Source organism: Hemiscyllium ocellatum, chromosome 28 (genome assembly GCF_020745735.1).
Source record: "Hemiscyllium ocellatum isolate sHemOce1 chromosome 28, sHemOce1.pat.X.cur, whole genome shotgun sequence".
Classification (NCBI taxonomy): domain Eukaryota; kingdom Metazoa; phylum Chordata; class Chondrichthyes; order Orectolobiformes; family Hemiscylliidae; genus Hemiscyllium; species Hemiscyllium ocellatum.
The window spans coordinates 48,050,574-48,122,662 of record NC_083428.1 but is presented as its reverse complement, the minus strand read 5'-3'; the positions used below and the strand labels follow the sequence as shown (position 1 = coordinate 48,122,662).

The following is a 72,089-nucleotide window of genomic DNA, read 5'->3' as shown; positions in this document are numbered from 1 at the left end:
TAATGGCATTAGACAGATTCAGCAGCCTGAGTGGTCTAGGAGTTCAGTGTCTAGAGGGGAGCATGAGAGTGATCAGTGTATTTACGATCTTTGATGTCTGAAAGGGCAAAGAAAAAACATTGGTTGAATACATGGATCCTTCTGAGAATGAAGAACAGACATCCTTTGCCAGAGGAGATGCATTGGAGGGCAGTATTAATCATGGGGGAAAGGGGTAGTTATAGTCTTTGAAGGAGGAGGGCATCTGGGATGTCTTTGAGTAGGAACCTTCCTCCTGGGAAGGGATGGTCAGAAATTCAAAGTATGGGAGTCACTTTTTGTCAGATCAGGGGGTAAGAGAGATAGTGTAGTCAAGGTAGCTGTGGGAATTGTGGGTTTGAAATAGATGTCAATACGAAGTCAGCCACTGATGAGAAACAGCACAAGCCCATAGCTGCTCATTCTACCTCACTCCAATGAGGGTGGAATATGAAAAGGGTGTGTAGCAATTTATCTCCACCTCCTTTAATACGAGGATACCAACTACACAGACCAGGTGATTTATCCACCCAAGCACTCACTCCACGAGTGAGTGAGTGGATGCTGTCAATCATCTCCCTATGGTGACACCAGCGTTTCCTTGGTAAGAGAACTGTGAACACAATCCCAAGCAGCATCATTTCAGCTGTGCAGTTTCTAACTTGAAGCCATTAACAGTTACAGCAAATGAGACACACCTCAACAGTACAGGGGCACTGGGAACCTTTGCCACATCATTGCAAATTGACCCTCTGTTCAAATCCCTGATAAACTGGTTATTAAACACCTACTTCTCAAGGAGAGAAACTCAAATGAGACCAGGATAATATTATCCATCATCAAACCAACCAGGATTATCCCCTACTTGACTTGGGGGAGAAGGGGAAGAACACAGGCGGCACGGTGGCACAGTGGTTAGCACTGCTGCTTCACAGCACCAGAGACCAAGGTTCAATTCCCGCCTCAGGTGACTGTGTGGAGTTTGCACGTTCTCCCCGTGTCTGTGTGGGTTTCCTCTGGGTACTCCGGTTTCCTCCCACAGTCCAAAGATGTGCAGGTCAGGTGAATTGGCCATGCTAAATTGCCCAAAGTGTTAGGTAAGGGGTAAATGTAGGGGTATGGTGGGTTGCGCTTCAGCGGGTCGGTGTGGACTTGTTGGGCCAAAGGGCCTGTTTCCACACTGTAAGTAATCTAATCTAAACAGCATCATGTTCCTGGGTTATTTTCTCAGGACTTAATGTGTTGCTGGAAAAGCGCAAGTCAGGAAGCAAAGGAACAGGAGAATCAACGTTTAAGGCAAAAGCCCTTCTTCAGGAATGAGGGCAGTGTGCCAAGCAGACTAACCTAAAAAGGTAGGGAGGAGGGGCGCTGGTTTCTCCTAGTTTGTTTCCTCAGGAGCAGGTCCCTTTGTCTCCCTCCCACTGACTCCCCACAAACAGCCCTTCACCATTGCACATGGAAACACCAACAAGTCCCGGGTTATTTCCTCAGTGCCAGGCTGGGGTGGTCCTCATGCTTCCTTCCCCCCCATTCGGGGTGGGCTCCGCTCCGGGAGGAGGCTGGGCTGCTTACCTGGGCTGTCTCTCAGGTTGTAGAAACACGATTGCCCACTGAGACTCGGGGACTGAAAGCAGCAGCCCTGCTTGATGCATTCAGTGCTGTTGATAGTGGCCAGGCCACACGGCAGCCTCCGGCCCGGCTCTGGAGGACACACAGCAGGGACCAGGAAGGGCCGAGCGGCCCAAAGACACAGACACCCAACCAATATCCCATCACGCTGCCTGAATCTGTGCCCGCCCCTGAGCACCAACCCGCTTTATCGCCGCTAATTAGCTCCCGGCCACGGGTTTCTCGTGTTGAAGAGGCTTTAACTGTCACTGATCCTCATTAAGGATTAGGGCGAGATTCCAGCTACAATTACATCTTCACAACTGACGCTGCGTTCCACTGAGCCCAAGATTGTATTTTGTTCCAGAATCGGTTCTGCGTGGATATGGAAGTAGGAAAGAAGAGTCAGAGAATTATGACGGTGCTGAGGAGAACATTCGGCCCATCAGCAGTCCTGTTCTCCACTGCTAACCTGCTGCCTCTCCCCACACACTATTTCCACCCAGATAACCCCCTAAGTCCCTCCTGAATGCCTGAACTGAATCTGCCTCCCCCACGTTTCCAGGCAGTGCATTCCCCCTCCCTAACTACTGACTGGGTGAAAGAGCCTTTTCCCATTTCACCCTACCACATCATTTTAAATCTTTCTTTTCTCAGTGGGACCATCTATGGAGAGAAATAGTTTAAAGAACATCACTTTTGCAGAACCGAATGGTGTTAATGAGTCATGGAGATGTACAGCACTGAAACAGACTCTTCAGTATAACCCATCCGTGAGACTGTGTGGAGTTTGCACGTTCTCCCCGTGTCTGTGTGGGTTTCCTCCGGGTACTCCGGTTTCCTCCCACAGTCCAAAGATGTGCAGGTCAGGTGAATTAGCTATGCTAAATTGCCCATAGTGTTAGGTAAGGGGTAAATGTGGGCGTATGGGTGGGTTGCGCTTCGGCGGGTCGGTGTGGAGTTGTTGGAGCGAAGGGCCTTTTTCCACACTGTAAGTAATCTAATCTAACCTAATCTAGTCCCATTTGCCAGCACTTGGCCCATATCTCTCTCAATCCTTCCCTTTTTATGACACAGGGTAAAGCCCCTCTGTTAATTTGAACCAGCAATGCAAAATATTTATCCCATACAGTAAACTGTGAAAATTTGACAGGCCAAGAACTAAAGCTAAAGTAAAAAGTAACAACTTTATTTCTTAAAGTATAACAGAGAATAATGAATAAACAATTGTTTATAATTCCTTCTACAAAACCTATACTGTGCTTTTCCCTCTACAATACTAGTCCGATAAAACCCCTGATGAAGATTTATAGAAAACTTCAAATTTCACATCCAGCCAGCTGTCGAATCTTCTCTTGGGCTCTTCCCCTGTCGATTTGTTCTCCAGGTCGGTGTCGATCCTTTTTCCTGTGCAAACCCCTTCTCCAGAGAGTTATTACCAGCAGCCTACATCTGTTGGCCTTTTGGCAGTTCTCTCTCCAACTGTTGACGTTTTCCCGGTCTTATAGCCCAAAACATCAGATTGTAGCATTGGTTTTTAATATTGGCAATGTACTCAATTCAAACTTGATTGGTGTTTGGTATCTTGGGGTATAATTTAAACTGATTGGCCTAATTTGAATTTAGTTTTGTTTCCAGGCAACCAGCTACTCTAGCTGCTGGAGCAAATGTTACATTGAATCTTGTTCAGAACACTTGGTGCAGTCAGGGAGTTCTGCTAGCTTTTAACTTTCTTAAAGGTACAGTACACTTCTACATCTTCATAATACTATTCATATACCCAGCCAGAGGCGTTTAAAACTTTAATCGAACCAGCCTCCACCACTTCCTCTGGCAGCTCTTTCCATCCACGCACCACCCTCGGGATAATAATACTGCTCATTAGGTTCCTTTATATCTTTCCGCTCTCACCCTAAACCTACGCACTCTACTTCTGGACTCCCTGGCCCCAGGGAAAAGACTTTATCTATTTATCCTATCAATGCCCCTCTCCAAGGTCAGCCCTCAGCCTCTGACATTCCACGGAAAACAGCCCCAGCCTGTTCAGCCTCTCCTGTAGCTCAAATCCTCCAACCCTGGCAACATCCTTGCAAATAATTTCTGAACCCTTTCAAGTTTCACAACATCAAGAATGAAAGCAGAATTACACGCAATATTCCAAAGGTGGTCTAACCAAATTCCTAGTATAGCCACAACATGACCTTCCAACTCCTATACTCAATGCTCTGAACAATAAAGGAAAGCATAGCAAACACCTTCTTCACTATCCTATCTACCTGTGACTCTACTTTCAAGGAACTGTGAACCTGCACTCCAAGGTCTCTTTGTTCAGCAACCCTCCCCAGGTCTTTATCATTAAGTGTCTAAGTCCTGCGCTGATTTGCCTTTCCAAAATGCAGCACCTCGCTTTTATCAAAATTAAACTCCATCTGCCACTCCTCTGTCCATTAGCCCATTTGAACAAGATCCCATTATAATCTGAGGTAACCTTTTTCACTGTCCAATTTTGGTGTCATCTGAAAACTTACTAATTATACCTCCTGTGTTCACATCCGAATCATTTATATAAATGATTTAACGCAGTGGACAGAGCACCGAACCTTGTGGCACACCACTGGCCACAGGCCTCCAGTCTGAAAGGTAACCCTCCACCACCACCCTCTGTCTTCTACCTTCAATCCAGTTCTGTATCCAAATGGCTAGCTGTCACTGTATTCTATGAAATCTAACCTTGCTAACCAGTTTACCTTGAGGAACCTTGTGGAATGCCTTACTAACGTCCCTATAGCTCACTCTGCCCTCATTAATCCTCTCTGTTACTTTGTCAAAAGGCTCAATCAAGTTCATTAGGACACAAATTCCCACGTTCAAAGCCATGCTGACTATCCACAAACAGTCCTTGCCTTTCCAAATACATGTAAATTCCTGTCCCTCAGGATTCCCTCAACAACTTGCCCACTACAAACCTTGCAAAAACCAGTGTAAGTCTCACAGATCCATAATTCCCTGGCTTTTCCTTACCACCATTTTTAAACAGTAACACCACGTTAGCCAACCTCCAGTCTTCCAGCACCTCACCTGTGACTATCAATCATACAAATATCTCAGCAAGAGGCCCAGCAATCACTTCCCAAGCTTCCCACAGAATTCTAGGCTACACCTGATCAGGTCCTGGGAATTTATCCACTTTTGTGCATTTCAAGGCATCCAGCACTTCCTCCTCTGTAATATGGACATTTTTCAAGGTGTCCCCTTCCATTTCCCCAGATTCCATATCTTCCACTAACAGTAAACACTGATGCAAAATACTCATTTTGTATCTCCCCCAATTCCTGCGGCTCCACACATAGGCTGCCTTGCTGATTTTTGAGGGTTGCAGTTCTATCCCTAGTTACCCTTTTGTCTTTAATGTCTTTCTGAAAAGCCTTTGGATTATCCTTAATCCTATTTCCCAAAGCTATTTCATGTCCCTTTTTTGCCCTCCTGATTTCCCTCTTAAGTATACTCCTGCTGCCTTTATACTCTTCTAAGGATATACTCAATCTCTCCTGTCTTAACCTGACATATGCTTCCTTCTTTTTCTTAACCAAAACCTGAATTTCCATTGTCATCCAGCATTCCTTACACCTATCCGCCTTTCCTTTCACCCTAACGGGAATATACTGTCTCTGGACTCTCAATATCTCATTTCTGAAGGCTTCCCATTTTCCAACCATCCCTTTACCTGCGAACACCTGCCCCCCCCAAACAACCCCTGAACATTGTAGCCCAACACTGACAACATTTGCCTTCCTCCAATTTAGAACTTCAACTTTTACATCCAGTCTATTCTTTTCCATCGCTATTTTAAAACTAATAGAATTATGGTCACTGTCCACAAAGTGCTCCTCCACTGACACCTCAGTCACCTGCCCTGCTTTATTCCCCAAGAGTAGGTCAAGTATTGCACCTTCTCTAGTAGGTACATTCACATACTGAATCAGAAAATTTTCTTGTCCACACTGAACAAATTCCTCTCCATCTAAACCCTTAACACTATGGCAGTCCCAGTCTATGTTTAGAAATTTAAAATCCCCTATCATAACCACCCTTTTATTCATACAGATAACTAAAATCTCCTTTCAAATTTGTTTCTCAATTTTCTGCTGACTATTAGGGGGTGTATAATATAATCCCTTTCATATTTTTCAGTTCCATCCAGGAAACATCCCTGGATGTATTCCCACAAATACATCCCTTGCATTGAAATAAATGCAGTTTAATTTATCAATCCTACTTTATTCTCTGCTTTGTTCCAGCTTGCCCTCACTGTTTGACTCACTTCTTTCCCTAACTGTATCAGTCTTAGATTGATCTATTTCCTTGCTATTTCCCTGGGACCCATCCTCCACACCACCCACCTTACTAGTTTAGAAACTCCCAAGAGCAGCTCAAGCAAATCTCCCTGCCAGTATATTAGTCCCCTTCCAATTCAGGTGCAATCCATCCTTCTTGTACAGGTCACTTCTACCCCAGAAGAGATTCCAATGACCAAACAATGTTAACCTTTCCAATCCTGCACCATCTCCTCAGTCACACATTCATCTGCTTTATCCTCCTATTCCTACCCTCACTAGCTCATACCACTGGGAGTAATCCAGATATTACACCCATCGGAACCTCCTTTTTGAATTCCTTCCTAAATTTTTACATTTTCTCTTCAGAATATCATCTCTTTCCCTTCCTATGTCATTAGTTCCAATGTGTACAATGACCTCCTGCTGGTCCTTCTACACCCTCTCTGAGATATCCTTCATATTGGCACCAGGGAGGCAACATACCATTCTGAATTTTCACTGCTGGCCGCAGAAACATCTGTCTGTGCCTCTGACTGGAGAGCCCCTATCACAATCGATTGCTTGGAACCCAAAGTACCCCTCATTACATTAGAGCCTGTCTCAATACCAGAAGCGTGACTGGTCGTACTACATTCCCCTGAGAGTCCATCACCCCCTACATTTTTCCAAAACAGCATCATTGTTTGAGATCTGGATAGCCACAGGAGACCGCTGCACTACCTGCCTAACCCTTCTACCTTTCCTGGAGTTAACCCATCCACCTGACTGTATCTGCGGCTTTTCTCCTTTCCTATAACTGCCATCCATCATACTCCCCCAGCTCTTGGAAATTCCTCATTGCCTCTAACTGCTGCTTCAACCGATCCATGCGATCTGATTGGATTCGCAACCAAAGGCACTTTCTACAGACAGAATCACAAGTAACATGGAAACTCTCCACAATCTTCCCACAGGAAGAGCACATCACTCTACAAAAGCCCATCTTTGCTCCTTTACAATCGACAAACCCACAAAATAGCACTGTCTTTTTGATCCTAACTTAGTCCTTATGGTTTATATTTTTAAAATTTAATCAGGACAAAGATCTCAATCATCAAGAACCCATTCTACTCACTACTGTAAACTTACAAAGATACATGTTAAAACTTTTGCACTTATCTGTTCCTGTGCTGTGAGCTCTCCCACACAGGTTCATCCAAGGTCAGCTGTGAATTTTGCTATTTGTTAATTGTTCTAAGACACACTCTGATGTCCAGAGCTATTTGAACTCAAACAGCAACGGCAGTAACTGTGCAGATTCACTGCTGTGTCAGAAATCAGTGCTTCTTTTTCTCTCTCCCTCATTGACCATGTGGTCACCCTCTTGTGTGTCTTCCTCCTTTTAAAAGTGCTGTTGTTTTGATCTTTTTCCCCAGCATTCCAAACCAATACAACAGTATATAAAACAGTAATTGCTGCTCCTGGAATTCGAGGAAATCATCTCCAACACATGAAATACCTCAAAAAAGGAGCAGCTCTGACAATCTCAATTTTGTCCTATCCTCCATCTTGGATTACCCAGAATCCATTCTGAGCTGCATTGGAAAACACTTTTTTTTATTGTTGACACAAAGTGAGGTGGAGGGGAGAGCAGCAAGGAGGACAAATGGTGCAGAGACTCACTGCAAGAGACAAGGGGAGTTGCTAATTGTGGTGAAAGCGAAATAGAGATGTAAAATGGGTGTAAATTAAGGCATAATAGGGAGCAAATGGATCCTCTCTGCTGGAGACAAAATAAACAAGATACAGCCTTGAAGGAGAGGGGAGGTTGGTGAGAATACATGAGAAATGGAGGACAGGTGTCGAATATTGTGGAATTCAGTATTGAGTGCTGGAAACTGTAAAGTGTCTCTGTAGAAAATGAAATGTTGTTCCTTGAGTTTGCATTGTGATTCTTTGCAATATTACAGCAGTCCCAGTACAAGGATGTTGTAGGAGAGCAAAGTGTTTTATTAATTCATTCACAGGATGAGGGCATCACTGGCTGGGCAAGGAATTATTGCCCATCCCTAATTGGCCAGAGGGCAGTTATGATTCAACCACATTCCTGTGGGTCAGGTGTCATACGTAGGCCAGACCAAGTAAGGATGGCAGTAATCCTCCCTCAGGGACCTTAGTGAATTAGATGGGGCTTTCTGACAATTGACAATGGATCCATGGTCATCTTTGGACTCGGAATTTCACATTTATTAACTTCCAATTCCACCATCTGCTGTGGTGGGACTTAAACACGGGTGCCCAGAACATTATTCGGGTCACTGGATTAACAATCTGGCAACAATACCACTAAACTGTAATATTCTCCATTCTATTGAATAGCAAGTGATGTGGCACCATCTCCCTCGATGCTTGGCGTGGTCGTCCTGCTAGTTTTCATGAGTAGATGACAGATCCTAGTGGCCCTAAAGCTGGGATCTGAGCACTTTGGCTGCAAAATTGTTCAACCTCCATGTGTAATCTGGTGACCCTCACTCCCCATCGAATCAGGATGATCACTCTGCGTCAAATGTAGTTGCAGGTGAGTGACCAATAGCAGCACAGCAGAGGATTTTATAGATCTCCAGAGTTGCCAACTGTGATCAGATGGATTCTGAGAGGTTTCATGACGTGATTGGCCCCCCCACTCTTCAGCCTTCTGACTCGTTGTATAAACAGCCTTTATTCCTGTGCATAACATTTTTACATCCAGTCAAGCGATGCTTTCAAGAAAAATGGCAACAAAACAAAACACAATCCTTTATTCTGTCATTGCTGTACAGTACGGAAAGAGATCCTTCAGTCCAACCAGTGTGTGCTAAACAAAATCCCACGCTAAACCATTCCCCCACACCTGCTCCTGGCTAATACCTTCAAACCATTCTTATGTACTTATCTAAATGCCTTTTGAATAAGTGTTGTGACTGTATTCACATCCACTATTTCCTCCTATTTTCCCAGGATCACATACAGCAATGATCTAGAGAGCAATTTTCAATTCCTGGAGGATCAAGGCCAATCATTGAACATTACCAACTCTCATATCATCCTCAATTTAGTGATGATATTGGGTGCAGATCTGACCCTTAAGAGGAGTGAGGTATTCACCTGTTGTTCAACATTCTGCAGAGCAAAGGCTTTTCACATCCAGTCAAGAATGGTGGTGGACAAGCAATTGGAGACTTCGGTCAAAAAATTGCCATCCTTTAGTTTGAAGGGGCCCAGCATATGAATCGACATCAGAGTCACTGTATCCAGAGAGATTGGATACACATTGCAAAGTGTGTTCACTTGTTCACTCCAGCAGGAAGAATAAGAAAAGTAGCTTATAACTTCAATATCTCTCAATTTCAGAACTCAGGTGCAGAGGGAGCTTAGTGTCACAAGATGCTTTTATGCAGGTTAGTGTGATCAGTACAAGGTGATACATGAAGAGAGCAAACAGTAAAAGGGAAATTAACAATAAATGGGAACACAGTGAGAGGGGTAGATGGTATGCAAGTGCACAGGTCCGTAAAGGTAGCAGAATAGGTAGATATGGTTGGGAAGGTGGCATATGGAATTGGAGAAGGGATAGAATACAGAGTAGGGATGTAATGAAATTATAGGACAGTGGTGAGGCCACAGCTGGAGTTCTCTGCAGTTTTGGTTACGACATTCCAGGAAAGCTCTAAATTGCTCCAGAGAGAGTGTGGCGGAGATTTACAGGAACATTGCCAGGTCTGGAGAATTATAGTGACAATAGGAGATTGGAGGGGTTGGGGTTATTTTCCTTGGAATAGAGAAGGCTGAGGATATGACAAGATCGATGCATACACAGTTGTAATGGGTAGAGTGAACAGGAGGAGCCTGTTTCCATCGGCAGAGAGTTCCAAACCAGGGATTATAGATTCAAGCTCAGAGGACCTGAATAAAAACATTTTCTGCAGAGGGTGGTGGGTGTCTGGAGGTCACTGCCTGAGTTACTAGTGGAGACGGAGACTCTAAACTATGTTACAAAGTACCTGTATCTTCACCATCAGTGCTGTAAACTGCAACGAGTCCCGTTTTGTTCAGGAAGATGGGACTGGAAAAGGGCACCTAGTGTCTTTGGGGCAATAGGGTCACAATGGACGGCCTGTACTCTTGTGCTGTATCATTTCTATGGCTTTGGCACAGTAACTGTTTGAAGAAAAAGTGTGCTGTTTATTAAAAAGGGAATGGAATATGGTAAACAGATGTACAGAGCATTGGAGAGACTGCATTCAGATTACTCTGCAGAGTTTTGGCTAATGTATACACTACAGCACAGGACCAGGCCCTTCAGCCCACCAAGCCTGCACTGATTCACAATTCGGATGATTTTTGACCCACAATTCATGGTTGTTTTCCCTCTGTTCACCTCCTGTCTGTGTGACCATCAAGTTGGCCCTTAAAAACATTGAAAGTAGGTATATTAGCAACACCAGTGGTATGTGTTCTAGGCACCAACCATCCTCTTTGGGGGAAGAGGTACAGTAAAAACACCTACACTTTCCCCTCTCACCTTACTGAATAAGTTATTTATTCAGTGTTCACTCAATGGATTCTCAGAGTGAGGTGAATTGAAGAAAGGTTGAATAGGGAAGCATTTCTTCCCATGTCTAGAAAAGTTAGAGGCAATTAGAAAACAGGTGTGAGGGGACATGACAGTGTCAACACTGAAAGAATATTTCCTTTCATGGAAAAGACTAGAATGGAGGGGAGTGTATTAAAATAGGGGTCCTCTAGTTTAAGATGGAGATTAGGAACGATGTTTTTCTCTTGGAGGGTTGAATTATCTTCAGGGAAAGATATAGTCATTAAATAGTTTCATAAGGGTGGAGGAGTGATTTTTTTGAATACCAAGGGAGACAATGTATCAGGACTAGGGAGGAAACTAGAGTTGAAGCTACAATTAGATCAGCAATCTTGCCAAATGCTTCCCTCCTGCTCTTAAAATATGTGCCTGTGTTGATGCAAAAGAAAACACCCAGGCACAGGGACTCAGTAAATAGGAGGATGCAGAGTAACAGAGGAACAAGGCAGCCTTGAGGTACACATTCATCTCATCCTGAGGGGAGTCAAAAGACGTGATGCAATATGTGTAATTAGATTTGTCAGTTCAATCTCAGATATGTCTCTTTAGGGACTGTATTCAATTAATTTTTTTGGAGCAAGGAGATAGAGCAAGCCTTCACTCTATCCACTCCATAGTGACCCTGTATTGCAATCACTACGCACCACCTCAGTATCAGGGCAGATCCTGAGCCTTGGAATAGTGGTAGGCTATTCCATTCTGAGCCTGCTTTACTAATCTGCAATAACAGCTGCCCTATCTTTGGCTCAACTCCATTTTTCTGCCCATTTCCCATAACCCTCCAACCCATTAATGAGTCGGTTCACTATCCCAGCATGCACTGCAGTATGGGTTGATCAAATATTCATAATCCTAGAGACCAACAAGGAGGTTGTAAAACTAAAATCAAAGCAATCATTCTCTTGCTTCCTCCTGCAGGACATCTGCAGCACAGCTTGATGTATGGCAAATAGGCCTACAGAAGGAAACTGAAGTGTTAAATAAAGCCACAACAGACATTTTCCTACCTTCCCCACAAAAAAAAGGGAAGACCATACACATTCCTGACTAGACAAGGCAATAGTGGTATTTAACCAAAATCAGGAGAGAATGCAGTTCCTGGCCTATGCCATAACTAGACCCAGAAACAGATTGGAGTAGAGTCTGTTAGTTTCCCACTGGGCTATCCTGTACTGGGCAAAGTTTACTGATTGCTGAACCAACTTAAATTGAGCACGACAGGGCATTAACAAAGCAAGAATATACCAATCCAATCTAGCCCCAACAAGGCCAGATCTGAATAAGGTATCTATGCCTCAAAGTTTGTGTGAAGATTTGTAGCTCGGGTGCTTGTTGTAGTGGTTCTGTTCGCCGAGCTGGAAAATGTCTCATTTTTCATTTGGAGGACATTTCCTCACACCAACTGGGAAAGGAATCGCTATCCAGAAGGACACAGCTGCATGAAGCAAGTGAAGCCACTGAGTCAATTATTTGGTGTGTATGAAAACAGGACAGACATTAGCCCAAGGATGAACAAGCACAGTAGGCCATTCAGCCTTGGATAATGGGACAGGCTCTGATCATATGACTCAGTACCCTGTCCCCATTTTCTTCCTCTATCCTTTAGCTTTCAGAGAACCATCTCAATGTGTTTTGGTCTCAACTGTGGAGAAAGAATTCTTTAGGCTCACCACTCGGGTTGGGGACCTTGATCCTAAAGTGACCAATTAGGTATCCTTTAGGGAGTGACATCTGATTCGAGATAGTCAGGACTAACAAAATTAACTTGAGGGAATATGGCGAGTGGCAAATAACTTCATAAAAACACCAAGTGCACACCCATTGTGGAATTCAAAACAATTGGCACCACTGGCAGTGATGTTAAGCAAAAACTGAACCTGTAGGCTGGCCAGCTTTCTAGCTAGTATGGGAGCATGCAGGTAAAGTCAGTGTAGTTATGAAATGGAGGGCTTGTCAATTGAAGTTGAGCATTTAGCCAGTGTAGATTGGCACAACTGGAGTGTTCAGAGCCAAGTCCTGGAGTGGGGGTGGGCAATGTTGGGATGGTCATGTGACCCATTGAGAGAAGGAATACTAGGCAGAGATCACAAGCCCCAAGGGAGGGTCTCACCCATTTACACACAAATAAGGGTCCAGGAAGGAAAATATTCAACATTCAGTCAGGTCTGGACAGCAAGTTAGAACAGACTAAGGAAGGAAGAGGAGCACTCGAGTGGGTAATAACCTTGAACATATTGAGCCAGCTTAGCTAGTACTAGCATTATTGCTGAATATCAGCCACTCCAGGGTATCACCACAAGCATGTTGCTACAAGAACATGGCAAGGCTGGGAATTCCAGTTGGGTAACTCCAAGCCACTCACCATTTGGTCTGACAACTAATTGCTGTCCCTTCCCTAAATACTGAACCACAATTCAAGCTCACTTCCAACAAGACTGCACAGCTTTGTTATAGACACCATGGACAGGTTTGTCTGGTTTATTTGTATTCAAGGTCTACAGTTCAATCTCATGACACTGGGGACAGACTGGGCTGGGTTCTTCATTCTGTACACTGCAGCTATCAGCATCACGAGGAACACCAGAAACCCAACAGCTACTCCAATCAAAACAGGAGATCCAGCAGCACCTACAGGGAAGGAGGAAGGGGGTTCAGACATTGGTAAATTTGCTCAGTGAACTAAACAAGGAACATCACTTACCATTCTCATTAAGCAGCTGCTTAGACTGGCTGTTCTCAACTTCCAGGAGAACAACTGGACCAGGAGCACTTACCAAGGTCCCCTCATGGAGGAGAGCACTCCTGCGTGTCCCTGTTGGAGAGGGACAGGAGGTGGTTAGAATCCATGTTGAGACTGTAGCCAGGATGCTGTATCCTGGTAATTGGATATAGGGGATGTTCAGATCAGGAACAAAGACAGCATCAAGGAACTCACTTGGACCACATCTGCTTGTTCAGTCATCCTGAGCGGAGGGAGAGCAAACCTCAGCACTGCAGTGCACGTAAACCTAGAAAGAAGGAGAGATTTAGGAGAGCTTCCTGGAGATCAATAGCCCAGGTTGTAGGACAGAGACACAGCAAGAGGATTTCATAAACTTGGCCTCATTCCTTCCATTTGGTTACCTGTCCAGAGAGGGGCTGCTCAGACACTCCATCCAAGAAAACAAACGTCTTCACTTCAAACCGCTTGTGATGGGTTGGCAACTGCAGGCCAGAAGAGACACCTACTGGATGTAGGAGGGTCAGATAGTCATCACCTTCATAGGGACACCTGAAACAGAAGAAGGTCAGGTGACCAAGAGCTCTAAACCAAACCAGAAATAGATTTCAAATAAAATCAGGTAGCAATTGGAATGTGCAACTGCCAGGAAGGAGGGTGCCAAGAGGGGACAAATATATCAAGAGTCCATCTTGCACCAGGATGTAATGGACCTGGTCTAATGGACTTTGTTGTAGAGACTTGTAAAAAGTTTCAGACAATCCAACCATAATGTAAAAGCTAAAAATGGACAGGCCAGTTATCTTTCACTTCATTCGGTCAGACCTAAAGTTAGAGTTCTTAATTCAATCCCAAAACCATTATGTAGATTGTGTCATTGGAGTAAATATCAAATAGCACTGATGAAGGACAACCTGTGATTGTGGAGAGAGATTTCTAGAAACTATTTGACAAGGTGTCAGTGACAGCAGGCAGCTCATGGTGTTGGGGCAACATTAACCAAGATAAATGTTTGGTCAGCTGACCATCAGGTCGAAACAGCAGGGCCTCCAGTTAATGGAGGGAAGATGGATTTGATCTGAGAATGATAGGAGACTTCACAAAGTGGAAGCTGAAGAGATGTTGCTCGAGTTTCCCTAAAATAAAGGGATTAATGAGGAGTTTTCTATTAAAGATGGGGCAGGAGGTTTAGTCGTCAGTCAATCTTATAATCCTCTTCCAAAGAGGAAAAGGCCTTGGCAACATTAAGGCATATTCTTAACTAAGGACAAGTCCAAGGTCATGAAGGAAGATCAAATAGCAAGTGGAATTCACAAATGAACTATGATTGAAAGAAAAAGACACAAAGTATTGGCACTATGTACATACAAACGTTATACATACATTCTTACAGTATATAGTGCCACAGTAAAATGTAGTCTTCACTCGAGTTCAAATCCAGCCTCTCCATTCAGAGTCCTTACCCATCCACCAGGAGACTCCACTGCACCTCATGGTCAGGGGCTGGCACAGGAGTTGCCCAACAGTCACGCAATCTCAGGACTATCATTGGGTCAGTGCGATCCTTCACACGAACCTCAATAAACACCGACTCCTGAAGGATTCTCTGAATGGGGTAGTCACTGTCCTTGTACCACCAGCTGTAGCTGCCATCTAACAGACAAAATAAAAAAAGGAGAACAAACCAGAACAGTCACTCCCCTGAAGGGATACAATTCCCAGTGCTCCTATTACCAGGGCAGCACTACCTGTTGCTATTCGCAGCTCCAGCCGCAGGATCCCATCTTCAGAAGCAGCTAGTGGTGGAGGGAGGGTGTAAACTGAGACATTGATTTGTAAGCCTGCCTCATGCTCCCCCTTGTACTTGCACTGGACGGGCAGGCTGTTGAGAGACAGAAATAGGGGTGGAGTTTCAGTCAGTAACTTCCTTCTCCATACCAACAAATCCCACTGCCCTCTCACCTGAAGGTGCTGTCCCGGGTTATTGAGCCCAGTGGCCCCCTCTGAATCATCCTCTTCCCCAAGACATCCGTTTCATACACAAAGCTCCCATTCTCCTTCTGCAAGGGAAGAGACTGTTTAATAGGGAGCTGGCCTGTTCAAAGGGACAGAATGCTGGAGCCTCCACTACTCACCCGCTGGGTCCAGCCACAAGAGGTGATTGGGAAGCGGAAGGCTACAAGTTCCGCTGTGATGAGCTTAGGCCTGCACTCAGCTTCATGTCCATCTTTCACATACAGAGATGACAGGTTGAGGTCAGGACGGGTCAGGTTCCTGGTGATTGCTACAATGAACTGGTCATCTGTTGTGCACACTGCAGGGAGAATGGTAAAGTTCAGTTTCCCCATTGGTGGACGTGACCTCCAAATCATTGACAGAGGAATGAAGCCTCAAAGCCCCCAAATCATTCACAGCTTCAACAGTTCTGCTACTTGGGAGTATGGGTTGTTATTTGTAGGTGGTCAACAATTAAGGCAGATCATCTGATGTTTGAAAGTGATTACAATATCCTACAAGATACTCTCCAAGAAGTCATGTGACTAGCCAATAAAGTGGGCATTCTGTCAAAGAATACTAAGTGCTTCCATTAACCTAGTAATGGATCCTAAGGGGAGAATTAAAAGCTCCCAAAAACAATAGAAATAGTATGGGAATTCCAAACTTGAAAGTCAAAGTAAAGCAGTCATGGTCAAAATAAATGTTACTGTGTAGAAGGGTCCTCACCCAAATTATTAACTTCCCTGCTCCTCCAAAACTGCCTGACCTGTGTCTTGCAAGCTCCACAGCTTATTGAGGCTGTTCCTTTACACGCTCTTTGGGGGCAGCAGGGGATGGAAAAGGTTGGTGGTTTGGATGACTGATGGCCAGGCTTATCCTATGCTAATGCACAGGACAGTGTAATGTCTAGACCTTGTGTGCATATAACTGACATTCAAACACCTGCTATCTTTCATTTATCTGGGGCTAGGGGAGGGAAAGGAAGCTTAAATAGAGGGTGGAATTGTGATTGGTCAGTGGAAAGGGTGCACTGGATTGGTGAACAAACAAAGAAAAATTTACAGCCCAGGAACAGGTCCTTTGGCCCTCCAAGCCTGAGCCAATCCAAATCCACTGTCTAAACCTGTCACCCAATTCCTCGACATGGATATCCCTCTGCTCCCCACCTACTCATGCATCTATCCAGACACACCTTAAATGAATCTACTGTGCCTGCCTCTACCACCTCTGCTGGCAATGTGTTCCAGGCACCAACTGCCCTCTGTAAAAGTACTTGCTGTGTACATCCCCCAGACACTTTTCAACTTGAAAAAAAGTGACCTCATGATTGAATCCTCACCCTGGGGAGGACCTTTATCCACCCTGTCTATACTAGTCATGATTTTGTAGACCTCAATCCGGTCAAACCAACACCCCCACCCCCCCCACCCCCTCCCCCCCCCGCCAATTTATTTTTTAAAATGGATACAATTCTAACCTACTCAAGCCCTCTTCATAGCTAGCATCTTCCATACCAGGAAAGATCCTCAAACCTTCTCCGCACTCTCTCCAAAGCATCCACATCTTTAGTAATGATGTGACCAAAACTGTACAAACTGGTTTGGCTGCATTTAGAATAATGTCCTGCACAAATTTAACATAACCTGCCAGCTCTTATACTCAATACCCCATCTGAGTAAGGCAAGCTTACTATATGCCACCTTGACCACTATCCACCTGTGCCACCTTCAGGGTGAAGTGGACCTGAACTTCCAGATCTCTGCTCAACTTTTCCCCAAGGCTCTTCAGTTGACATTGTAGTTTGCTCTAGAATTAGACTTCCCAAAATGTATCACCTCACATTTGTCTGGATTGAACTCTGCCACTTCTCCACCCAACTCTCCAATCTATATTTTCCTGTATTTTGACAGTCCCCTATGCTTTCTGCTACTCAACCAATCTTACCGACATCTGCAAACCTACTGATCAGACCAACAATCCCCTCTTCCAGATCATTTATGTATATTACAAACAATAGCAGCCCCAGCACTGATCCCTGTGGAACACCACTGGTCACCTTTTGCCATTGAGACACTCCCTTCTATTACGGTCTCCTGTCGTTCAACCAGTTCTTTATCCACCTAGCTAGAACACCCTGCACATCATGGGACTTCACTTTCTCCATGCATTTATCATAGGGAACCTTATGAAAGGCCTTACTACAGTCCATGTATATGACATCTACAGCCCTTCCTTCATCTATGAACTTGGTGAGGAAGTGGATGGTCAGGTTGGGTCCAGACAAGGTGGTAGGGAGGAGAGGAAAGGCTGGATATAGGATGGGGGGCAGATTTGGAAGCTGGTGACTCTACATTAAGGCCATAGGGCTCTCAACTCCTGAGAGGAAAAAATGGAGGTGTTGTTCCCCCAGTTTGTGTGGGGCTTTATTTTGAAGATGGTGGTGGTGCAGGATGGACATGTCACCAAGAGTGGGAGCAGTGAAATGGCTGGTAACCAAAAGGTCAGGGTTAATTGGAGCATCCAGAGCACAGATGCTGTGAGAGAGATAGTCCAAGTCTGTGCTTTGTGGCCTCCTTGACATCAGAGTGATATCAGGAGCAATAGATGCAGTAAACCAGGTTGGAAGAGGTGCAGGTGATTCTCTGCTGCATTTGCAGTGATTGTTTGTGGCTTTGGACAGAGGAGAGGGGAGATGTAACAGCAGACATTGCACTTGCTCCTATTGCAGGGAAAGGTGTCAGGAGTGGAGGAGGGGTCAGAGGAGAGAGTGTAGAACTAACAAGGGAGTCAGAGTGAACAGTCCCTATGGATAGGGTTATTGGTATGGAGAAGAAAGTACAGGTATTGTTTTGGTGGTTGGGTCTGACTGGACATGGCAAAAAATGGTAAAGAATGATGTGTTGGATTTTGAGGTTGGTGGAATGGTAGGGGGTAGGGTTATTGGGGAGGAGGGGGGTTGAGGGCAGAGGTGTGGGAAGTGGAGGTGATGTGAAGGGATATATTTTTTTTAAAAATCACAGGAAGGCGGAAATTGCAATCTTTGAAGCAGAGGACATCTGGTTTGGAATCCCTTATACTGGGAGCAGATGTGACAGAATCTGAAATTGGGCGAAAGTGCTTGCATTTATTGCAGCAGGGGTGGTGAGGGAGGTGTAGTCAAGATGGCTGTGGGATCCAGGAGATTTGAAATGGATGTCAGTAATATATTGCTTGCCAGAGGTCCAGGAAGGGGAGGGAAGGGATGTGTCCGAGATGGTCCAGGTAAGCTTTAGGTCAGGGTGGATGGTGTAGGTGCAGTAGATGAAGTATTCAAGCTCCCCTTGGGAGCACAAGGCTGTGCTGATGCAGTCAGCCAATGTAGCAGAGGAGATGAGGGATGGTGCCAGTGTAGCTGTGGAAGAAGGACTGTTCCACATGTGAACAGGCAGACATAGCTCAGACCCACCTGCACCCATGGCCACCCTAATTGTTTGTAGGAAGGGGAGGAGTCAAAGTTGAGGGTGAGCACCAGTTCCACCAAGTGAGTGAGTGGAGGGGGGAGGGGAAGAAACTGGGGACTTTTAAGCTCTCCTGAGGGAGGTACAGGCATATAGAGAGACTGAACGTCCATGGGGAAGATGAGGTGTTGGGACCAGGAATTGAAAGTCTAATGAGGCACTGGAAACTGACTAACACCATTTTTTTTTAGATTAGATTACTTACAGTGTGGAAACAGGCCCTTCGGCCCAACAAGTCCACACCGACCTGCCGAAGCGCAACCCACCCATACCCCTACATATACCCCTTACCTAACACTATGGGCAATTTAGCATGGCCAATTCACCTGACCCGCACATCTTTGGACTGTGGGAGGAAACCAGAGCACCCGGAGGAAACCCACGCAGACACGGGGAGAACGTGCAAACTCCACACAGTCAGTCGCCTGAGTCAGGAATTGAACCCAGGTCCCTGGCGCTGTGAGGCAGCAGTGCTAACCACTGTGCCACCGTGCCGCCCACGAAGTTGTTGGACGGAATCCTGAGGGACAGGATGTACATGTATTTTGAAAGGCCTTTCAAAAAGATTTCATGAAAAACCAGGGAACCTAAACTCAGGGGCCTGACATCAGTTTTTTTTTTGGGGGGGGGTGGGGTGGGGTGGTGGGAGGTGGGGTGGGGGGTGGGGGTGGTGTTGGATGAAGGGAAAGAAAGTACAAAGTTGTTGGAGGGACTCCTGAGGGACAGGATTTACATGTACTTGGAAAGGCAAGGACTGGCTTTATGGGAGAAATCATGTCTCATTGAGATGATCGAGTTTCAGTAGTAATAAAGGATTGATGAAGACAGAGCAGTGGACATGATCTGTATAGAGTTCAGTGAGGTGTTTGACAAGGTTCCTCATGGTAGGCCAGTTAGCAAGGTTAGATCACATGGAATACAAGGATCGCTAGCAGTTTGGATACGGAACTGGCTTGAAGGTAGAAGACAGGATGGTGGTGGTGGAGGGTTTCCTTTTAGGCTGGAGGCCTATGACCAGGGGTGTGCCACAAACTATTTGGAGGAGAACATAGGAGGTACAGTTACCAAGTTGGTAGATGTCACCAAAATTGGTAGTGTAGTGGACAGTGAAGGCTACCTTTATACAACAGGAGCTTGATCAGATGGGCCAGTGGGCTGAGGAGTGGCAGATGGAATTGAATAGATATTAAGATGCTGCATTTTGGGAAGGCAAATCAAGGTAGGACATATGCACTTACTAGAGAGTTTTGCTAAAAAAGACCCTTAGAATGCTGGTTCATCTTTCCTTGAAATGAGAGTCACAGGTAGACAGGATGAAGGCAGCATTTAGTCTGCTCTCATTGTTCAGTGTAATGAGTCTAGGAGTTTGAGGTCATGTTGAAGCTGTACAGGACTTGGTTAGGCCACTGTAGGCCTGTGTGCACAATTCTGGTCTCCCTCTTTTAGGAAGGATATTGTGAAACATGAAAGGGTTCAGAAAAGATTTACGAAGATGGTGCCAGGGTCAGAGGATTTGAATTATAGGGAGAGGCTGAAATGGGTGGGGCTGTTTTTCCAAGTCAGAGGCTGAGGGGGTAACCTTAAAGGCTTGTAAAATCTGAGGGACATGTATAAGGTAAATAGACATGGTCTTTTCCCTGGGTTGGGTAGGAAGCCTTGAACTAGAAGGCATAGGTTTAGGGTGAGAAGGGAAAGATTTAAAAAAGGCACCCAAGGGGCAACTTTCTCATGCAAAGGATGGTGCATGTACACAACAAGCTGCCAGAGGAAGTGGTGGAGGTGGGTACAATTACAACATTTAAAAGGCATCTGGATGGGTATATGAATAGGAAGGGTTGAGGAGGATATGAGCCAAGGGCCGGCAAATAAGACGAGAATAGCTTAGAATATCTGGTCAGCATGGATGACTTGGACCAAAGGGTCCATTTCTTTGCTTTATGAAAGAGGAAGAGGAGAGCATTGGTTGCTTCCTGAATGTGGGTGGGAAGTTCCTGGACCAATGGGAAGAGAACAGTCCAGATAAGAAGAGTAGAAAAAAAAATGAAATAAAAACTAGGGATTGCCTTTTGTGGAGGGCACTGCTAGTCACTAAAGATGTTCAGTGAGACAGGAGCAGGCAGAGATAGTGGGTTAGCCAGGGCAGTCAGGTTTATGGATTTTGGGTGGAGGAGATAGAAATGGGCAGTGTGGGGTGAGGGAACTGTCAGGTTGAAGTGAGTGGATGGGAGATCTCCTGAGGTTGATGGTCTAAGAAATGGTGGCTTGGTGATCAAACGTGGAATCATGTTCAAGGGAACAGTAGGTGGTGTCAGAGAGTTGGTACTAGCCTCAGCTAGGTAGTAGTCAGTACACCACACTAAGAATACAGCTTCCTTGTCAGCAGGTTTGATGGGAAGGTTGGGGTTGGAGCAATGGGCTGCATAGTGAGAGGTTGGAGTGGGAGAAAGGGGAGGAGAGATTCAGGCAATTCATGTCACCATCATTTGGAGGCTGGGAGGTTGAGGGAGGGTAGGGGTGGAGGGCAGTATTGGATGTTGTTAGAGGTGGAAGTAGTGATCGACAGAGGGTCTGTGATGGTCACATTCAAAGTATCGGATGTGGAAACAAATGTTCACCATCTGGATGTTTGATAAATTCAGTGACATGCAGGTGCAAGAGAGTATCTTTTGCTGACTTTTCATTCCCTGAGGGGAGGCAGGCAGAGGGAAAGAGAAGCTCTGGGGAGCTGAGATAGTGAACATCGACTAGAGCTTGGGGCTGGGCATGTGTGGAAACAATCACCTGGGTAGTAGTGTCTGCAGGATCAGCTGGTGCAACTGTGGTGTTAATGGCATCAGACAGATTCAGGATGTGGTCAGGGATAGGGTTAGGGGCCTGACTGGTAAGGTGGTCTGTGTCTAGAGGGGAGCATGAGAGAGTTCAGTGGATTTATGATCTTTGATGTCTGAAAGGGCAAAGAAAGAGCATTGATTGAATATATGGATCCTTCTGAGGATGAAGGACAGACACCCTTTGCCAGAGGAGATGCATTGGAGGGCAGTATTAGTCATGGGGAAAAGGGGTAGTTACAGTCTTGGAAGCAGAAAGACATCTGGGATGGCCTGGAGTGGAAACTTTCTTCCTAGGAAGGGATAGAGTCAGAGAAAATGAAAGTATGGGAATCATTTTGTAGGATCAGGGGGCGGAAGGGTGGGTAAGAGACTGTATAGTCAAGGTAGCTGTGGGAGTTGGTAGGTTTGAAATAGATGTCAATACTAAGTCAGCCATAGATGAGAAACAGCACCAGCCCATAGCTACTCACTCATTCTACCTCACACCTCATTCTAATGAGTGTGGAATATGAAAAAAGGGTGTAGTAATTTATCTCCACCTCCTTTAACATGAGACCAGCTGATTTATCCACCACAAGCACTCACTGTCTGAACTGACAGGCTAATTAGTTCAATGTGTTGGGATTCTCTCAAATTTTTTTGAACTCCTAAACCAAACACAGTAGACCTAAAGATCAAGTCTATTACTACCTGTGGAAGATGGGCTTTTGATGTTTTCCCTCTCTCAGCAGCTATCTTCCTGGCAACTGCAACTCCCACTTGCTATTTGATTTTATTTGCAATCTATTTCTGGTTTGGTTTAGAGCTCTTGGTCACCTGACCTTCTGTTTCAGGTGTCCCTATGAAGGTGATGACTATCTGACCCTCCTACACCCAGTAGGTGTCTCTTCTGGCCTGCAGTTCCCAACCCATCACAAGCGGTTTGAAGTGAAGACGTTTGTTTTCTTGGATGGAGTGTCTGAGCAGCCTCTCTCTGGACAGGTAACCAAATGGAAGGAATGAGGCCAAGCTCATGAAATGCTTTTGCTGTGTCTCTGTGCTACAACCTGGGCTATTGATCTATGGGAAGCTCCCCTAAACTCTCTGCTCCTTTCTAGGTTTACTTGCACTGTAGTGCTAAGGTTTGCTCTCCATCTGTTCAGGAGAACTGTACAGGCAGATGTGGTCCAAGTTCTTTGATGCTCTCTTTATTAAGCTGAGATCCACTCCTCCATTCCTGATCTGAACATCCCCTATATCCAATTACCAAGGATATAGCATCCTGGCTGTAGTGTCAACATGATTTCTAACCACTTCCTGTCCCTCTCCAACAGGGACTTGCAGGAGTGCTCTCCTCCATGAATGGACCTTGGTAAGTGCTCCTGGTCCAGTTGTTCTCCTGGAAGTTGAGAACAGCCAGTCTAAGCAGCTGCTTAATGAGAATGGTAAGTGATGTTCCTTGTTTAGTTCCACTGAGCATCCTTTCCAATGTCTGAACCTCCTTCCTCCTTCCCCATAGGTGCTGCTGGATCTTCTGTTTTGATTGGAGTAGCTGTTGGGTTTCTGGTATTCCTGTTGATGCTGATGGCTGCAGTGTACAGAATGAAGAACCAGCCCAGTCTGTCCCCAGTGTCATGAGATTGACCTGTAGACCTTGAATATAGGTAAACCAGACAGAAACCTAGAAAATATTCAGCCTGAGTTCAGTTATTAGTGCACCACAGTGTCTGTTTTGGGACCACCGCTGTTTGTCATTTTTATAAGTGACTTAGATGCAAGCATAGGTGGATAGATTAGTAAATTTGCAGATGCTAAAGTTGGAGGAGTAGTGGACAGTGTGGAGCAATGTTACAGGTTGCACAGAGACTTGGATAAACTGCAGAATTGGGTTGAGAGGTGGCAAACGGAGCTCAATGCAGCTAAATGTGAGGTGATGCACTTTGGGAAGCATAACAGGAAGGCAGAGTACTGGGTCAATGGAAAGATTCTCAGTAGCGTGAATGTGCAGAGGGATCTTGAAGTCCGTGTACATCCCTGAAAGTTGCCACCCAGGTGGCTCATGCTGTTAAGGCATACAGTGTTAGGTTTTATTCATAAAGGGATTCAATTTCGGAGCAGCAATATGCTGCTATTATACAAAATACTGGTGCAGCCACACTTGGAATATTGTGTAGAGTTCTGGAAGGATGTGGAAGCCTTGGAAAATGTGTAGAGATTTACCAGGATGTTGCCTGGTCTGGAGGGAAGGTCTTACGAGGAAAGGCTGAGAGACTAACTTTTCATTGGAAAGAAGGTGGGATTTGATAGAGACATACAAGATGATCAGAGGGTTAGATAGGGTAGACAGTGAAAGTCTTTTCTTCCCCCTTGGATGATGTCATCAGCTATTCATTCTACCTCACCTCATTCCAAAGAGGGTGGAATATGAAAAGTGATTTATCTCCACCTCCTTTAACATGAGGATACCAGATACACAGACCAGGTGATTTATCAACCCCAAGCACTCACTCCACCAGTGAGTGTGTAGAAGCTGTCAATCACCTCCCTATGGTGACACCAGCGTTTCCTTGGTAAGAGAACTCTGAACACAATCCCAAGCAGCATCATTTCAGCTGTACAGTTTCTGACCTGAAACCATTAACAGTTACAGCAAATGAGACACACCTCAACATTACAGTAGCACTGGGAATCTTTGCAATATCATTGCAAGTTAACCCTCTATTCAAACACCTAAAAGCTGGTTATTAAAACATCTGCTTCTCACACAAGGAGAAAACTCAAATGAGACCAGGATAACATTATCCATCATCAAACCAACCAGCCACTTCACTTGGGATTATCCCCTACTCGACTAGGGAGGGGCAGCATCATGTTCCTGGGTTACCTCCTCAGGAACAGGTCCCTTTGCCTCCCTCCCACTGACTCCCCACAAAACAGCCCTTCATCATTGTACAAGGAAACAGCAACAAGTCCCGGGTTATTTCCTCAGTGCCAGGCTGGGGTGGTCCTCATGCTTCCTTCTCCCCCATTCGGGGTGGGCTCCGCTCCGGGAGGAGGCTGGGCTGCTTACCTGGGCTGTCTCTCAGGTTGTAGAAACAGGATTGCCCACTGAGACTCGGGGACTGAAAGCAGCAGCCCTGCTTGATGCACTCAGTGCTGTTGATAGTGGCCAGGCCACACGGCAGCCTCCAGCCCGGCTCCGGAGGACACACAGCAGAGACCAGGAAGGGCCGAGCGGCCCAAAGGCACAGACACCAAACCAACCAATGACCCATCGCGCTGCCTGAATCTGTGCCCACCCCTGAGCACCAACCCGCTTTATAGCCGCTAATTAGCTCCTGGCCACGGGTTTCTCGTGTTGAAGAGGCTTTAACTGTCACTGATCCTCATTAAGGATTAGGGCGAGATTCCAGCTACAATTACATCTTCACAACTGACGCTGCGTTCCCCTGAGTCCAAGATTGTATTTTGTTCCAGAATCGGTTCTGCGTGGATATGGAAGTAGGAAACAAGAGTCAGAGAATTATGACGGTGCAGAGGAGGACATTCGGCCCATCAGCAGTCCTGTTCTCCACTGCTAACCTGCTGCCTCTCCCCACACACTATTTCCATCCAGATAACCCTCAAGGTCCCTCCTGAATGCCTGAACTGAATCTGCCTCCCCCATGTTTCCAGGCAGTGCATTCCCTCTCCCTAACTACTGACTGGGTGATAGAGCCTTTTCCCATTTCACCCTACAACAGCAATTTCTCTCGTCATCCAGCATTCCCTACACCTACCCGCCATTCTTTTCACCCGAACAGGAGTATACTGTCTCTGGTCGCTCTGATAGGATTCACAACCAAAGACACTTTCTGCGACATAATCATCAGTAACATGGAAAGTCTCCCTAATCTCCCACATCCCACAGGAAGAGCACAACACTCTACTAAAGGCATCTGTTCTCCTTCACAATCTACAGACCAACAAAATAGCAACATTTTTTTGTCCAAAAAGCAGTGCTCCAGGCTAATTTAGTCCTTATGGTTTATATTTTAAAACTTCAATCAAGAGATAGATCTCAATAAAATATCTCAATAATCAAGAACCCACTCTATTCACTACTGTAGAATTACAGCAAGGTTACATGTTAAAAACTATGCATTTATCTGTTCCTGTGCTGTGAGCTCTCCCACACAGGTTCATCCAAGGTCAGCTGTGAATGTTGCTGTTTTTTAAATTGTTCCTCGATGCACAACGACGTCCAGAGGTATTTGAACTCAAACAGCAAAGGCAGTAACTGTGCAGATTCACTGCTGTGTCAGTAATCAGTGTTTCTTTCTCTCTCTCCCTCATTGACCACATGGTCACTGCCTTTTGTGTTTTCCTCCTTTTAAAAGCGCTGTTGTTTTGATCTTTTTCCCCAGCATTCCAAACCAATACAACAGTATATAAAACAGTAATTGCTGCTCCTGGAATTTGAGGAAATCACCTCCAACCCATGAAATACCTCAAAAAAAGCATCAGCTCTTACAGCCTCGTCCTCCATCTTGGATTACCCAGAACCCATTCTGAACTGTTTTGGAAAATACTTTTTTATGTTTTTCACACAAAGTGAGGTGGAGGGGACAGGAGCGAGGGGGGCAAATGGTGCAGAGACTCACTGCAAGAGACTAAGGGGTCGCTAATTGTGGTGAAAGAGAAATAGAAATGTAAAATGGGTGTAAATTAAGGCATGATAGGGAGCAAATGGGTCCTCAGCTGGAAACAAAATAAACAAGATACAGTCTTGAGGGAGAGGGGAGGTTGGTGAGATTGCATGAGAAATGGAGGATGGGTGTCTAATATCATGGAATTCAGTATTGAGTCCTGGAAACTGTAAAGTGTCTCAGCAAAAAATGAGGTGTTGTTCCTTGAGCTCGCATTGTGATTCTTTGCAATGTTACAGTGGTCCCAGCACAAGGATGTTGGGAGGACAGCAAAAGTGTTTTATTTATTCATTCACATGATGAGTGTATCACTGGCTGGACCAGCATTTATTGCCCAGAGGGCAGTTATGATTCAACCACATTGCTGTGGGTCTGGTGTCACATCTAGACCAGACCAGGTAAGGATGGCAGTTTCCCTCCTTAAGGGACATTAGTGAACCAGATGGTATTTTCTGACAATTGACAATGGATTCATGGTCATCTTTGGACTCTGAATTTCAGATGTATTGATTTCCAATTCCCCTGTCGGCCATGGTGGGACTTAAACACAGGGTCCAGATGTTATTTGGGTGACTGCATTAACAGTCCAGTGATAATACCACTAACATACGCACCTCTGGGGAATAGCAAGTGACATGGCACCACCTCTCCCATTGCTTAGCGTGGTCCTCCCGCTGGTTATCATGAGTAGAGGATAGATTCTAGTGGCCCTAAAACTGGGATCTAAGGGCTGTGGCTGCAAAATTGTCCCACCTCAATGTGTAACCTGGTGACCCCACTCCCCTTCAAACTGGGATATCACTCTGCTTCAATGTAATTGCAGAGAGGTGACCAATAGCAGCACAGCATAGGATTTTAATAGATCTCCAGGGTTATCCACTATGATCAGATGGATTCTGAGAGGTTTCATGACATAACTTGCCCCCTACTCTTCAGCCATTTGTTGGCCAAAACATGCACTTTCTGACCCACTGTATTCCTCCACAACTTGGAAAGCAAAATGCCTCATGATGTAAGTGCTTGTTCCCCAAACAGCTTTTATTCCTCTTCACATTTTTGCATCTAGTCAAGAGATCCTTTCAAGAAAATGGCAACAAAACACCAATAGAATCTTTTATTCTGTCACAGAGCCATAGAGCATGGCAAGAGATCCTTCAGTCTAACCAGTGTGTTAGAAACAAGTTTCCACACTAAACAATTCCCCAGCGTCTGCTCCTATCACTCCAAACCTTTCCTGTTCATGTACTTATCCAAGTGTCTTTTGAATGTTGTAAAATGTATTCACGTCCACCATTTCTTCATATTTTCCCACAATCATAAACACAAGTGATCAAAACAGCGATTCCACAATTCCTGGAGGATCCAGGCCAATCATTGGGCATTACCAACTCCAGCATCACTCCAAGAATGGTGGTAGATAAGCAACTAGGGAAGTCAGAAAAATCACCATCCCTTAATCTGAAGGTGGCCAATAGATGAATTGATATCTTCAAGGTCACCCTATCTGGAGAAGGTAGGGAAATATTGCAAACTCGCTCACAGCAGCAGGAAGAATAAAAAGAAAAAGCAGAGAAATTACAGAACCTTGAAAGTCCAAGGGAGCTTGGTGTCCTGATACATGCATCACACACTGTTCGTGAGGTAACGCACTAGGAGGGCAAACAGTAAAAGGGAAATCAACAATAAGTGGGGATAGAGTGAGAGGAGTAGATGAAGTGAGAGATTTTGGTGTGGAAGTCCACAGGTCCCTAAAGCTGTATAGGTAGATATGGTTGTGAAGGCAGATGGAATGCTCTCCTTCACTGGCAAAGGGATAGGATACAAGAGTCAGGATATAATGATGGAACTGTGTAAGGCAGTGGTGAGGCCACACCTGGAGTACTCCATGCAGTTCTGGTTGCCACATTCCAGGCAGTGGTTAGCACTGCTGCCTCTCAGCAGAGACCTGGGTTCAATTCCTGCCTCAGGCAACTGTGTGCAGTTTGCACACATTGTCCCCCATCTGTGTGGGTTTCCTCCCACAGTCCAAAGCTGTGCAGGTTAGGTGAATTGGCTATGCTAAATTGCCTGTAATCTTAGGTACATTAGTCAGAAGGTCAGTGTGAACTTGTTGGGCCAAAGGGCCTGCTTCTATACTAAGTAATTAATATACTTTGGCAGGGATGGAGAATTGTCATAACTATAGGAGATTGGAGAAGTTGGGTTGTTTTCCTTGCAATAGAGATTATAGATTCAAGCTAAAAAGCATGTGCGTGCGTGACTAGAGCTCACTGCCTGGGCTAGTAGTGGAAGCAGAGACTCCAACCTATTTTACAAAGTAGCTGTATCTTCACCAGTGCTGTAAGCTGTAGCTATATGTGCTGTGTTCAGCAAGATGGGACTGGAGGAGGGCACCTGGTGTCTTTGGACTGCATCCAGATTACTCTGCAGTTTTAGTCAACCTACACAATACAGCATAGGAACAGGCCCAACAGCCCACCAAGCTGCACTGATTGCTAATTCTGACCATCTGTGGTTTCTCTCCCTGTTTGACTCCTGTTCATGTGACTAGCAAGATGGCCTTCAACACTGCTAGTGTGCCTACTTCCATTAGCTGCTGTGATCTCACACATCCTCTGTGGGAAATATTTTACTTGCACCTCACCTAAAAACATTCCCTTTGTATCATTTTATTCAATAATGTTCACTCAAGGGATTCTTCAAGTGAGGACATTGGAGGAAAAGTTGGACAGACTAAGCACGTTTTCATTCCAGTTTAGAAAGAGATAATTGTAAGATATTAAGATGCTGAGGGGACATGACAAAGCAGACACTGAAAAGATGTTTCCCTTCATGGGAAAGATTTTTAACACAAGGGGCCTTTTAGTTTGAGAAGATTAGGAACAATGCTTTTTCTGAGGGTGCAGAGCTGTCTTCAGGGAAGAGAGGAAGCATGTTCATTGAATGTTTTACATGGGGGGTGTGGGGAGCAGAGGTGGATGGAGAAGATTATTGGGGGAAAACAAAGCTCTCCAAACACCTCGGGAGGAAGCGAGTTCAAGCTACAATTATATCAGCAATCTTACCAGTGGAACACTCCTGCTCTTAAAACATGTGCCTGTGTTGGAAGCAAACAGCAAGGCACAGGGGCTCAGTAAATAGGAAGATGCAGAGGTGCATAGAGGAACAAGGCAGCCTTGGGGGTATAGTCACCTCATTTCTGCCCAATTCCCATAACCCTCCAAACCATTGATGAAATGGTTCACTAACTCTGCACCCCAGACAGTGGTGCATGCTGAAAGAGATTCCCAATCATTGAGGCCATCGATCTCTTTTCCTAAGGGACAGCAGGTGGTAAAACTAGTCTCATTCAGCTGCCTCACCAGAGGGGGCAACAATCACACAGCACTGCTTGTAGGACAAAAGACTAGCAAAGTTGCATCATTGGGTTAAATAAAACCAAATATTTAACTAGATTAGATAACTTACAGTACAGTTGGGCCAAAGGGCCTGTTTAAAGTCCATACCAACCCTCTGAAGAGTAACCTGCATAGAACCCATTCCCCTACATTTACCCAATACTACAGGCAATTTTGCATGGCCAATTCACCCAACCTGCACATCTTTGAATTGAGAGGAAACCCACAGACATGGGGAGAATATGCAAATTCCAGAGTATGTGAGGTGGGAATTGAACCAGAGTCTCTGGTGCTGAGAGGCAGCAGTGCTAACTACTGCCACCTTTTCCTTTTTGAAAGGTAGGAAGTATGGAGCCCATAACCAAATCACAGCCTTCTCATCAGGAAGGTGTATGAAAAGCAGGAGAGAATGCAGTTCCTGACATGCAGTAACTACACCCAGGAAAACAAATTGGATTAGTCTGTTTACCACTGGGGTACCACATACTGGAATGAGTTTAGTAATTACTGAACCAAGTCAAATGAATTACTGCAAAGGCTGAAACAGGGCATTAACAATCAGGAATATACACCACTGCAGTCAAGCCCTGTCCCCCAAAAAGTACAGATCTGGATAAAGCCAGAGCAAGTTCAAGTCTCTGTGCCACCTCTTTCATTTGGAGGACATTTCCTCACACCAACTGGGAATGGAATTGTTATCCTGAAGGACAGCTGCATGAAACAAGTGAAATGAGAGAAAACAGGACAGACATTAGCCCAAGGATAAACATCAAGCCCAACAGGCCATTCAGCCTCAGACAGCAGGCAGGCTCAGTGACCATATGACTCCATATCCTGTTCCCACTTCCTTCCTCTACCCTTCAGCTTTCAGAGAATCATCTCAATGCAATCAATGTTTTTGCCTCAGCAGTTGAGACTTTCTCTAGGCTCACTCTGGTGGGAGCTATTTCCCCTCATCTTGATCCTAAAATAACCAATTGCATATCCTTTAGGGAGTCACTTCTGATTTCAGTGAGAAAGTATACAATAAAAACTAGCTAGAGGGAATATGCTAATGGTGAATAACTTCAAACATTCTGAAGGGGACAGTCATTGTCAGTGGCACAAACTGATTCAAATTCCTCAATGTTAAGGAAAAGTGAACCTATTGAGCCAGCTTAGCATGTACTAGCATTATTGCTGAATATCAGCCACCCTAGGGTATCACCATTGACCAGAACCACAAGCATGTTCCTACAAGAACATGGCAAGGCTGGATATTCCAATTGGGTAACTCCAAGCCACTCACCATTTGGTCTGACAATTGCTGTCCCTTCCCTAAATACTGAACCACAATTCAAGCTCACTTCCAACAAGACTGCACAGCTTTGTTATAGACACCAGGGACAGGTTTATCTGGTTTATTTGTATTCAAGGTCTACAGTTCAATCTCATGACACTGGGGACAGACTGGGCTGGGTTCTTCATTCTGTACACTGCAGCCATCAGCATCAACAGGAACACCAGAAACCCAACAGCTACTCCAATCAAAACAGGAGATCCAGCAGCACCTATGGGGAAGGAGGAAGGGAGTTCAGACATTGGAAAAGATGCTCAGGTGAACTAAACAAGGAACATCACTTACCATTCTCATTAAGCAGCTGCTTAGACTGGCTGTTCTCAACTTCCAGGAGAACAACTGGACCAGGAGCACTTACCAAGGTCCCCTCATGGAAGAGGGCACTCCTGCGTGTCCCTGTTGGGAGGGGGACAGGAGATGGTTAGAATCCATGTTGACACTACAGCCAGGATGTTGCATCCTTAGCAACTGGATATAGGGGACATTCAGGAATGAGGGGGTGAGTCTCAGCTTAATAAGTGAGCATCAAGGAACTCACTTGGACCACATCTGGTTGTACAGTCATCCTGAGCAGAGGGAGAGCAAACCTCAACACTGCAGTGCACGTAAACCTAGAAAGGAAGGAGGGGTTTTAGGGGATCAATAGCCCAGTTTAAGCACAGAGACAGCAAGAGGATTTCATGAGCTTGGCTTCATTCCTTCCATTTGGTTACCTGTCCAGAGAGGGGCTGCTCAGACACTCCATCCAAGAAAACAAATGTCTTCACTTCAAACCGCTTGTGATGAGTTGGGAACTGCAGGCCAGAAGAGACACCTACTGGGTGTAGGAGGGTCAGATAGTCATCACCTTCATAGGGACACCTGAAACAGAAGGTCAGGTGACCAAGAGCTCTAAACCAAACCAGAAATAGATGGCAAATAAAATCAGGTAGCACTTGGAATGTGCAACTGCCAGGAAGGAGGGTGCCAAGAGGGGGCAAATATATCAAGAGTCCATCTTGCACCAGGATGTAATGGACCTGGTTGTAGAGACTTGGAAAAACATTTGACAATCCATTTTTGCTTTTGCATTATGGTTGGACAGGCCAGTTATCTTGCAGTTCGTTCTGTCAGACCTAAAGTTGAGTCCTTAATTGCAATCCACAATGGTTTTGGGATTGGTCATTGGAGGAAATATCAAACAGCACTGATGAAGGGCAACCTGTGATTGTGGAGAGAGATATCAGAACTATTTGACAAGGTGTCAGTGACAGCAGGCAGCTCATTGTCAGGGCAACATTAACCAAGATAAATGTTTGGTCAGCTGACCATCAGGTTGAAACAGCAGGGCCTTCAGTCAGTGGAGGGAAGAAGATTTGATCTGAGAATCATAGGAGACTTCACAAAGTGGATGCTGAAGAGACATTGCTCAAGTTACCCTAAAATAAGGGAGTAATGAGGAGATTTCTATTGAAGAGGCAGGAGGTTTAGTTGTCAGTCAATCTTACAATGCTCTTCCAAAGAGGAAAGGCCTTGGCAACATTCAGGCACATTCTTAACTAAGGACAAGTCCAAGGTCATGAAGGAAGATCAAACAAGTGGAATTCACAAGTGAACCATGATTGGAAGAAAAAGGCACAAGTATTGGCATTATGTACAAACATTTGTACAGTAAAATGTAGTCTTCACTCCACAGTTCAAATCCAGCCTTTCCATTCAGTCCTTACCCATCCACCAGGAGACTCCACTGCACCTCATGGTCAGGGGCTGGCACAGGAGTTGCCCAGCAGTCACGCAATCTCAGGACTATCATTGGGTCAGTGCGATCCTTCACATGAACCTCAATAAACACTGACTCCTGAAGGATTCTCTGAATGGGGTAGTCACTGTCCTTGTACCACCAGCTGTAGCTGCCATCTAAACAGACAAAAATAAAAGGAGAACAAACCAGAACAGTCACTCCCCTGAAGGGATACAATTCCCAGTGCTCCTAATACCAGGGCAGCACTACCTGTTGCTATTCTCAGCTCCAGCCTCAGGATCCCATCCTCAGAAGCAGCTAGTGGTGGAGGGAGGGTGTAAACTGAGACATTGATTTGTAAGCCTGCCTCATGCTCCCCCTTGTACTTGCACTGGACGTGCAGGCTGTTGAGACAGAAATAGGTGGAGGAGTTTCAGTCAGTAACACTTCCTTCTCCATACCCACAAATCCCACTGCCCTCTCACCTGAAGGTGCTGTCCCGGGTTATTGAGCCCAGTGGCCCCCTCTGAATCATCCTCTTCCCTAAGACATCCATTTCATACACAAAGCTCCCATTCTCCTCCTGCAAGGGAAGACACTGTTTAATAGGGAGCTGGTCTGTTCAAAAAGGGACAGAATGCTGGAGCCTCCAATACTCACCCGCTGGGTCGAGCCACAAGAGGTAATTGGGAAACGGAAGGCTACAAGTTCCGCTGTGATGAGCTCAGGCCTGCACTCAGCTTCATGTCCATCTTTCACGTACAGAGATGACAGGTTGAGGGCAGGACGGGTCAGGTTCCTGGTGATTGCTACAATGAACTGGCTATCTGCTGTGCACACTGCAATGAAAACAAATTACAAGAGATAAATATTTATTCTGAAGTCTAACTGTCTCACCCACAGAAACAAAATCATACTGGTCTGTGTAAATTGTACAGAGGCCTGCACCAAGCAGTGCTGGGTAAAACCAGGACTGATGGGAAAGTTTGAAGGTAGAAGGTCACTGCATAGCATTGAGCCTCAGTTTCTGAAAAGTGGGGATCAGAATGGAGCTGGAGGGAGGCTAAAACTGTTGGAGGGGATTCAGAGGGACAAGATTTATAATGCATTTGGAAAGGAAAGACTATTAGAAATGGTCAGCGTGGCTTGGTGTGTGGAAAGTTGTCTCACTAACTTGACTTCATTGAAGAGGTGACAAGACACTGAAGATTGAAATGTGTTGATGTCTACCATTGTAAGCTTTACTAAGGTTCCATGCAGTAGTCTTGTTAGCAAGTTAGATCCCATGGAATAGAGACAATACAATGCCAAATTGGCTTCAAAAGAGCCAGATGGAGGCCTACCTCAAGGGTCAGTAGCCTCCATTTCTCAGCAGCAGAGAGGAGAGGGGATTGGCAGCTGCTAGGAAAGTAAACTCCCCTCGGAGGAGCAGACAGAACTGTTGCATATGATTTGTGGGGCTGCTTTACCTGAAACACTTCGGTAATGTCTCCCACCCATCCTCCAATCAAAAATGTTCATGTACTGGATTGGTAAGTTACCAGCTTTTTTAAAAACAAATCACTTTGGGAATAGATTTCAAGCAGTTGAATGCTCCTCCTATAGGAGGAGAGAGAGGTAAGATTACCAGTGTCCCCACTGACTTCATCTGCAGCAAGTGCACCCAGCTCCTCCAAAACCAGAGAACTGGAGCTTGACAAAATTCAGATCATTCAGGAGGCTAAGGGGGTAATTGAGAGGAGTTGAGTGTCACACCTCAGATACAGGAATGGTAAATGGATTATAGTGAGGGGATGGAGAAACAGGTAGAGTGCAGGGATCCCTGTGGCCATTCTCAGGAATGAAAAGGTTTTGGATACTGTTTGGTGGAGGGGCAGAGAATTACCAGGGTAAGCCATGGGGTACAGGTCTGGCACAGTGTGTCCCTGTTTCTCAGAACGAGAGAGGAGAACATTAGTCACTGGGGACTAGTTAAGGGGACAGATGAAGATTCTGTGGGAACCAGAGACTCAGGGTTGGGGTGTTGCCTCCCAGGTGCCAGGGTCTGATGTTTAATCATATTTTCAGGATCCTTGAGGGAGGGGAGCAGCCCCAAGTCGTGTTCCACATAGGAAAAAAGGTAGGAAGGAAATGTGGATGCAAGACAAATTTCAGAAGCAGGGTGAAAGCTTAGCTACAAAACAGTTCTCTGGTAGTTAACTATGCCATGTGCTAATGAGGGGAATAGGGAGAGTTGAACACATGGCTACAGGGACAGTGCAGGAGGGTTCCAAATACTTGGATATTGGGCTCATTCAGGGTAGGTGGAATCTCTACAAATGGAATGTTAGAGATCTGAGTCAGTGGTACCAATATCTGATCAGGGGGAAATTGGCTAGTGCTTTTCAGGATTGTTTAAACTAATTCAGCAGGGGATAGAAACCAGAATTCTCACTGGTGTACAGAAGGTTCAGTAGTGAGGTCAGAAGTAAGGTTAAGGCTACAAGAGTGTACTGGCAGGAAATTGGTTACTTCAACATCAGGAAGATCTTGACCTGGCAGCATGGGTTGGTACCTGGGACTAAGATGTTGTGACCATTTTAGAGACATTGAGAGGGTTGTTGCAGGTTCTGGAATTTTAGATGTTTCAATAAGAAACAGGAAAGGTGGTGAGGAGGGGAGGTGTGGCATTGTCAGTGACTGGCAGTAGTACAGTGACAGAAAGGACTACTGAGTAGTATGGGCTGAAGTTAGAAACAGGAAAGAGGTCACCATGTTGGGAGTTTTCTACAGGCCTCTGAATAGTTCTGGAAATGCAACAATGATTCTGGATACAAACAAGAGTAACAGGGCAATCATAGGAGACTTCAACTTCCCAAATATTGACTGAAACACTCAAATACTAGATTGGCCAGTTTGTGTGCAGGAGGGTTTCCTGACAGGATATGGACAGGTCAGGAGGCCACATTGCATTTGGCACTAGGTAATGAGCCTGGCCAGGTGTTAGATTTGGAGGTAGGTGAGCACTTGGATAGTGACCACAATTCAGTTTTGTTTACTAGTGATGGAAAAGGATAGTCATGTTCTGCAGGGCAAAAATTATACCTGGGGAAGGCAAATGTGATGCCAATGTGGCCAGAAACTGCAGGGATGAATACAGTTGAAATGTGGGGCTATTCAAGGAATAGCTACTGGGTCTTTGATAAATATGTACCTGTCCCCTGGAAGGAAGTGGTCAAGTGAGGGACTGGTTTACTAAAGTTGAATCTCTTGTCAAGAGTCAAAGAGGCTTATGTAAAGCAGAGACAAAGGCACATTTAGGGTGCTTGAGTTACAGGTTAGCCAGGAAAGACCTGAAACAAGCACTAAGAAAGCCAGGAATGGATACAAGTCTTTGGCACGTAGGATCAAGGAAAACCTTGAATCTTTCTATAGCTATGTCAGGAATAAAAAAAAAAGAATGACTAGACTAGGATTAGGGCCAGACAAGGACAGTAGTGGGAAGTGGTGTGGAGCTCGGAGATGGGAAAGCACTAAATGAACTGTCATTTTCACAGTGGAGAAACAACATGGTCATGGCAAATACTGAAATACAGGCTTAGACTAAACAGGATTGAAGTTTATAAATGTTAGCAATTCTGGAGTGAAGAGATGTTTCTTGGGCAGGATGGATTTTTGATTCTCTGGGAAGTTAGGGAGGAGATTGCAAAGCCTTGGGCTTTGATTTTCATTGTCTACAGGAATAGTGCCAGATGATTGGAAGATAGCAAATGTTGCTCCGGTCAAGGAGAGTGGAGACAACTTGGTCATTATAGACTAGTGAGCCTTACTTCAGTGGTGGGTAAGGTGTTGGAAAGGAGTACAAGAGATAGAATTATTTCTAGAAAAGGTTGAATTTGATTAGAGACAGTCAACATGATTGTTAAAGGTAGACTGTGCCTCAAACCTTAGTTCTTGGAAAAGTGAACAAAGATGGAGGAGGACAAAGCAATTGTTGTGTATATGGATTTCAGAAAAGCACTGAAAAGATTCCCCATGGTAACCTATTGCAAAAAAACATGGGATTTAGCAGTTTGGATCAGAAGTTGGCAAGCTGAAAGACAGGGTGGTGGTTGATGGAAAGTGCTCACAAGTTCAGTTACTAATGTAACTGAAGATCAATTTAGGGGCCACTGTTATTTGCCATTTTCATAATTGACTTGGATGAGGGCATAGAAGGATGGGTCAGTAAATTTACAGATGACACTAAAGTCGGTGGAGTTGTGGATAATGCAGAAGCATGTTGTAGATTAGAGTGAAATAAACTGCAGAGCTGGCAAATGGGAGTTTAATGTAAAAAGAGATGATTCACTTTGGAATGAGTAACAGGAATACACAGAATGGGCTAATGACAAATTCTTATTAGTGTAGAAGAGGTCTGTGTTCATAAGTTTATAGATCCTTGAAAGTTGACATGGAGGTTGTTAGGGTTGTTAAGGCAGTGTATGGTTTAGTTTTTATGGGTAGAGGGATGGAGGTTCAGAACCATGAGGTCACATTGCATCTGTACATCAAGTGTGGCTGCAGAGTTTGTATTGTGTAATACTGTTTGCTGCATTATAGCAAGCTTTGGAAAGGTAGAGATTTACCAGGATGTTGGCTTGTATGGAGGGAAGGTGGTTTTTGTTAAAGGTTAGAGGTGACTTAGATATACAAGATCACAGGGTAGACAGTGAGAGCTTGTTTCCCTGGAAGGAAGTGGAAAGCATGAAGGGACAGTGCTATAAATAAATTGAAGCATGACAAATATAGGACAGAGGTATAGTCTTTACTCATTAGTCAGCGCATGGAACACCCCGTCTGCAACAGTAGTAGGCTTGCCAATTAAGTGGTCATTGGATAGGCATATGGATGAAAAAGGATAGTGTAGGTTAGATGGGCTTCAGATGGTTTCACAAGGTCAGAACAATCAAGGGATGAAGGGCATACGTCATGCTTGTGGAGGCACATGGCCAGCAGTGAGGAAATGATCAGGCTGGGTCCCTCCATTCTATGGTCCCATCTGAAGTCATTTTATATATGAATGGAGGTATGGCTAGAAGATTTGCTGAGGACACAAAGTGTTAGTGGTCAGTGAAGAGGTTCGGTCACTACTACAGGACTGATTAGATGGGCAAAAGTGGCAGATGGAATTTTTAATAGTTAAAACAAGTATGCATTTTGGCAAGGCAAATCAGGGTAGCATCCATTCAACAGTAGGGCACTGGGAAAGTATTGCCAAATAGAACTGGAGGTTCAGGTGCACAGTTCCTTGAATGTGACACCACAGGTAGATAGGGTGGTGAAGGCAGCATTTGGCCTGCTTGCCTTCAGAGTTGGGATATCATGTGTTTACAGTCACAAGAGTGTGTACAGCCACTTTAAGATGGAAAGTATTTGAATTTAAAGTACAACCAAGAGATAGCTGGATCCAAAATAGATTTGTGACAATTGGCTGTTACTTGATAACAGTTTTAGTTGCACAGGATACCAAAACCCAACGGAGTCTGGACCTATTTTATTGAAAACATTGGACCAGAGGGGTGTTGTTCAGAGAACAGTAATTGGGCATTGAAATTGGTCAGAGCAACTGCCATCTAAAGAAATAAACACTTTTCAAATCTCAGAATGTACTATCAAAAGTTCTTTCCTTTTAAGAAGCAGTTAGAGTAATATGACCCTGGAAGAAAACAGCAGAATCAGAAGACCAGAAGGGAGACAGCGAGAGACTGTGTGGACTGGAGAGAAAGTTAAAATTTTAAAAATGGTCCTATTGGAACAGCTTTCTGTAAAGCCAGGTCAGACAGCAGTTAAGAAAGGGCAGATTTTTGAATGCTAAACAAACTGTTGTAGTTAAACACAACATGTTTTCCCCAAGTGGAAGTCAGGAATTTTTCCACTCATTTCACAATGGAGGGATGTTTTTCTGGCTGTTTGGTTTTAGTGAACAGAGGTTTGACTTCTGCATTGTTACAGAAGTTACTGCTGTATGGTATATTGATGAGGCCAATTCTGGAATATTGTACAATTCCAGTTGCTCTACAGGACACGCATTAAACAGGTGGATGCAGGAAAGATTTAAGGATGATATTGTAACTGGAGAATGTTCACTATAAAAAAGGAGATTGATAGCCCAGCCTTATCACTGGATTGTTAATCCAGAGACCCAGATAATGCTGTAGAGAAACCCAGGTTCAAACTCTGAATTCAAATGTTACCATCTACTGTGGCAAAGAATACCTGGAATTAAGAAGTTAATTATAACCACAAATCCATTGTAAGTTGTCAGAAAACCCCATTTAGTTCACAAATGTCCTTCAGGAAAGAAAAATCAGCCATCCTTACCTGTTCTGGCCTTCATTTCACTAATCCCAGTGATGTGCATGACTCTAAACTGCCCTCTGGGCAATAAATGCTAGCTAGTCACTGATGTCTTCATGGGAGAAGATGAAATAGTCTAGGGTCCTCCAAAAGGGAGGAAGGAAGACTTGATCCCCAGAGATGAATCCTTTTCCCATGAAAAAGGACATTAAAAATGTCAACTTTGATTAGTTTAAAACTCAATTGGGTCAGTTATTCACTCAAAATGGACATTGACATCACTGGCAGGTGATTCTTTGCCTTCAGACTGGCAAGCCACAATGATACAAGAAACTAGGTTGGGTTCTTATTGTGAGTAAAGCAACAGGTTAGTTAGTTATCTGGGTCACCTGTCTCATTATGTGATGTATCTTGTCAACTCACTGAAGCTAGTTCAATTTTACACAAGGTAATGTTACATTCTCAAAGAAATCCAGTGACCAGATGACATGGGACAGAAGAAATTACATCACCTTAGTACACAAGAAAAGTTTCTGGCTAGGCAAACAGCCATCCATTAAAAGGAAGGCAAAATAGTCCAAAATTACCTTGAACCATTAGTCTCATTAACCATGGAATCTCAATAGATTAACCAGGAATCACATTATGATCAAAACACCCTTAAACTGAACAGAGATTAACAGGCAGCTTTTAGAGGCAAAGTTCATTCCTCAATGGACAACTCAGGAGAGGCTGGGGAAAAAAGGTAGTCATTGTTAATGTCTACACCCACCATTCTGTTGTACAACAGCACAGTAACATGTCAACTATTTCTTCATTGAAGAGTATTTTTCCCCTTGGAGGTTCACTATAGAAGAGAGGTTTTGGGGGGGGGGGGGGGCAGTCATGCTCTTGCTTGCAGGAGAGAAGTTCAATTCAACTGTTTTTATTAAACAAAACGGTCAGTGTGGTATTACATGGTTTGCCTGGATAGCACAGTCTCCTACAAGTACATCAGGGTAAGGGAACAAGAATTTAATTACAGCTACACCAACATTAGTGAGCAGCCTGTTCTAAACAGAAGTTAAAGATACTCCCCCTACCTCTCTAGAAAGAGGCTCAAAACACAAAACTCAAGTTAGTACAAAAACTAAAACTAGATTCTAAACTAATTACTACACTAGAACAGGTGTGAATATCACTGTCTCAAGTGGATCATAGAGACAAGAGACAACCGAGTTACTTCCCTATCTGCGGAAAGAGCGTCGCTTTCTCGCCCATTCAATCCCGTATGTAGCCTTTATCTAATAAAGAATCGCGGGTTATTTCCTCAATTTCCGAACCCCACACACGGCCATTCGGGGTGGGCTCCGCTCCGGGAGGAGGCTGGGCTGCTTACCTGGGCTGTCTCTCAGGTTGTAGAAACAGGATTGCCCACTGAGACTCGGGGACTGAAAGCAGCAGCCCTGCTTGATGCACTCAGTGCTGTTGATAGTGGCCAGGCCACACGGCAGCCTCCAGCCCGGCTCCGGAGGACACACAGCAGAGACCAGGAAGGGCCGAGCGGCCCAAAGGCACAGACACCAAACCAACCAATGACCCATCGCACTGCCTGAATCGGGGCCCGCCCCTGAGCACCAACCCGCTTTATAGCCGCTAATTGGTGAGGAAACCAATCGCAGTGCAGCAGCTCCCTGCCCCACGGGGGCTTTCCCCATCCCAATAAATCGATTCTTTCTGTCCAGGTTATTGCAATCTGTGACTGGCCTGGGAACATATGGCTTATTAAACAATTCAGAGGCACCGTGGCTTAGTGGTTAGTCCTGTAGCCTCGCAGCCCAAAGTACCCGCGTTCGATTCCAGCCTCAGCTGTTTGGAATTTGCATATTCTCCCTATCTTTGGGTGGGCTTTCTCCCGCTGTCCAAAGATGTGCAGGTTTGGTGAGTTGGATATGCGAAATTGCCCATATGTTCAGGGATGTCCAAGTTAGGGTAGTGGACTTGTTCCCGCACTATATGGGTTCTGTGATTTGTTTTGCTCATTAGTTTAGGCAAACCATTACTACTATTCTTTAAACTTGATATTTCAGATAATGCATAATTTAATGCAGGTTTTCAACACCAGGTCTATCAATTTGAACTTCATCTGTGGATAGCGAAAGGTAAATTAAAGATGAGGGGAACAGGTCAATTGGGAGTGTCCCTCTACAGAATTTGTCCTTTGGTATTGAGCTAACGTTTCCCCATGCTACTCCCCCACCAGGCCCACTCAGCTCCTGACCTCATTACAACCTTGGTTCAAACATGGACAAAAGAGCTGAATTCCAGAGGGGAGGGGAGAGGGATGGCCCTCGACAATAAGGCTGCTTTTGACTGAGTGAGGCATCAAGGAGCCTTGAGCATTCACTCAATCTCAGGGACAGATGAACGGAATCACTAGCTCAAGTTCTGGGAAAGATGGACCGCTCTCTGGTCCTTGTTAGAGGGTTACAGAGAGAAGGGAAGAGAATAGAGTACATATTAGCTACAATCAAATGGTGAAGCAGGTCTGATGGGCTAAATGGCCTGATTCTGCCCTTATCCATTTTGGTTTTATGAATCTATCAACCCCTCCTTGAGAGGGATATATCAGCAAGTTGTTTCCTGGAGAGTGCAAATTTCCTATGCTCACTGTTTCCACAGATTGCTTTATCCTCTGGAATGATGGTACTTCACATTGGAAACATGATGCTTTATTCTAATCAAGACCCTGCTTTTCAGGTTCACATGTCAGCTTTGAATTTCCATGTGGGAGTTTATCCCTGTGGTGTCACTGGTGAGTCAGTAACACTAATCCATAGACAGATACATATTTCTCTAACATTTCATGTCTTATACATGAAGAACAAAAGATCTAAGGGTGCAAGTAGACTAGTCAGTCTGTTATGGCTAATCTATATCCTCAACCCCACTTTCCTGCCTTTCCCCATCATTTACAGATTAAAAATCTGTCTCCCTCCACTTCAACAGCCCTTGACAGTGAAGAAATTTTGTGGTAAGGATAAATTATACAAGAGGGACAGGTTGCACCTTAATAGGTGGGAGACTATGATTCTTGGCAGGTAGATCTGCCACTGCAACACAGGTAGTGAGGGGGGAGGAGATAAACTGGAAATTCAAGAAGGAAGTTAAAGGGAAAGTGAGAATAAGAGAAGTTAAGAAAGACAACAGAATCAATGGAGTAGAAAACTCAAGAAGGAATCATACAGTGTGGACAAGTGAAACAGGGATTGATAGGAAGAGTGTGGGGAGTAACAAATTAGAAATGTTATATATGAATGCATGAAGCATAAGAAATAGGGTGATTGAGCTTGAGGCTCAGTTGGAAATTGGCAGGCACAATGTTGTGGGGATAACTGAGACGTGGCTTCAAGTGGACAGGGCCTGGAAAATAAAGATTCAAGGCTATGCGTGCTATCAAGAGGACAGACTGACGGGCAGAGGGGGTGGGGTGGCCCTGTTGGTGAGGAATGATATTCCGTCCCTTGCAAGGGGGGGTCATAGAATCAGGAGATGTAGAGTCAGTACGGATAGAGCTGAGAAATTCTAAGGGTAGAAAAACTCCTATCTACAAGCCCCCAAACAGTAGTCTGGATGTGGGGTGTAAGTTGAATAAGGAGTTGAAATTGGCCTATTGCAAAGGTATTAGTACAGTTGTTATGGGGGATTTTGACATGCAGGTAGACTAGGAGAATCAGGATGGTACTGGACCCCAAGGAAGGGAGTTTGTGGAGTGCCTCCAAGATGGATTCTTAGAACAACTTGTACTGGAGCCTACCAGGGAGAAAGCAATTCTGGATCTGGTGTTGTGCAACAAACCGGATTTGATCAGGGACCTTGAAGTAAAGGAACCATTAGGAGGTAGTGACCATAATATGATAAGTTTTAATCTGCAATTTGAGAGGGAGAAGGGAGAATTGGAAGAGTCAGTATTGCAGTTGAACAAAGGGAACTATGGAACTGTGAGGGAGGAGCTGGCCAAAGTTCAATAGTTCAATACCCTAGCAAGAATGACAGTGGAATAACAATAGCAGGTATTTCTGGATATAATGCAGAAGTTGCAGGATCAAATGCATTACAAAGGGGAAGAAAGATCCTAAGAGGAGGCAGGAGTGGCCATGGTTGACGAGGGAAGTTCAGGACTGTGTAAAGATAAAAGAGAAGAAGAATAACGTAGCAAAGGTGAGCGGGAAGCCAGGGGACTGGGAAACTTTTAAAAAGCAACAGAGAATAACTAAACAGGCAATACATGGAGAAAAAATGAGGTATGAAGGCAAACTGGCCAGAAATATAAAGGAGGATAGGAAAAGCTGGTTTAGGTATGTGAAAAGAAAACAATGTTTCAGACTAAAATTGGGCCCTTGAAGACAAAAACGGGTGAATTTATTATGGGTAACAAGGAAATGGCAGAAGAGTTGAATAGGTACTTTGGATCTGTCTTCACTGGGGAAGAAACAAGCAATCTCCCAGATGTAATTGTGGCTGAAGGATCTAGGGTAATGGATGAACTGAAGGGAATTTATATTAGGCAGGAGATAGTATTGGATAGACTGTTGGGCTGATAAGTCCCCAGGACCTAGGATAGTGAAGAAGGCATTTGGTATGCTTTCCTTTATTGGTCAGAGTATTGAGTACAGGAGTTGAGAGGTCATATTGCGGCTGTACAGGATATTGGTTAGGCCACTGTTGGAATATTGTGTGCAATTCTGGTCTCCTTTCTATCGGAAAGATGTTGTGAAACTTGAAAGGGTTCAGAAAAGATTTACAAGGATGTTGCCAGGGTTGGAGGATCTGAGCTACAGGGAGACGCTGAACAGGCTGGGGCTGTTTTCCCTGGAGGATCGGAGGCTGAGGGGGTGACCTTATAGAGGTTTACAAAATTATGAGGGGCATGGATAGGGTAAATAGACAAACCCTTTTCCCTGGGGTCAGGGAGTCCAGAACTAGAGGGCATAGGTTTAGGGTGAGAGGGTAAAGATATAAAAGAGACCTAAGGGGCAACTTTTTCACGCAGAGGGTGGTACATGTATGGAATGAGCTGCCAGAGGATGTGGTGGAGGCTGGTACAATTGCAACATTTAAGAGGCATTTGGATGGGTATATGAATAGGAAAGATTTGGAGGGATATGGGCTGGGCGCTGGCAGGTGGGGCTGTTATAGAACATAGAACATAGAACATAGAAGGATACAGCGCAGTACAGGCCCTTCGGCCCTCGATGTTGCGCCGACCGAATCCTACCTAACCTATACTAGCCCAATAACTTCCAAATGCCTATCCAATGCCCGCTTAAATGACCATAAAGAAGGAGAGTTCACCACTGATACGGGCAGGGCATTCCATGAACTCACAACCCGCTGTGTGAAGAATCTACCCCTAACATCTGTCCTATACCTACCACCCCTTAATTTAAAGCTATGTCCCCTAGTAACACCTGACTCCATTAGCGGTAAAAGGTTCTTAGTATCTACCCTATCTAAACCCCTAATCATCTTATACACTTCTATCAGATCTCCCCTAAACCTTCTCTTCTCCAATGAGAACAGCCCCAAGTGCCTCAGCCTTTCCTCATAAGATTTTCCTACCATTCCAGGCAACATCCTGGTAAACCTCCTCTGCACTCGTTCTAAAGCTTCCACATCCTTCCTATAGTATGGCGACCAAAACTGCACACAATACTCCAGATGAGGCCGCACCAGAGTCTTATACAACTGCAACATGACCTCAGGACTCCGGAACTCAATTCCTCTGCCAATAAAGCCCAGTACACCATATGCCTTCCTCACAGCACTATTTACCTGGGTGGCAACTTTCAGAGATCTGTGTACATGGACACCAAGATCCCTCTGCTCATCCACACTACCAAGTAGCCTACCATTAGCCCAGTAATCCATCATCTTGTTATTCCTACCAAAGTGAACGACTTCGCACTTAGCTACATTGAATTCCATTTGCCACATTTCCGCCCAGCTCTGCAACTTATCTATATCCCGCTGTAACCTACCACTTCCTTCCTCACTATCCACAACTCCACCGACTTTTGTGTCATCCGCAAACTTGCTTACCCAGCTTTCAAGTCCTTCCTCTAGATCATTTATAAAGATAACAAAAAGCAATGGTCCCAAAACAGATCCTTGTGGTACACCGCTAGTAACTGCGCTCCAAGATGAACATAATCCATCAACTACTACCCTCTGTCTCCTTCCAGCCAGCCAATTCCTAATCCAAACCTCTAATGTATCCTCAATGCCATACCTCCGAAGTTTTAGCATTAGCCTACCATGGGGAACCTTATCGAACGCCTTACTAAAATCCATATACACAACATCTACTGCTTTACCCTCATCCACTTCCTTGGTCACCTTCTCAAAGAACTCAATAAGGTTTGTGAGGCACGACCTGCCCTTCACAAAACCATGCTGGCTATCCCTGATCACGTTATTCCTACCCAGATGTTCATAAATCTTATCCCTTACCATTCTCTCTAAGACTTTGCCCACCACTGAAGTCAGACTCACTGGCCTATAGTTGCTAGGGCTATCCCTACTCCCTTTCTTGAACAATGGGACCACATTCGCTATCCTCCAGTCCTCTGGTACTATTCCTGTTGACAACGATGACATAAAAATCCAGGCCAATGGCTCTGCTATCTCCTCCCTCGCTTCCCATAGGATCCTGGGGTAAATGCCATCAGGCCCAGGAGACTTATCTATATTCATCCTTTCCAATATTCCCAAAACCTCTTCCCTGCATATTTCCAGGGCATCCATTCTAAAATGTTCTTGCCAGAGGAAGGAAGGGCTGTAGATGTCATATACATGGACTGTAGTAAGGCCTTTGATAAGGTTCCCTATGATAAACTAATGGAGAAAGTGAAGTCCCATGATGTGCAGGGTTTCTAGCTAGGTGGATAAAGAACTGGTTGAACGACAGGAGACTGTAATAGGGAGTGTTTCAATGGCAAAAGAGTGTCCAATCCTTTAATAATCTTATACGTCTCAATCAGATCCCCTCTCATCCTTCTAAACTCAAGTGTATACAAGCCCAGTCGCTCCAACCTTTCAACATATTATAGTCCTGCCATTCCAGGAATTGACCTCGTGAACCTACGGTCCACTCTCAAGAGCCAGAATGTCCTTCCTCAAATCTGGAGACCAAAACTGCACATAATACTCTAGGTGCAGTCTCATGAGGGCCCTGTACTTCTGCAGAAGGACATCTTTGCTCCTATATGCAATTTCTGAAGGCCAGCATGCCTTAGTTTTCTTCATTGCCTGCTGTACCTGCATGCTTGCTTTCATTGACTGATGTACAAGAACACCTAGATCTCATTGTACTTCCCCTTTACCTAACTTGACTCCATTTAGGTAGTAATCTGTCTTCCTGTTCTTGCCACCAAAGAGGATACACTCTTATCCACATTAAACTGCATCTGCCATGCATCTGTCCACTCATCTAGCCTGTCCAAGTCACCTTGTATTCTCATAACATCCTCCTCACATTTCACTGTACCACCCTGCTTTGTGTCATCAGCTATTTTGCTAATATTACTTTTCATGCCTTCATCTATATCATTATTGTAAACAGCTGCAGTCATCAGTGATCCTTGTGGTACCCCACTGCTCACTGCCTGCCATTCCAAAAGGGACCCAGTTATCGCTACTCTGTCAGCCAGCCAATTTTCAATCCAAGTCAGTATTTTGCCCCCAATACCATGCGCCCGAATTTTGCTCACTAATCTCCTATGTGGGACTTGATCAAAGGCTTTCTGAAAGTTCAGGTACACTACATCCACTGGCTGTCCTTTGTCCATCTTCATAGTTACAACCTCAAAAATTTCCAGAAGATAAGTCAAACACGATTTCCCCTTCATAAATCCATGTTGACTCTGACATATCCTGTTAGTGCTATCCAAATGAGTTGTAATTTCATCTTTTATAATTGGCTACAGCATCTTTTCCACCACTGACATCAGGCTAACTGGTCTATAATTCCCTGTTTTCCCTCTCCCTCCTTTCTTGAAAAGTGGGACAACATTAGCCACAATCAGCAGGAACTGATCCTGAATCCATGGAATATTGGAAAATGCATCCACAATTCCTAGAGCCACCTCTTTAATTACGCTGGGATGCAGACCATCAAGTCATAGAGATGTACAGCACGGAAACAGACCCTTCGATCCAACCTGTACATGCCGACCAGATATCTCAACCCAATCTAGCCCCACCTGCCAGCGCCCAGCCCATATCCCTCCAAATCTTTCCTATTCATATACCCATCCAAATGCCTCTTAAATGTTGCAATTGTACCAGCCTCCACCACATCCTCTGGCAGCTCATTCCATACATGTACCACCCTCTGCGTGAAAAAGTTGCCCCTTAGGTCTCTTTTATATCTTTACCCTCTCACCCTAAACCAATTCCCGCCTCAGGTGACTGACTGTGTGGAGTTTGCACGTTCTCCCCGTGTCTGCGTGGGTTTCCTCCGGGTGCTCCGGTTTCCTCCCACAGTCCAAAGATGTGCGGGTCAGGTGAATTGGCCATGCTAAATTGTCCGTAGTGTCAGGTAAGGGGTATATGTAGGGTATGGGTGGGTTGTCGCTTCGGCGGGTCGGTGTGGACTTGTTGGGCCGAAGGGCCTGTTTCCACACTGTACGTAATCTAATCTAATCTAATCTATGCCCTCTAGTTCTGGACTCCCTGACCCCAGGGAAAAGGGTTTGTCTATTTACCCTATCCATGCCCCTCATAATTTTGTAAACCTCTATAAGGTCACCCCCTCAGCCTCCGATCCTCCAGGGAAAACAGCCCCAGCCTGTTCAGCGTCTCCCTGTAGCTCAGATCCTCCAACCCTGGCAACATCCTTGTAAATCTTTTCTGAACCTTTTCAAGTTTCACAACATCTTTCCGCTAGAAAGGAGACCAGAATTGCACACAATATTCCAACAGTGGCCTAACCAATGTCCTGTACAGCCGCAATATGACCTCTCCAACTCCTGTACTCAATACTCTGACCAATAAAGGAAAGCATACCAAATGCCTTCTTCATTATCCTAGGTCCTGGGGACTTATCAGCCCAACAGTCTATCCAATACTATCTCCTGCCTAATATAAATTCCCTTCAGTTCATCCATTACCCTAGATCCTTCAGCCACAATTACATCTGGGAGATTGCTTGTTTCTTCCCCAGTGAAGACAGGTCCAAAGTACCTATTCAACTCTTCTGCCATTTCCTTGTTACCCATAATAAATTCACCCGTTTCTGTCTTCAAGGGCCCAATTTTAGTCTGAAACATTGTTTTCTTTTCACATACCTAAACCAGCTTTTCCTATCCTCCTTTATATTTCTGGCCAGTTTGCCTTCATACCTCATTTTTTCTCCATGTATTGCCTGTTTAGTTATTCTCTGTTGCTTTTTAAAAGTTTCCCAGTCCCCTGGCTTCCCGCTCACCTTTGCTACGTTATTCTTCTTCTCTTTTATCTTTACACAGTCCTGAACTTCCCTCGTCAACCATGGCCACTCCTGCCTCCTCTTAGGATCTTTCTTCCCCTTTGTAATGCATTTGATCCTGCAACTTCTGCATTATATCCAGAAATACCTGCTATTGTTATTCCACTGTCATTCTTGCTAGGGTATTGAACTATTGAACTTTGGCCAGCTCCTCCCTCACAGTTCCATAGTTCCCTTTGTTCAACTGCAATACTGACTCTTCCAATTCTCCCTTCTCCCTCTCAAATTGCAGATTAAAACTTATCATATTATGGTCACTACCTCCTAATGGTTCCTTTACTTCAAGGTCCCTGATCAAATCCGGTTTGTTGCACAACACCAGATCCAGAATTGCTTTCTCCCTGGTAGGCTCCAGTACAAGTTGTTCTAAGAATCCATCTTGGAGGCACTCCACAAACTCCCTTCCTTGGGGTCCAGTACCATCCTGATTCTCCTAGTCTACCTGCATGTCAAAATCCCCCATAACAACTGTACTAATACCTTTGCAATAGGCCAATTTCAACTCCTTATTCAACTTACACCCCACATCCAGCCTACTGTTTGGGGGCTTGTAGATAGGAGTTTTTCTACCCTTAGAATTTCTCAGCTCTATCCGTACTGACTCTACATCTCCTGATTCTATGACCCCCCCTTGCAAGGGACTGAATATCATTCCTCACCAACAGGGCCACTCCACCCCCTCTGCCCGTCAGTCTGTCCTCTTGATAGCACGCATAGCCTTGAATCTTTATTTTCCAGGCCCTGTCCACTTGAAGCCACGTCTCAGTTATCCCCACAACATTGTGCCTGCCAATTTCCAACTGAGCCTCAAGCTCAATCACACTCTTCCTATCAATCCCTGTTTCACTTGTCCACACTGTATGATTCCTTCTTGAGTTTTCTACTCCATTGATTCTGTTGTCTTTCTTAACTTCTCTTATTCTCACTTTCCCTTTAACTTCCTTCTTGAATTTCCAGTTTATCTCCTCCCCCCTCACTACCTGTGTTGCAGTGGCAGATCTACCTGCCAAGAATCATAGTCTCCCACCTATTAAGGTGCAACCTGTCCCTCTTGTATAATTTATCCTTACCACAAAATTTCTTCACTGTCAAGGGCTGTTGAAGTGGAGGGAGACAGATTTTTAATCTGTAAATGATGGGGAAAGGCAGGAAAGTGGGGTTGAGGATATAGATTAGCCATAACAGACTGACTAGTCTACTTGCACCCTTAGATCTTTTGTTCTTCATGTATAAGACATGAAATGTTAGAGAAATATGTATCTGTCTATGGATTAGTGTTACTGACTCACCAGTGACACCACAGGGATAAACTCCCACATGGAAATTCAAAGCTGACATGTGAACCTGAAAAGCAGGGTCTTGATTAGAATAAAGCATCATGTTTCCAATGTGAAGTACCATCATTCCAGAGGATAAAGCAATCTGTGGAAACAGTGAGCATAGGAAATTTGCACTCTCCAGGAAACAACTTGCTGATATATCCCTCTCAAGGAGGGGTTGATAGATTCATAAAACCAAAATGGATAAGGGCAGAATCAGACCATTTAGCCCATCAGACCTGCTTCACCATTTGATTGTAGCTAATATGTACTCTATTCTCTTCCCTTCTCTCTGTAACCCTCTAACAAGGACCAGAGAGCGGTCCATCTTTCCCAGAACTTGAGCTAGTGATTCCGTTCATCTGTCCCTGAGATTGAGTGAATGCTCAAGGCTCCTTGATGCCTCACTCAGTCAAAAGCAGCCTTATTGTCGAGGGCCATCCCTCTCCCCTCCCCTCTGGAATTCAGCTCTTTTGTCCATGTTTGAACCAAGGTTGTAATGAGGTCAGGAGCTGAGTGGGCTTGGTGGGGGAGTAGCATGGGGAAACGTTAGCTCAATACCAAAGGACAAATTCTGTAGAGGGACACTCCCAATTGACCTGTTCCCCTCATCTTTAATTTACCTTTCCCTATCCACAGATGAAGTTCAAATTGATAGACCTGGTGTTGAAAACCTGCATTAAATTATGCATTATCTGAAATATCAAGTTTAAAGAATAGTAGTAATGGTTTGCCTAAACTAATGAGCAAAACAAATCACAGAACCCATATAGTGCGGGAACAAGTCCACTACCCTAACTTGGACATCCCTGAACATATGGGCAATTTCGCATGTCCAACTCACCAAACCTGCACATCTTTGGACAGCGGGAGAAAGCCCACCCAAAGATAGGGAGAATGTGCAAATTCCAAACAGCTGAGGCTGGAATCGAACGTGGGATACTTTGGGCTGTGAGGCTGCAGGACTAACCACTAAGCCACGGTGCCTCTGAATTGTTTAATAAGCCATATGTTCCCAGGCCAGTCACAGATTGCAATAACCTGGACAGAAAGAATCGATTTATTGGGATGGGGAAAGCCCCCGTGGGGCAGGGAGCTGCTGCACTGCGATTGGTTTCCTCACCAATTAGCGGCTATAAAGCGGGTTGGTGCTCAGGGGCGGGCACAGATTCAGGTAGCGCGATGGGACATTGGTTGGTTTGGTGTCTGTGCCTTTGGGCCGCTCGGCCCTTCCTGGTCTCTGCTGTGTGTCCTCCGGAGCCGGGCTGGAGGCTGCCGTGTGGCCTGGCCACTATCAACAGCACTGAGTGCATCAAGCAGGGCTGCTGCTTTCAGTCCCCGAGTCTCAGTGGGCAATCCTGTTTCTACAACCTGAGAGACAGCCCAGGTAAGCAGCCCAGCCTCCTCCCGGAGCGGAGCCCACCCCGAATGGCCGTGTGTGGGGTTCGGAAATTGAGGAAATAACCCGCGATTCTTTATTAGATAAAGGCTACATACGGGATTGAATGGGCGAGAAAGCGACGCTCTTTCCGCAGATAGGGAAGTAACTCGGTTGTCTCTTGTCTCTATAATCCACTTGAGACAGTGATATTCACACCTGTTCTAGTATAGTAACTAGTTTAGAATCTAGTTTTAGTTTTTGTACTAACTTGAGTTTTGTGTTTTGAGCCTCTTTCTAGAGAGGTAGGGGGAGTATCTTTAACTTCTGTTTAGAACAGGCTGCTCACTAATGTTGGTGTAGCTGTAATAAAATTCTTGTTTTCTTACCCTGATGTACTTGTAGGAGACTGTGTGCTATCCAGGCAAACCATGTAATACCACACCACACTGACCGTTTTGTTTAATAAAAACAGTTGAATTGAACTTCTCTCCTGCAAGCAAGAGCATGACTGCCCCCCCCCCCCCCCCCAAACCTCTCTTCTATAGTGAACCTCCAAGGGGAAAAATACTCTTCAGTGAAGAAATAGTTGACATGTTACTGTGCTGTTGTACAACAGAATGGTGGGTGTAGACATTAACAATGACTACCTTTTTTCCCCAGCCTCTCCTGAGTTGTCCATTGAGGAATGAACTTTGCCTCTAAAAGCTGCCTGTTAATCTCTGTTCAGTTTAAGGGTGTTTTGATCATAATGTGATTCCTGGTTAATGAGACTAATGGTTCAAGGTAATTTTGGACTATTTTGCCTTCCTTTTAATGGATGGCTGTTTGCCTAGCCAGAAACTTTTCTTGTGTACTAAGGTGATGTAATTTCTTCTGTCCCATGTCATCTGGTCACTGGATTTCTTTGAGAATGTAACATTACCTTGTGTAAAATTGAACTAGCTTCAGTGAGTTGACAAGATACATCACATAATGAGACAGGTGACCCAGATAACTAACTAACCTGTTGCTTTACTCACAATAACAACCCAACCTAGTTTCTTGTATCATTGTGGCTTGCCAGTCTGAAGGCAAAGAATCACCCTGCCAGTGATGTCAATGTCCATTTTGAGTGAATAACTGACTCAATTGAGTTTTAAACTAATCAAAGTTGACATTTTTAATGACCTTTTCATGGGAAAAGGATTCATCTCTGGCGATCAAGTCTTCCTTCCTCCCTTTCGGAGGACCCTAGACTATTTCATCTTCTCCCATGAAGACATCAGTGACTAGCTAGCATTTATCGCCCAGAGGGCAGTTTAGAGTCACGCACATCACTGGGATTAGTGAAATGTAGGCCAGAACAGGTAAGGATGGCTGATTTTTCTTTCCTGAAGGACATTTGTGAACTAAATGGGGTTTTCTGACAACTTACAATGGATTTGTGGTTATAATTAACTTCTTAATTCCAGGTATTCATTGAATTCAAATGTTACCATCTACTGTAGTGGAGTTTGAACCTGGGTTTCTCCACAGCATTATCTGGGTCTCTGGATTAACAATCCAGTGATGATGCTGGGCTATCAATCTCCTTTTATAGTGAACGTTCTCCAGTTACAATATTATCCTTAAATCTTTCCTGCATCCACCTGTTTAATGCGTGTCCTGTAGAGCAACTGGAATTGTACAATATTCCAGAATTGGCCTCATCAATATACCATACAGCAGTAACTTCTGTAACAATGCAGAAGTCAAACCTCTGTTCACTAAAACCAAACAGCCAGAAAAACATCCCTCCATTGTGAAATGAGTGGAAAAATTCCTGACTTCCACTTGGGGAAAACATGTTGTGTTTAACTACAACAGTTTGTTTAGCATTCAAAAATCTGCTCTTTCTTAACTGCTGTCTGACCTGGCTTTACAGAAAGCTGTTCCAATAGGACCATTTTTTTTAAACATTAACTTTCTCTCCAGTCCACACAGTCTCTCGCTGTCTCCCTTCTGGTCTTCTGATTCTGCTGTCTTCCAGGGTCATATTACTTTAACTGCTTCTTAAAAGGAAAGAACTTTTGATAGTACATTGAGATTTCTTTGAGAAGTGTTTATTTCTTTAGATGGCAGTTGATCTGACCAATTTCAATGCCCTTGTGTTCTGTTCTCTGAACCACACCCCTCTGGTCCAATGTTTTCAATAAAATAGGTCCAGACTCCGTTGGGTTTTGGTATCCTGTGCAACTAAAACTGTTATCAAGTAACAGCCAATTGTCACAAATCTATTTTGGATCCAGCTATCTCTTGGTTGTAATTTAAATTCAAATACTTTCCATCTTAAAGTGGCCGTACACACTCTTGTGACTGTAAACACATGATATCCCAACTCTGAAGGCAAGCAGGCCAAATGCTGCCTTCACCACCCTATCTACCTATGGTGCCACATTCAAGGAACTGTGCACCTGAACCTCCAGTTCTAGTTGGCAATACTTTCCCAGTGCCCTACTGTTGAATGGATGCTACCCTGATTTGCCTTGCCAAAATGCATACTTGTTTTAACTATTAAAAATTCCATCTGCCACTTTTGCCCATCTAATCAGTCCTGTAGTAGTGACCGAACCTCTTCACTGACCACTAACACTATTTTAGTGTCCTCAGCAAACCTTCTAGCCATACCTCCATTCATATATAAAATGACTTCAGATGGGACCATAGAATGGAGGGACCCAGCCTGATCATTTCCTCACTGCTGGCCATGTGCCTCCACAAGCATGATGTATGCCCTTCACCCCTTGATTGTTGTTCTGACCTTGTGAAACCATCTGAAGCCCATCTAACCTACACTATCCTTTTTCATCCATATGCCTAGCCAATGACCACTTAATTGGCAAGTCTACTACTGTTGCAGACAGGGTGCTCCATGCGCTGACTAATGAGTAAAGACTATACCTCTGTCCTATATTTGTCATGCTTCAATTTATTTATAGCACTGTCCCTTCATGCTTTCCACTTCCTTCCAAGGAAACAAGCTCTCACTGTCTACCCTGTGATCTTGTATATCTAAGTCACCTCTAACCTTTAACAAAAACCACCTTCCCTCCATACAAGGCAACATCCTGGTAAATCTCTACCTTTCCAAAGCTTGCTATAATGCAGCAAACAGTATTACACAATACAAACTCTGCAGCCACACTTGATGTACAGATGCAATGTGACCTCATGGTTCTGAACCTCAATCCCTCTACCAATAAAAACTAAACCATACACTGCCTTAACAACCCTAACAACCTCCATGTCAACTTTCAAGGATCTATAAACTTGTGAACACAGACCTCTTCTATGCTAATAAGAATCTGTCATTAGCCCATTCTGTGTATTCCTGTTACTCATTCCAAAGTGAATCATCTTTTTACATTAAACTCCCATTTGCCAGCTCTGCAGTTTATTTCACTCTAATCTACAACATGCTTCTGCGTTATCCACAACTCCACCGACTTTAGTGTCATCTGCAAATTTACTGACCCATCCTTCTATGCCCTCATCCAAGTCACTTATGAAAATGGCAAATAGCAGTGGCCCCTAAATTGATCTTCAGTTACATTAGTAACTGAACTTGTGAGCACTTTCCATCAACCACCACCCTGTCTTTCAGCTTGCCAATTTCTGATCCAAACTGCTAAATCCCATGCTTTTTTTGCAATAGGTTACCATGGGGAATCTTTTCAGTGCTCTTCTGAAATCCATATACACAACAATTGCTTTGCCCTCCTCCATCTTTGTTCACTTTTCCAAGAACTCTAAGGTTTGAGGCACAGTCTACCTTTAACAATCATGTTGACTATCTCTAATCAAATTCAACCTTTTCTAGATATAATTCTATCTCTTGTACTCCTTTCCAACACCTTACCCACCACTGAAGTAAGGCTCACTAGTCTATAATGACCAAGTTGTCTCCACTCTCCTTGACCGGAGCAACATTTGCTATCTTCCAATCATCTGGCACTATTCCTGTAGACAATGAAAATCAAAGCCCAAGGCTTTGCAATCTCCTCCTAACTTCCCAGAGAATCAAAAATCCATCCTGCCCAAGAAACATCTCTTCACTCCAGAATTGCTAACATTTATAAACTTCAATCCTGTTTAGTCTAAGCCTGTATTTCAGTATTTGCCATGACCATGTTGTTTCTCCACTGTGAAAATGACAGTTCATTTAGTGCTTTCCCATCTCCGAGCTCCACACCACTTCCCACTACTGTCCTTGTCTGGCCCTAATCCTAGTCTAGTCATTCTTTTTTATTCCTGACATAGCTATAGAAAGATTCAAGGTTTTCCTTGATCCTACGTGCCAAAGACTTGTATCCATTCCTGGCTTTCTTAGTGCTTGTTTCAGGTCTTTCCTGGCTAACCTGTAACTCAAGCACCCTAACAGTGCCTTTGTCTCTGCTTTACATAAGCCTCTTTGACTCTTGACAAGAGATTCAACTTTAGTAAACCAGTCCCTCACTTGACCACTTCCTTCCAGGGGACAGGTACATATTTATCAAAGACCCAGTAGCTATTCCTTGAATAGCCCCACATTTCAACTGTATTCATCCCTGCAGTTTCTGGCCACATTGGCATCACATTTGCCTTCCCCAGGTATAATTTTTGCCCTGCAGAACATGACTATCCTTTTCCATCACTAGTAAACAAAACTGAATTGTGGTCACTATCCAAGTGCTCACCTACCTCCAAATCTAATGGCCAGGCTCATTACCTAGTGCCAAATGCAATGTGGCCTCCTGACCTGTCCATATCCTGTCAGGAAACCCTCCTGCACACAAACTGGCCAATCTAGTATTTGAGTGTTTCAGTCAATATTTGGGAAGTTGAAGTCTCCTATGATTGCCCTGTTACTCTTGTTTGTATCCAGAATCATTGTTGCATTTCCAGAACTATTCAGAGGCCTGTAGAAAACTCCCAACAGGGGTGACATCTTTTCTGTTTTTAACTTCAGCCCATACTACTCAGTTCTTTTCTGTCACTGTACTACTGCCAGTCACTGACAATGCCACACCTCCCCTCCTTACCACCTTTCCTGTTTCTTATTGAAACATCTAAAATTCCAGAACCTGCAACAACCCTCTCTCAATGTCTCTAAAATGGTCACAACATCTTAGTCCCAGGTACCAACCCATGCTGCCAGGTCAAGATCTTCCTGATGTTGAAGTAACCAATTTCCTGCCAGTACACTCTTGCAGCCTTAACCTTACTTCTGACCTCACTACTGAACCTTCTGTACACCAGTGAGAATTCTGGTTTCTATCCCCGCTGAATTATTTTAAACACTCCTGAAAAGCATTAGCCAATTTCCCCCTGATCCGATATTGGTACCACTGACTCAGATCTCTAACATTCCATTTGTAGAGATTCCACCTACCCTGAATGAGACCAATATCCAAGTATCTGGAACCCTCCTGCACTGTCCCTGTAGCCATGTGTTCAACTCTCCCTATTCCCATCATTAGCACATGGCATAGTTAACTACCAGAGAACTGTTTTGTAGCTAAGCTTTCACCCTGCTTCTGAAATTTGTCTTGCATCCACATTTCCTTCCTACCTTTTTTTCCTATGTGGAACACGACTTGGGGCTGCTCCCCTCCCTCAAGGATCCTGAAAATATGATTAAACATCAGACCCTGGCACCTGGGAGGCAACACCCCAACCCTGAGTCTCTCTGGTTCCCACAGAATCTTCATCTGTCCCCTTAACTAGTCCCCAGTGACTAATGTTCTCCTCTCTCATTCTGAGAAACAGGGACACACTGTGCCAGACCTGTACCCCATGGCTTACCCTGGTAATTCTCTGCCCCTCCACCAAACAGTATCCAAAACCTCTTTATTCCTGAGAATGGCCACAGGGGTCCCTGCACTCTACCTGTTTCTCCATCCCCTCACTATAATCCATCTACCACTTCCTGTATCGGAGGTGTGACTCTCAACTCCTCTCAATTACCTCCTGAATGATCTGAAGTTTGTCAAGCTCCAGTTCTCTGGTTTTGGAGGAGCTGGGTGCACTTGCTGCAGATGAAGTCAGTGGGGACACTGGTAATCTTACCTCTCTCTCCTCCTATAGGAGGAGCATTCAACTGCTTGAAATCTATTCCCAAAGTGATTTGTTTTTTAAAGCTGGTAATTTACCAATCCAGTACATGAACATTTTTGGAGGATGGGTGGGAGACATCACCGAAGTGTTTCAGGTAAAGCAACCCCACAAATCATATGCAACAGTTCTGTCTGCTCCTCCGAGGGGAGTTTACTTTCCTAGCAGCTGCCAATCCCCTCTCCTCTCTGCTGCTGAGAAATGGAGGCTACTGACCCTTGAGGTAGGCCTCCATCTGGCTCTTTTGAAGCCAATTTGGCATTGTATTGTCTTTATTCCATGGGATCTAACTTGCTAACAAGACTACTGCATGGAACCTTAGTAAAGCTTACAATGGTAGACATCAACACATTTCAATCTTCAGTGTCTTGTCACCTCTTCAATGAAGTCAAGTTAGTGAGACAACTTTCCACACACCAAGCCACGCTGACCATTTCTAATAGTCTTTCCTTTCCAAATGCATTATAAATCTTGTCCCTCTGAATCCCCTCCAACAGTTTTAGCCTCCCTCCAGCTCCATTCTGATCCCCACTTTTCAGAAACTGAGGCTCAATGCTATGCAGTGACCTTCTACCTTCAAACTTTCCCATCAGTCCTGGTTTTACCCAGCACTGCTTGGTTCAGGCCTCTGTACAATTTACAGACCAGTATGATTTGTTTCTGTGTTAGACAGTTAGACTTAGAATAAATATTTGTCTCTTGTAATTTGTTTTCATTGCAGTGTGCACAGCAGATGACCAGTTCATTGTAGCAATCACCAGGAACCTGACCCGTCCTGCCCTCAACCTGTCATCTCTGTACGTGAAAGATGGACATGAAGCTGAGTGCAGGCCTAAGCTCATCACAGCAGAACTTGTAGCCTTCCGTTTCCCAATTGCCTCTTGTGGCTCGACCCAGCGGGTGAGTATTGGAGGCTCCAGCATTCTGTCCCTTTTGAACAGGCCAGCTCCCTATTAAACAGTCTCTTCCCTTGCAGGAGGAGAATGGGAGCTTTGTGTATGAAATGGATGTCCTGGGGAAGAGGATGATTCAGAGGGGGCCACTGGGCTCAATAACCCGGGACAGCACCTTCAGGTGAGAGGGCAGTGGGATTTGTGGGTTTGGAGAAGGAAGTGTTACTGACTGAAACTCCTCCCCCTATTTCTGTCTCAACAGCCTGCACGTCCAGTGCAAGTACAAGGGGGAGCATGAGGCAGGCTTACAAATCAATGTCTCAGTTTACACCCTCCCTCCACCACTAGCTGCTTCTGAAGATGGGATCCTGAGGCTGGAGCTGAGAATAGCAACAGGTAGTGCTGCCCTAGTAATGGAGCACTGGGAATTGTATCCCTTCAGGGGAATGACTGTTCTGGTTTGTTCTCTTTTTATTTTCTGTTAGATGGCAGCTACAGCTGGTGGTACAAGGACAGTGACTACCCCATTCAGAGAATCCTTCAGGAGTCAGTGTTTGTTGAGGTTCGTGTGAAGGATCGCACTGACCCAATGATAGTCCTGAGATTGCGTGACTGCTGGGCAACTCCTGTGCCAGCCCCTGACCATGAGGTGCAGTGGAGTCTCCTGGTGGATGGGTAAGGACTGAATGGAAAGGCTGGATTTGAACTGTAGATTGAAGACTACATTTTACTGTGACATGATATACTGAACAAATGTATGTATAATGTTTGTACATAATGCCAATACTTGTGCCTTTTTCTTCCAATCATGGTTCACTTGTGAATTCCACTTGTTTGATCTTCCTTCATGATCTTTGACTTGTCCTTAGTTAAGAATATGCCTGAATGTTGCCAAGGCCTTTCCTCTTTGGAAGAGCATTGTTAGATTGACTGACAACTAAGCCTCCTCTTCAATAGAAATCTCCTCATTACTCCCTTAGGGTAACTCGAGCAATGTCTCTTCAGCATCCACTTTGTGAAGTCTCCTATGATTCTCAGATGAAATCCTTCTTCCCTCCACTGACTGAAGGCCCTGCTGTTTCAACCTGATGGTCAGCTGACCAAACATTTATCTTGGTAACGTTGCCCTGACAACGAGCTGCCTGCTGTCACTGACACCTTGTCAAATAGATCTGATATATCTCTCTCCACAATCACAGGTTGCCCTTCATCAGTGCTATTTGATATTTCCTCCAATGACCAATCCCAAAACCATTTGTGGATTGCAATTAAGGACTCCACTTTAGGTCTGACAGAATGAACTAAAAGGTAACTGGCCTGTCCAACCATAATGCAAAAGGAAAAACATTTGACAATCCATTTTTCCAAGTCTCTACAACAAAGTCCATTAGACCAGGTCCATTACATCCTGGTGCAAGATGGACTCTTGATATATTTGCCCCCTCTTGGCACCCTCCTTCCTGGCAGTTGCACATTCCAAGTGCTACCTGATTTTATTTGCCATCTATTTCTGGTTTGGTTTAGAGCTCTTGGTCACCTGACCTTCTGTTTCAGGTGTCCCTATGAAGGTGATGACTATCTGACCCTCCTACACCCAGTAGGTGTCTCTTCTGGCCTGCAGTTCCCAACTCATCACAAGCGGTTTGAAGTGAAGACGTTTGTTTTCTTGGATGGAGTGTCTGAGCAGCCCCTCTCTGGACAGGTAACCAAATGGAAGGAATGAAGCCAAGTTCATGAAATCCTCTTGCTGTCTCTGTGCTTAACTGGGCTATTGATCTCCTAAAACCCCTCCTTCCTTTCTAGGTTTACCTGCACTGCAGTGCTGAGGTTTGCTCTCCCTCTGCTCAGGATGACTGTACAACCAGATGTGGTCCAAGTGAGTTCCTTGATGCTCACTTATTAAGCTGAGACTCACCCCCTCATTCCTGAATGTCCCCTATATCCAATTACTAAGGATGTAACATCCTGGCTGTAGTGTCAACATGGATTCTAACCACCTCCTGTTCCCCTCCAACAGGGACACGTAGGAGTGCTCTCCTCCATGAGGGGACCTTGGTAAGTGCTCCTGGTCCAGTTGTTCTCCTGGAAGTTGAGAACAGCCAGTCTAAGCAGCTGCTTAATGAGAATGGTAAGTGATGTTCCTTGTTTAGTTCATTGAGCAACTTTACCAATGTCTGAACCTCCTTCCTCCTTCCCTGTAGGTGCTGCTGGATCTCCTGTTTTGATTGGAGTAGCTGTTGGGTTTCTGGTGTTCCTGTTGATGCTGATGGCTGCAGTGTACAGAATGAAGAACCCAGCCCGGTCTGTCCCCAGTGTCATGAGATTGAACTGTAGACCTTGAATACAAATAAATAAACCAGACAAACCTGTCTGTGGTGTCTATAACAAAGCTGTGCAGTCTTGTTGGAAGTGAGCTTGAATTGTGGTTCAGTATTTAGGGAAGGGACAGCAATTGTCAGACCAAATGGTGAGTGGCTTGGAGTTACCCAACTGGAATATCCAGCCTTGCCATGTTCTTGTAGGAACATGCTTGTGGTTCTGGTCAATGGTGATACCCTAGAGTGGCTGATATTCAGCAATAATGCTAGTACATGCTAAGCTGGCTCAATAGGTTCATTTTTCATTAACATTGAGGAATTCAAATCAGTTGGTGCCACTGACAATGACTGTCCCCTTCAGAATGTTTGAAGTTATTCACCATTGGCATATTCCCTCTAGCTAGTTTTATTGTACACTTTCTCACTGAAATCAGAAGTGACTCCCTAAAGGATATGCAATTGGTTATTTTAGGATCAAGATGGTGGGAAATAGCTCCCACCAGAGTAGTGAGCCTAGAGAATGCCTCAGCAGTTGAGACTAAAACATTGATAGAGAATCATCTCAATGCAATCAAAGCTGAAGGGTAGAGGAAGGAAGTGGGAACAGGATATGGAGTCATATGGTCACTGAGCCTGCCTGCTGTCCAAGGCTGAATGGCCTGTTGGGCTTGATGCTTATCCTTGGGCTAATGTCTGTCCTGTTTTCTCACACTTGTTTCATGCAGCTGTCCTTCAGGATAACAATTCCATTCCCAGTTGGTGTGAGGAAATGTCCTCCAAATGAAAGAGGTGGCACAGAGACCTGAACTTGCTGTGGCTTTATCCAGATCTGTACTTTTTGGGGGACAGGGCTTGACTGCAGTGGTGTATATTCCTGATTGTTAATGCCCTGTTTCAGCCTTTGTAGTGCTTCATTCGACTTGGTTCAGTAATTACTAAACTCGTCCCAGTACGTGGTACCCCAGTGGTAAACAGACTAATCCAATCTGTTTTTCTGGGTGTAGTTACAGCGTGTCAGGAACTGCATTCTCTCCTGCTGTTCTTCATACACCTTCCTGATGAGAAGGCTGTGATTTGGTTATGGGTTCCTTTCCCTTTTTGAAAGGTAGGAAGTATGGTGGCAGTGGTTAGCACTGCTGCCTCTCAGCACCAGAGACTCTGGTTCAATTCCCACCTCACATACTCTGGAATTTGCATATTCTCCCCATGTCTGTGGGTTTCCTCTCAATTCAAAGATGTGCAGGTTGGGTGAATTGGCCATGCAAAATTTGCCTGTAGTATTGGGTAAATGTAGGGGAATGGGTTCTGTGCAGGTTACTCTTCAGAGGGTTGGTATGGACTTTACAGTTGGGCCAAAGGGCCTGTTTACTGTAAGTTATCTAATCTAGTTAAATATTTGGTTTTATTTAACCCAATGATGCAACTTTGCTAGTCTTGTCCTACAAGCAGTGCTGTGATTGTTGCCCCCTCTGGTGAGGCAGCTGAATGAGACTAGTTTTACCACCTGCTGTCCCTTAGGAAAAGAGATCGATGGCCTCAATGATTGAGAATCTCTTTCTGCACCCCAGACAGTGGTGCATGCTGGGTTAGTGAACTGTTTCATCAATGGTTTGGAGGGTTATGGGAATTGGGCAGAAATGAGGTGAATATACCCCAAGGCTGCCTTGTTCCTCTGCATCTTCCTATTTACTGAGCCCCTGTGCCTTGCTGTTTGTTTTTTGCTTCTAACACAGGCACATGTTTTAAGAGCAGGAGTGTTCCACTGGTAAGATTGCTGGTTTATAATTGTAGCTTGAACTCACTTCCTCCCTAGGTGTTTGGAGAGCTTTGTTTTCCCCCAATAATCTTCTCCATCCACCTCTGCTCCCCACACCCCCATGTAAAACATTCAATGAACATGCCTCCTCTTTCCCTGAAGACAGCTCTGCACCCTCAGAAAAATCATTGTTCTTAATCTCAAACTAAAAGGCCCCTTGTGTTAAAATTCTTTCCCATGAAGGGAAACATCTCTTCAGTGTCTGCTTTGTCATGTCCCCTCAGCATCTTAATATCTTACAATTGTCTCTAATTTTTCTAAACTGGAATGAAAAACATGCTTAGTCTGTCCAACTTTTCCTCCAATGTCCTCACTTCAAGAATCCCTTGCGTGAACATTATTGAATAAAATGATACAAAGGGAATGTTTTTAGGTGAGGTGCAAGTAAAATATTTCCCACAGAGGATGTGTGTGAGATCACAGCAGCTAATGGAAGTAGGCACACTAGTAGTGTTGAAGGCCATCTTGCTAGTCACATGAACAGGAGTCAAACAGGGAAGAAACCACAGGGTCCGAATTAGCAATCAGTGCAGCTTGGTGGGCTGCATTGTGTAGGTTGACTAAAACTGCAGAGTAATCTGGATGCAGTCTTTCCAGTGGCCTGTACAACTTTTTTCCCATATTCTATTCCCTTTCTAATTAACAGCATTCCATTTATCTTCCATGTAGTTGGCTCTCAAAGAGCTATAGAAACAATACAGCACAAGGGTATGTGCAGTCCATTGTGACCCTATTGACCTAAAGACACCAGGTGCCCTCTTCCAGTCCCATCTTGCTGAACACAGCACATATAGCTACAGCTTACAGCACTGGTGAAGATACAGCTACTTTGTAAAATAGGTTGGAGTCTCTGCTTCCACTACTAGCCCAGGCAGTGAGCTCTAGTCACGCACGCACATGCTTTTTAGCTTGAATCTATAATCTCTATTGCAAGGAAAACAACCAACTTCTCCAATCTCCTATAGTTATGACAATTCTCCATCCCTGCCAAAGTATACTAATTACTTAGTATGGAAGCAGGCCCTTTTGGCCCAACAAGTTCACACTGACCTTCTGACTAATGTACCTAAGATTACAGGCAATTTAGCATAGCCAATTCATCTAACCTGCACAGCTTTGGACTGTGGGAGGAAACCCACACAGACGGGGAGAATGTGCAAACTGCGCACAGTTGCCTGAGGCAGGAATTGAACCCAGGTCTCTGCTGAGAGGCAGCAGTGCTAACCACTGCCTGGAATGTGGCAACCAGAACTGCATGGAGTACTCCCAGGTGTGGCCTCACCACTGCCTTACACAGTTCCATCATTATATCCTGACTCTTGTATCCTATCCCTTTGCCAGTGAAGGAGAGCATTCCATCTGCCTTCACAACCATATCTACCTATACGGCTTTAGGGACCTGTGGACTTCCACGCCAAAATCTCTCACTTCATCTACTCCTCTTACTATATTCCCACTTATTGTTGATTTTCCCTCTTACTGTTTGCCCTCTTAGTGCATTACCTCACATGAACAGTGTGTGATGCATGTATCAGGACACCAAGCTCCCTTGGAGTTTCAAGGTTCTGTAATTTCTCTCCGTTTAAGTAATCTGCTTTTTCTTTTTATTCTTCCTGCTGCTGTGAGCGAGTTTGCACTTTGCAATATTTCCCTTCCCTTCTCCAGATACGGTGACCTTGAAGATATCAATTCATCTATTGGCCACCTTCAGATTAAGGGATGATGATTTTTCTGACTTTCCTAGTTGCTTATCTACCACCATTCTTGGAGTGATGCTGGAGTTGGTAATGCCCAATGATTGGCCTGGATCCTCCAGGAATTGTGGAATCGCTGTTTTGATCACTTGTGTTTATGATTGTGGGAAAATATGAAGAAATGGTGGATGTGAATACATTTTACAACATTCAAAAGACATTTGGATAAGTACATGAACAGGAAAGGTTTGGAGTGATAGGAGCAGACGCTGGGGAATTGTTTAGTGTGGAAACTTGTTTCTAACACACTGGTTAGACTGAAGGATCTCTTGCCATGCTCTATGGCTCTGAGACAGAATAAAAGATTCTATTGGTGTTTTGTTGCCATTTTCTTGAAAGGATCTCTTGACTAGATGCAAGAATGTTGTGAAGAAGAATAAAAGCTGTTTGGGGAACAAGCATTTACATCATGAGGCATTTTACTTTCTAAGTTGTGGAGGAATACAGTGGGTCAGAAGGTGCATGTTTTGGCCAACAAATGGCTGAAGAGTAGGGGGCAAGTTGTGTCATGAAACCTCTCAGAATCCATCTGATCACAGTGGCTAACCCTGGAGATCTATTAAAATCCTATGCTGTGCTGCTATTGGTCACCTCTCTGCAATTACATTGAAGCAGAGTGATATCCCGGTTTGAAGGGGAGTGGGGTCACCAGGTTACACATTGAGGTGGGACAATTTTGCAGCCACAGCGCTCAGATCCCTGCTTTAGGGCCACTAGAATCTATCCTCTACTCATGATAACCAGCGGGAGGACCACGCTAAGCAATGGGAGAGGTGGTGCCATGTCACTTGCTATTCCCCAGAGGCGGGTATGTTACAGTGGTATTATCACTGGACTGTTAATGCAGTCACCCAAATAACATCTGGACCCTGTGTTTAAGTCCCACCATGGCCGACAGTGGAATTGGAAATCAATACATCTGAAATTCAGAGTCCAAAGATGACCATGAATCCATTGTCAATTGTCAGAAAATACCATCTGGTTCACTAATGTCCCTTAAGGAGGGAAACTGCCATCCTTACCTGGTCTGGTCTAGATGTGACACCAGACCCACAGCAATGTGGTTGAATCATAACTGCCCTCTGGGCAATAAATGCTGGTCCAGCCAGTGATACACTCATCATGTGAATGAATAAATAAAACACTTTGCTGTCCTCCCAACATCCTTGTGCTGGGACCACTGTAACATTGCAAAGAATCACAATGCAAACTCAAGGAACAACACCTCATTTTTTGCTGAGACACTTTACAGTTTCCAGGACTCAATACTGAATTTCATGATATTAGACACCCATCCTCCATTTCTCATGCAATCTCACCAACCTCCCCTCTCCCTCAAGACTGTATCTTGTTTATTTCGTTTCCAGCTGAGGACCCATTTGCTCCCTATCATGCCTTAATTTACACCCATTTTACATTTCTATTTCACTTTCACCACAATTAGCGACCCCTTAGTCTCTTGCAGTGAGTCTCTGCACCATTTGCCCCCCTCGCTCCTGTCCCCTCCACCTCACTTTGTGTGAAAAACATAAAAAAGTATTTTCCAAAACAGTTCAGAATGGGTTCTGGGTAATCCAAGATGGAGGATGGGGAAAAATTGAGGCTGTAAGAGCTGATGCTTTTTTAAGGTATTTCATGTGTTGGAGGTGATTTCCTCAAATTCCAGGAGCAGCAATTACTGTTTTATATACTGTTACATTGGTTTGGAATGCTGGGGAAAAAGATCAAAACAACAGCGCTTTTAAAAGGAGAAAAACACACAAGAGGGTGACCACATGGCCAATGAGGGAGAGAGAGAAAGAAACACTGATTACTGACACAGCAGTGAATCTGCACAGTTACTGCCTTTGCTGTTTGAGTTCAAATACCTCTGGACGTCGTTGTGCATCGAGGAACAATTTAAAAAACAGCAACATTCACAGCTGACCTTGGATGAACCTGTGTGGGAGAGCTCACAGCACAGGAACAAATAAATGCATAGTTTTTAACATGTAACCTTGCTGTAATTCTACAGTAGTGAATAGAGTGGGTTCTTGATTATTGAGATATTTTATTGAGATCTATCTCTTGATTGAAGTTTTAAAATATAAACCATAAGGACTAAATTAGCCTGGAGCACTGCTTTTTGGACAAAAAAATGTTGCTATTTTGTTGGTCTGTAGATTGTGAAGGAGAAAAGATGCCTTTAGTAGAGTGATGTGCTCTTCCTGTGGGATGTGGGAGATTAGGGAGACTTTCCATGTTACTGATGATTATGTCGCAGAAAGTGTCTTTGGTTGTGAATCCTATCAGAGCGACCAGAGACAGTATACTCCTGTTCGGGTGAAAAGAATGGCGGGTAGGTGTAGGGAATGCTGGATGACGAGAGAAATTGCTGTTGTAGGGTGAAATGGGAAAAGGCTCTTTCACCCAGTCAGTAGTTAGGGAGGGGGAATGCACTGCCTGGAAACGTGGGGGAGGCAGATTCAGTTCAGGCACTCAGGAGGGACCTTGGGGGTTATCTGGATGGAAATAGTGTGTGGGGAGAGGCAGCAGGTTAGCAGTGGAGAACAGGACTGCTGATGGGCCGAATGTCCTCCTCTGCACCGTCATAATTCTCTGACTCTTGTTTCCTACTTCCATATCCACGCAGAACCGATTCTGGAACAAAATACAATCTTGGACTCAGGGGAACGCAGCGTCAGTTGTGAAGATGTAATTGTAGCTGGAATCTCGCCCTAATCCTTAATGAGGATCAGTGACAGTTAAAGCCTCTTCAACACGAGAAACCCGTGGCCAGGAGCTAATTAGCGGCTATAAAGCGGGTTGGTGCTCAGGGGCGGGCACAGATTCAGGCAGCGCGATGGGACATTGGTTGGTTTGGTGTCTGTGCCTTTGGGCCGCTCGGCCCTTCCTGGTCTCTGCTGTGTGTCCTCCGGAGCCGGGCTGGAGGCTGCCGTGTGGCCTGGCCACTATCAACAGCACTGAGTGCATCAAGCAGGGCTGCTGCTTTCAGTCCCCGAGTCTCAGTGGGCAATCCTGTTTCTACAACCTGAGAGACAGCCCAGGTAAGCAGCCCAGCCTCCCCCCGGAGCGGAGCCCACCCCGAATGGGGGAGAAGGAAGCATGAGGACCACCCCAGCCTGGCACTGAGGAAATAACCCGGGACTTGTTGCTGTTTCCTTGTACAATGATGAAGGGCTGTTTTGTGGGGAGCCAGTGGGAGGGAGGCAAAGGGACCTGTTCCTGAGGAGATAACCCAGGAACATGATGCTGTCCCTCCCTAGTCGAGTAGGGGATAATCCCAAGTGAAGTGGCTGGTTGGTTTGATGATGGATAATGTTATCCTGGTCTCATTTGAGTTTTCTCCTTGTGTGAGAAGCAGATGTTTTAATAACCAGCTTTCAGGGGTTTGAATAGAGGGTTAACTTGCAATGATATTGCAAAGATTCCCAGTGCTACTGTAATGTTGAGGTGTGTCTCATTTGCTGTAAATGTTAATGGTTTCAGGTTAGAAACTGTACAGCTGAAATGATGCTGCTTGGGATTGTGTTCAGAGTTCTCTTACCAAGGAAACGCTGGTGTCACCATAGGGAGGTGATTGACAGCTTCTACACACTCACTGGTGGAGTGAGTGCTTGGGGTTGATAAATCACCTGGTCTGTGTATCTGGTATCCTCATGTTAAAGGAGGTGGAGATAAATCACTTTTCATATTCCACCCTCTTTGGAATGAGGTGAGGTAGAATGAGTAGCTGATGACATCATCCAAGGGGGAAGAAAAGACTTTCACTGTCTACCCTATCTAACCCTCTGATCATCTTGTATGTCTCTATCAAATCCCACCTTCTTTCCAATGAAAAGTTAGTCTCTCAGCCTTTCCTCGTAAGACCTTCCCTCCAGACCAGGCAACATCCTGGTAAATCTCTACACATTTTCCAAGGCTTCCACATCCTTCCAGAACTCTACACAATATTCCAAGTGTGGCTGCACCAGTATTTTATATAATAGCAGCATATTGCTGCTCCGAAATTGAATCCCTTTATGAATAAAACCTAACACTGTATGCCTTAACAGCATGAGCCACCTGGGTGGCAACTTTCAGGGATGTACACGGACTTCAAGATCCCTCTGCACATTCACGCTACCGAGAATCTTTCCATTGACCCAGTACTCTGCCTTCCTGTTATGCTTCCCAAAGTGCATCACCTCACATTTAGCTGCATTGAGCTCCGTTTGCCACCTCTCAACCCAATTCTGCAGTTTATCCAAGTCTCTGTGCAACCTGTAACATTGCTCCACACTGTCCACTACTTCTCCAACTTTAGCATCTGCAAATTTACTAATCTATCCACCTATGCTTGCATCTAAGTCACTTATAAAAATGACAAACAGCGGTGGTCCCAAAACAGACCCTTGTGGTGCACTAATAACTGAACTCAGGCTGAATATTTTCTAGGTTTCTGTCTGGTTTATTTGTATTCAAGGTCTACAGTTCAATCTCATGACACTGGGGACAGACTGGGCTGGTTCTTCATTCTGTACACTGCAGCCATCAGCATCAACAGGAACACCAGAAACCCAACAGCTACTCCAATCAAAACAGAAGATCCAGCAGCACCTATGGGGAAGGAGGAAGGAGGTTCAGACATTGGAAAAGATGCTCAGTTGAACTAAACAAGGAACATCACTTACCATTCTCATTAAGCAGCTGCTTAGACTGGCTGTTCTCAACTTCCAGGAGAACAACTGGACCAGGAGCACTTACCAAGGTCCCCTCATGGAGGAGAGCACTCCTGCAAGTCCCTGTTGGAGAGGGACAGGAAGTGGTTAGAAATCATGTTGACACTACAGCCAGGATGCTGTATCCTTGGTAATTGGATATAGGGGATGTTCAGATCAGGAATGGAGGAGTGGATCTCAGCTTAATAAAGAGAGCATCAAAGAACTTGGACCACATCTGCCTGTACAGTTCTCCTGAACAGATGGAGAGCAAACCTTAGCACTACAGTGCAAGTAAACCTAGAAAGGAGCAGAGATTTTAGGGGAGCTTCCCATAGATCAATAGCCCAGGTTGTAGCACAGAGACACAGCAAAAGCATTTCATGAGCTTGGCCTCATTCCTTCCATTTGGTTACCTGTCCAGAGAGAGGCTGCCCAGACACTCCATCCAAGAAAACAAACGTCTTCACTTCAAACTGCTTATGATGGGTTGGGAACTGCAGGCCAGAAGAGACACCTACTGGGTGTAGGAGGGTCAGATAGTCATCACCTTCATAGGGACACCTGAAACAGAAGGTCAGGTGACCAAGAGCTCTAAACCAAACCAGAAATAGATTGCAAATAAAATCAAATAGCAAGTGGGAGTTGCAGTTGCCAGGAAGATAGCTGCTGAGAGAGGGAAAACATCAAAAGCCCATCTTCCACAGGTAGTAATAGACTTGATCTTTAGGTCTACTGTGTTTGGTTTAGGAGTTCAAAAAAATTTGAGAGAATCCCAACACATTGAACTAATTAGCCTGTCAGTTCAGACAGTGAGTGCTTGTGGTGGATAAATCAGCTGGTCTCATGTTAAAGGAGGTGGAGATAAATTACGACACCCTTTTTTCATATTCCACACTCATTGGAATGAGGTGTGAGGTAGAATGAGTGAGTAGCTATGGGCTGGTGCTGTTTCTCATCTATGGCTGACTTAGTATTGACATCTATTTCAAACCTACCAACTCCCACAGCTACCTTGACTATACAGTCTCTCACCCACCCTTCCGCCCCCTGATCCTACAAAATGATTCCCATACTTTCATTTTCTCTGACTCTATCCCTTCCTAGGAAGAAAGTTTCCACTCCAGGCCATCCCAGATGTCTTTCTGCTTCCAAGACTGTAACTACCCCTTTTCCCCATGACTAATACTGCCCTCCAATGCATCTCCTCTGGCAAAGGGTGTCTGTCCTTCATCCTCAGAAGGATCCATATATTCAATCAATGCTCTTTCTTTGCCCTTTCAGACATCAAAGATCATAAATCCACTGAACTCTCTCATGCTCCCCTCTAGACACAGACCACCTTACCAGTCAGGCCCCTAACCCTATCCCTGACCACATCCTGAATCTGTCTGATGCCATTAACACCACAGTTGCACCAGCTGATCCTGCAGACACTACTACCCAGGTGATTGTTTCCACACATGCCCAGCCCCAAGCTCTAGTCGATGTTCACTATCTCAGCTCCCCAGAGCTTCTCTTTCCCTCTGCCTGCCTCCCCTCAGGGAATGAAAAGTCAGCAAAAGATACTCTCTTGCACCTGCATGTCACTGAATTTATCAAACATCCAGATGGTGAACATTTGTTTCCACATCCGATACTTTGAATGTGACCATCACAGACCCTCTGTCGATCACTACTTCCACCTCTAACAACATCCAATACTGCCCTCCACCCCTACCCTCCCTCAACCTCCCAGCCTCCAAATGATGGTGACATGAATTGCCTGAATCTCTCCTCCCCTTTCTCCCACTCCAACCTCTCACTATGCAGCCCATTGCTCCAACCCCAACCTTCCCATCAAACCTGCTGACAAGGAAGCTGTATTCTTAGTGTGGTGTACTGACTACTACCTAGCTGAGGCTAGTACCAACTCTCTGACACCACCTACTGTTCCCTTGAACATGATTCCACGTTTGATCACCAAGCCACCATTTCTTAGACCATCAACCTCAGGAGATCTCCCATCCACTCACTTCAACCTGACAGTTCCCTCACCCCACACTGCCCATTTCTATCTCCTCCACCCAAAATCCATAAACCTGACTGCCCTGGCTAACCCACTATCTCTGCCTGCTCCTGTCTCACTGAACATCTTTAGTGACTAGCAGTGCCCTCCACAAAAGGCAATCCCTAGTTTTTATTTCATTTTTTTTTCTACTCTTCTTATCTGGACTGTTCTCTTCCCATTGGTCCAGGAACTTCCCACCCACATTCAGGAGGCAACCTATGCTCTCCTCTTCCTCTTTCATAAAGCAAAGAAATAGACCCTTTGGTCCAAGTCATCCATGCTGACCAGATATTCTAAGCTATTCTCGTCCTATTTGCCGGCCCTTGGCTCATATCTTCCTCAACCCTTCCTATTCATATACCCATCCAGATGCCTTTTAAATGTTGTAATTGTACCCACCTCCACCACTTCCTCTGGCAGCTTGTTGTGTACATGCACCATCCTTTGCATGAGAAAGTTGCCCCTTGGGTGCCTTTTTTAAATCTTTCCCTTCTCACCCTAAACCTATGCCTTCTAGTTCAAGGCTTCCTACCCAACCCAGGGAAAAGACCATGTCTATTTACCTTATACATGTCCCTCAGATTTTACAAGCCTTTAAGGTTACCCCCTCAGCCTCTGACTTGGAAAAACAGCCCCACCCATTTCAGCCTCTCCCTATAATTCAAATCCTCTGACCCTGGCACCATCTTCGTAAATCTTTTCTGAACCCTTTCATGTTTCACAATATCCTTCCTAAAAGAGGGAGACCAGAATTGTGCACACAGGCCTACAGTGGCCTAACCAAGTCCTGTACAGCTTCAACATGACCTCAAACTCCTAGACTCATTACACTGAACAATGAGAGCAGACTAAATGCTGCCTTCATCCTGTCTACCTGTGACTCTCATTTCAAGGAAAGATGAACCAGCATTCTAAGGGTCTTTTTTAGCAAAACTCTCTAGTAAGTGCATATGTCCTACCTTGATTTGCCTTCCCAAAATGCAGCATCTTAATATCTATTCAATTCCATCTGCCACTCCTCAGCCCACTGGCCCATCTGATCAAGCTCCTGTTGTATAAAGGTAGCCTTCACTGTCCATTACACTACCAATTTTGGTGACATCTACCAACTTGGTAACTGTACCTCCTATGTTCTCCTCCAAATAGTTTGTGGCACACC

General features: G+C 44.7%; 2 protein-coding genes across 2 annotated transcripts; one reads left to right on the top strand and one right to left on the bottom strand.

Annotated features, from left to right (window-relative positions):
* Window positions 1-24,995: 24,995 nt before the first annotated feature.
* On the bottom strand, window positions 24,996-40,759 carry LOC132829052 (zona pellucida sperm-binding protein 4-like). The gene is made up of 9 exons (XM_060846339.1): window positions 40,441-40,759; window positions 33,405-33,583; window positions 33,230-33,327; window positions 33,015-33,148; window positions 32,731-32,920; window positions 31,738-31,885; window positions 31,563-31,635; window positions 31,310-31,420; window positions 24,996-25,084 (listed from the first exon to the last, which is right to left on the bottom strand). Exons 1-9 carry the CDS (start codon window positions 40,757-40,759, stop codon window positions 24,996-24,998), a joined length of 1,341 nt encoding a protein of 446 aa, XP_060702322.1.
* Window positions 40,760-51,089: 10,330 nt separating this feature from the next.
* LOC132829051 (zona pellucida sperm-binding protein 4-like) lies at window positions 51,090-67,289 on the top strand. The gene is made up of 9 exons (XM_060846337.1): window positions 51,090-51,294; window positions 58,121-58,299; window positions 58,376-58,473; window positions 58,555-58,688; window positions 58,778-58,967; window positions 59,847-59,994; window positions 60,096-60,168; window positions 60,310-60,420; window positions 66,913-67,289. The coding sequence occupies exons 1-9, from the start codon at window positions 51,090-51,092 to the stop codon at window positions 67,287-67,289; spliced, it is 1,515 nt and encodes a 504-aa protein (XP_060702320.1).
* Window positions 67,290-72,089: the final 4,800 nt, after the last annotated feature.

Coding starts and splice junctions, on each gene's coding strand:
- LOC132829052 (XM_060846339.1), bottom strand. CDS start 40,759: ATGGGGAAAGCCCCCGTGGGGCAGGGAGCTGCTGCACTGCGATTGGTT. Junction 33,328..33,404: donor CTTGTGGCTCGACCCAGCGG/GTGAGTATTGGA, acceptor CTTCCCTTGCAG/GAGGAGAATGGGAGCTTTGT. Junction 31,421..31,562: donor TACAACCAGATGTGGTCCAA/GTGAGTTCCTTG, acceptor CCCTCCCAACAG/GGACACGCAGGAGTGCCCTC.
- LOC132829051 (XM_060846337.1), top strand. CDS start 51,090: ATGGGACATTGGTTGGTTTGGTGTCTGTGCCTTTGGGCCGCTCGGCCC. Junction 58,474..58,554: donor ACCCGGGACAGCACCTTCAG/GTGAGAGGGCAG, acceptor CTGTCTCAACAG/CCTGCACGTCCAGTGCAAGT. Junction 58,689..58,777: donor GGAGCTGAGAATAGCAACAG/GTAGTGCTGCCC, acceptor ATTTTCTGTTAG/ATGGCAGCTACAGCTGGTGG.